Raw genomic sequence first — 72089 nt, 5'->3', positions numbered from 1 at the left:
AATAGCAAAAACCAGCGTTTTGAATGAAGAATCACATTTCTTGGTAGAATCATGCAGGATTGAAATTTTTGATGGTTTTTTACTCCTCTCAACAGCCCAAACAAGTTTCTAAAAGGATGAGTTTGCAACTACTTTACTTTTGGAGAAAATTCAAAACATTCATTATTCAATAGGGCCCAAACTATCAAAAACCAGCGGTTTCAATGAACACACATTTCTTGGTAGAATCATGCAGGACTGAAATTTTTGATGTTTTTCTACTCCTCTCATGAGCCCAAACAAGTCTCTAAAAGCATGAGTTTGCAACTACTTTACTTTTGGAGAAAATTCAAAACATTCATTATTCAATAGAGCCCAATAGCAAAAATCAGGTTTTGAATGAAGAATCACATTTCTTGGTAGAATCATGCAGGATTGAAATTTTTGATGGTTTTTTACTCCTCTCAACAGCCCAAACAAGTTTCTAAAAGGATGAGTTTGCAACTACTTTACTTTTGGAGAAAATTCAAAACATTCATTATTCAATAGGGCCCAAACTATCAAAAACCAGCGGTTTCAATGAACACACATTTCTTGGTAGAATCATGCAGGACTGAAATTTTTGATGTTTTTCTACTCCTCTCATGAGCCCAAACAAGTCTCTAAAAGCATGAGTTTGCAACTACTTTACTTTTGGAGAAAATTCAAAACATTCACTATTCAATAGAGCCCAATAGCAAAAATCAGGTTTTGAATGAAGAATCACATTTCTTGGTAAAATCATGCAGGATTGAAATTTTTGATGGTTTTTTACTCCTCTCAACAGCCCAAACAAGTTTCTAAAAGGATGAGTTTGCAACTACTTTACTTTTGGAGAAAATTCAAAACATTCATTATTCAATAGGGCCCAAACTATCAAAAACCAGCGGTTTCAATGAACTCACATTTCTTGGTAGAATCATGCAGGACTGAAATTTTTGATGTTTTTCTACTCCTCTCATGAGCCCAAACAAGTCTCTAAAAGCATGAGTTTGCAACTACTTTACTTTTGGAGAAAATTCAAAACATTCATTATTCAATAGAGCCCAATAGCAAAAACCAGCGTTTTGAATGAAGAATCACATTTCTTGGTAGAATCATGCAGGATTGAAATTTTTGATGGTTTTTTACTCCTCTCAACAGCCCAAACAAGTTTCTAAAAGGATGAGTTTGCAACTACTTTACTTTTGGAGAAAATTCAAAACATTCATTATTCAATAGGGCCCAAACTATCAAAAACCAGCGGTTTCAATGAACACACATTTCTTGGTAGAATCATGCAGGACTGAAATTTTTGATGTTTTTCTACTCCTCTCATGAGCCCAAACAAGTCTCTAAAAGCATGAGTTTGCAACTACTTTACTTTTGGAGAAAATTCAAAACATTCATTATTCAATAGATCCCAATAGCAAAAATCAGGTTTTGAATGAAGAATCACATTTCTTGGTAGAATCATGCAGGATTGAAATTTTTGATGTTTTTTTACTCCTCTCAACAGCCCAAACAAGTTTCTAAAAGGATGAGTTTGCAACTACTTTACTTTTGGAGAAAATTCAAAACATTCATTATTCAATAGGGCCCAAAATATCAAAAACCAGCGGTTTGAATGAACACACATTTCTTGGTAGAATCGTGCAGGACTGAAATTTTTGATGTTTTTCTACTCCTCTCATGAGCCCAAACAAGTCTCTAAAAGGATGAGTTTGCAACTACTTTACTTTTGGAGAAAATTCAAAACATTCATTATTCAATAGAGCCCAATAGCAAAAACCAGCGTTTTGAATGAAGAATCACATTTCTTGGTAGAATCATGCAGGATTGAAATTTTTGATGGTTTTTTACTCCTCTCAACAGCCCAAACAAGTTTCTAAAAGGATGAGTTTGCAACTACTTTACTTGTGGAGAAAATTCAAAACATTCATTATTCAATAGGGCCCAAACTATCAAAAACCAGCGGTTTCAATGAACACACATTTCTTGGTAGAATCATGCAGGACTGAAATTTTTGATGTTTTTCTACTCCTCTCATGAGCCCAAACAAGTCTCTAAAAGCATGAGTTTGCAACTACTTTACTTTTGGAGAAAATTCAAAACATTCACTATTCAATAGAGCCCAATAGCAAAAATCAGGTTTTGAATGAAGAATCACATTTCTTGGTAAAATCATACAGGATTGAAATTTTTGATGGTTTTTTACTCCTCTCAACAGCCCAAACAAGTTTCTAAAAGGATGAGTTTGCAACTACTTTACTTTTGGAGAAAATTCAAAACATTCATTATTCAATAGGGCCCAAACTATCAAAAACCAGCGGTTTCAATGAACACACATTTCTTGGTAGAATCATGCAGGACTGAAATTTTTGATGTTTTTCTACTCCTCTCATGAGCCCAAACAAGTCTCTAAAAGCATGAGTTTGCAACTACTTTACTTTTGGAGAAAATTCAAAACATTCATTATTCAATAAAGCCCAATAGCAAAAACCAGCGTTTTGAATGAAGAATCACATTTCTTGGTAGAATCATGCAGGATTGAAATTTTTGATGTTTTTTTACTCCTCTCAACAGCCCAAACAAGTTTCTAAAAGGATGAGTTTGCAACTACTTTACTTTTGGAGAAAATTCAAAACATTCATTATTCAATAGGGCCCAAACTATCAAAAACCAGCGGTTTGAATGAACACACATTTCTTGGTAGAATCATGCAGGACTGAAATTTTTGATGTTTTTCTACTCCTCTCATGAGCCCAAACAAGTCTCTAAAAGCATGAGTTTGCAACTACTTTACTTTTGGAGAAAATTCAAAACATTCATTACTCAAAAGAGCCCAATAGCAAAAACCAGCGTTTTGAATGAAGAATCACATTTCTTGGTAGAATCATGCAGGATTGAAATTTTTGATGGTTTTTTACTCCTCTCAACAGCCCAAACAAGTTTCTAAAAGGATGAGTTTGCAACTACTTTACTTTTGGAGAAAATTCAAAACATTCATTATTCAATAGGGCCCAAACTATCAAAAACCAGCGGTTTCAATGAACACACATTTCTTGGTAGAATCATGCAGGACTGAAATTTTTAATGTTTTTCTACTCCTCTCATGAGCCCAAACAAGTCTCTAAAAGGATGAGTTTGCAACTACTTTACTTTTGGAGAAAATTCAAAACATTCATTATTCAATAGAGCCCAATAGCAAAAATCAGGTTTTGAATGAAGAATCACATTTCTTGGTAAAATCATGCAGGATTGAAATTTTTGATGGTTTTTTACTCCTCTCAACAGCCCAAACAAGTTTCTAAAAGGATGAGTTTGCAACTACTTTACTTTTGGAGAAAATTCAAAACATTCATTATTCAATAGGGCCCAAACTATCAAAAACCAGCGGTTTGAATGAACACACATTTCTTGGTAGAATCATGCAGGACTGAAATTTTTGATGTTTTTCTACTCCTCTCATGAGCCCAAACAAGTCTCTAAAAGCATGAGTTTGCAACTACTTTACTTTTGGAGAAAATTCAAAACATTCATTACTCAAAAGAGCCCAATAGCAAAAACCAGCGTTTTGAATGAAGAATCACATTTCTTGGTAGAATCATGCAGGATTGAAATTTTTGATGGGTTTTACTCCTCTCAACAGCCCAAACAAGTTTCTAAAAGGATGAGTTTGCAACTACTTTACTTTTGGAGAAAATTCAAAACATTCATTATTCAATAGGGCCCAAACTATCAAAAACCAGCGGTTTCAATGAACACACATTTCTTGGTAGAATCATGCAGGACTGAAATTTTTGATGTTTTTCTACTCCTCTCATGAGCCCAAACAAGTCTCTAAAAGCATGAGTTTGCAACTACTTTACTTTTGGAGAAAATTCAAAACATTCATTATTCAATAGAGCCCAATAGCAAAAATCAGGTTTTGAATGAAGAATCACATTTCTTGGTAGAATCATGCAGGATTGAAATTTTTGATGGTTTTTTACTCCTCTCAACAGCCCAAACAAGTTTCTAAAAGGATGAGTTTGCAACTACTTTACTTTTGGAGAAAATTCAAAACATTCATTATTCAATAGGGCCCAAACTATCAAAAACCAGCGGTTTCAATGAACACACATTTCTTGTTAGAATCATGCAGGACTGAAATTTTTGATGTTTTTCTACTCCTCTCATGAGCCCAAACAAGTCTCTAAAAGCATGAGTTTGCAACTACTTTACTTTTGGAGAAAATTCAAAACATTCACTATTCAATAGAGCCCAATAGCAAAAATCAGGTTTTGAATGAAGAATCACATTTCTTGGTAAAATCATGCAGGATTGAAATTTTTGATGGTTTTTTACTCCTCTCAACAGCCCAAACAAGTTTCTAAAAGGATGAGTTTGCAACTACTTTACTTTTGGAGAAAATTCAAAACATTCATTATTCAATAGGGCCCAAACTATCAAAAACCAGCGGTTTCAATGAACTCACATTTCTTGGTAGAATCATGCAGGACTGAAATTTTTGATGTTTTTCTACTCCTCTCATGAGCCCAAACAAGTCTCTAAAAGCATGAGTTTGCAACTACTTTACTTTTGGAGAAAATTCAAAACATTCATTATTCAATAGAGCCCAATAGCAAAAACCAGCGTTTTGAATGAAGAATCACATTTCTTGGTAGAATCATGCAGGATTGAAATTTTTGATGGTTTTTTACTCCTCTCAACAGCCCAAACAAGTTTCTAAAAGGATGAGTTTGCAACTACTTTACTTTTGGAGAAAATTCAAAACATTCATTATTCAATAGGGCCCAAACTATCAAAAACCAGCGGTTTCAATGAACACACATTTCTTGGTAGAATCATGCAGGACTGAAATTTTTGATGTTTTTCTACTCCTCTCATGAGCCCAAACAAGTCTCTAAAAGCATGAGTTTGCAACTACTTTACTTTTGGAGAAAATTCAAAACATTCATTATTCAATAGATCCCAATAGCAAAAATCAGGTTTTGAATGAAGAATCACATTTCTTGGTAGAATCATGCAGGATTGAAATTTTTGATGTTTTTTTACTCCTCTCAACAGCCCAAACAAGTTTCTAAAAGGATGAGTTTGCAACTACTTTACTTTTGGAGAAAATTCAAAACATTCATTATTCAATAGGGCCCAAAATATCAAAAACCAGCGGTTTGAATGAACACACATTTCTTGGTAGAATCGTGCAGGACTGAAATTTTTGATGTTTTTCTACTCCTCTCATGAGCCCAAACAAGTCTCTAAAAGGATGAGTTTGCAACTACTTTACTTTTGGAGAAAATTCAAAACATTCATTATTCAATAGAGCCCAATAGCAAAAACCAGCGTTTTGAATGAAGAATCACATTTCTTGGTAGAATCATGCAGGATTGAAATTTTTGATGGTTTTTTACTCCTCTCAACAGCCCAAACAAGTTTCTAAAAGGATGAGTTTGCAACTACTTTACTTGTGGAGAAAATTCAAAACATTCATTATTCAATAGGGCCCAAACTATCAAAAACCAGCGGTTTCAATGAACACACATTTCTTGGTAGAATCATGCAGGACTGAAATTTTTGATGTTTTTCTACTCCTCTCATGAGCCCAAACAAGTCTCTAAAAGCATGAGTTTGCAACTACTTTACTTTTGGAGAAAATTCAAAACATTCACTATTCAATAGAGCCCAATAGCAAAAATCAGGTTTTGAATGAAGAATCACATTTCTTGGTAGAATCATGCAGGATTGAAATTTTTGATGGTTTTTTACTCCTCTCAACAGCCCAAACAAGTTTCTAAAAGGATGAGTTTGCAACTACTTTACTTTTGGAGAAAATTCAAAACATTCATTATTCAATAGGGCCCAAACTATCAAAAACCAGCGGTTTCAATGAACACACATTTCTTGTTAGAATCATGCAGGACTGAAATTTTTGATGTTTTTCTACTCCTCTCATGAGCCCAAACAAGTCTCTAAAAGCATGAGTTTGCAACTACTTTACTTTTGGAGAAAATTCAAAACATTCACTATTCAATAGAGTCCAATAGCAAAAATCAGGTTTTGAATGAAGAATCACATTTCTTGGTAAAATCATGCAGGATTGAAATTTTTGATGGTTTTTTACTCCTCTCAACAGCCCAAACAAGTTTCTAAAAGGATGAGTTTGCAACTACTTTACTTTTGGAGAAAATTCAAAACATTCATTATTCAATAGGGCCCAAACTATCAAAAACCAGCGGTTTCAATGAACTCACATTTCTTGGTAGAATCATGCAGGACTGAAATTTTTGATGTTTTTCTACTCCTCTCATGAGCCCAAACAAGTCTCTAAAAGCATGAGTTTGCAACTACTTTACTTTTGGAGAAAATTCAAAACATTCATTATTCAATAGAGCCCAATAGCAAAAACCAGCGTTTTGAATGAAGAATCACATTTCTTGGTAGAATCATGCAGGATTGAAATTTTTGATGGTTTTTTACTCCTCTCAACAGCCCAAACAAGTTTCTAAAAGGATGAGTTTGCAACTACTTTACTTTTGGAGAAAATTCAAAACATTCATTATTCAATAGGGCCCAAACTATCAAAAACCAGCGGTTTCAATGAACACACATTTCTTGGTAGAATCATGCAGGACTGAAATTTTTGATGTTTTTCTACTCCTCTCATGAGCCCAAACAAGTCTCTAAAAGCATGAGTTTGCAACTACTTTACTTTTGGAGAAAATTCAAAACATTCATTATTCAATAGATCCCAATAGCAAAAATCAGGTTTTGAATGAAGAATCACATTTCTTGGTAGAATCATGCAGGATTGAAATTTTTGATGTTTTTTTACTCCTCTCAACAGCCCAAACAAGTTTCTAAAAGGATGAGTTTGCAACTACTTTACTTTTGGAGAAAATTCAAAACATTCATTATTCAATAGGGCCCAAAATATCAAAAACCAGCGGTTTGAATGAACACACATTTCTTGGTAGAATCGTGCAGGACTGAAATTTTTGATGTTTTTCTACTCCTCTCATGAGCCCAAACAAGTCTCTAAAAGGATGAGTTTGCAACTACTTTACTTTTGGAGAAAATTCAAAACATTCATTATTCAATAGAGCCCAATAGCAAAAACCAGCGTTTTGAATGAAGAATCACATTTCTTGGTAGAATCATGCAGGATTGAAATTTTTGATGGTTTTTTACTCCTCTCAACAGCCCAAACAAGTTTCTAAAAGGATGAGTTTGCAACTACTTTACTTGTGGAGAAAATTCAAAACATTCATTATTCAATAGGGCCCAAACTATCAAAAACCAGCGGTTTCAATGAACACACATTTCTTGGTAGAATCATGCAGGACTGAAATTTTTGATGTTTTTCTACTCCTCTCATGAGCCCAAACAAGTCTCTAAAAGCATGAGTTTGCAACTACTTTACTTTTGGAGAAAATTCAAAACATTCACTATTCAATAGAGCCCAATAGCAAAAATCAGGTTTTGAATGAAGAATCACATTTCTTGGTAAAATCATACAGGATTGAAATTTTTGATGGTTTTTTACTCCTCTCAACAGCCCAAACAAGTTTCTAAAAGGATGAGTTTGCAACTACTTTACTTTTGGAGAAAATTCAAAACATTCATTATTCAATAGGGCCCAAACTATCAAAAACCAGCGGTTTCAATGAACACACATTTCTTGGTAGAATCATGCAGGACTGAAATTTTTGATGTTTTTCTACTCCTCTCATGAGCCCAAACAAGTCTCTAAAAGCATGAGTTTGCAACTACTTTACTTTTGGAGAAAATTCAAAACATTCATTATTCAATAAAGCCCAATAGCAAAAACCAGCGTTTTGAATGAAGAATCACATTTCTTGGTAGAATCATGCAGGATTGAAATTTTTGACGGTTTTTTACTCCTCTCAACAGCCCAAACAAGTTTCTAAAAGGATGAGTTTGCAACTACTTTACTTTTGGAGAAAATTCAAAACATTCATTATTCAATAGGGCCCAAACTATCAAAAACCAGCGGTTTCAATGAACACACATTTCTTGGTAGAATCATGCAGGACTGAAATTTTTGATGTTTTTCTACTCCTCTCATGAGCCCAAACAAGTCTCTAAAAGCATGAGTTTGCAACTACTTTACTTTTGGAGAAAATTCAAAACATTCATTATTCAATAGAGCCCAATAGCAAAAACCAGCGTTTTGAATGAAGAATCACATTTCTTGGTAGAATCATGCAGGATTGAAATTTTTGATGGTTTTTTACTCCTCTCAACAGCCCAAACAAGTTTCTAAAAGGATGAGTTTGCAACTACTTTACTTTTGGAGAAAATTCAAAACATTCATTATTCAATAGAGCCCAATAGCAAAAACCAGCGTTTTGAATGAAGAATCACATTTCTTGGTAGAATCATGCAGGACTGAAATTTTTGATGGTTTTTTACTCCTCTCAACAGCCCAAACAAGTTTCTAAAAGGATGAGTTTGCAACTACTTTACTTTTGGAGAAAATTCAAAACATTCATTATTCAATAGGGCCCAAACTATCAAAAACCAGCGGTTTCAATGAACACACATTTCTTGGTAGAATCATGCAGGACTGAAATTTTTGATGTTTTTCTACTCCTCTCATGAGCCCAAACAAGTCTCTAAAAGCATGAGTTTGCAACTACTTTACTTTTGGAGAAAATTCAAAACATTCATTATTCAATAGAGCCCAATAGCAAAAATCAGGTTTTGAATGAAGAATCACATTTCTTGGTAGAATCATGCAGGATTGAAATTTTTGATGGTTTTTTACTCCTCTCAACAGCCCAAACAAGTTTCTAAAAGGATGAGTTTGCAACTACTTTACTTTTGGAGAAAATTCAAAACATTCATTATTCAATAGGGCCCAAACTATCAAAAACCAGCGGTTTGAATGAACACACATTTCTTGGTAGAATCATGCAGGACTGAAATTTTTGATGTTTTTCTACTCCTCTCATGAGCCCAAACAAGTCTCTAAAAGCATGAGTTTGCAACTACTTTACTTTTGGAGAAAATTCAAAACATTCATTACTCAAAAGAGCCCAATAGCAAAAACCAGCGTTTTGAATGAAGAATCACATTTCTTGGTAGAATCATGCAGGATTGAAATTTTTGATGGTTTTTTACTCCTCTCAACAGCCCAAACAAGTTTCTAAAAGGATGAGTTTGCAACTACTTTACTTTTGGAGAAAATTCAAAACATTCATTATTCAATAGGGCCCAAACTATCAAAAACCAGCGGTTTCAATGAACACACATTTCTTGGTAGAATCATGCAGGACTGAAATTTTTAATGTTTTTCTACTCCTCTCATGAGCCCAAACAAGTCTCTAAAAGGATGAGTTTGCAACTACTTTACTTTTGGAGAAAATTCAAAACATTCATTATTCAATAGAGCCCAATAGCAAAAATCAGGTTTTGAATGAAGAATCACATTTCTTGGTAAAATCATGCAGGATTGAAATTTTTGATGGTTTTTTACTCCTCTCAACAGCCCAAACAAGTTTCTAAAAGGATGAGTTTGCAACTACTTTACTTTTGGAGAAAATTCAAAACATTCATTATTCAATAGGGCCCAAACTATCAAAAACCAGCGGTTTGAATGAACACACATTTCTTGGTAGAATCATGCAGGACTGAAATTTTTGATGTTTTTCTACTCCTCTCATGAGACCAAACAAGTCTCTAAAAGCATGAGTTTGCAACTACTTTACTTTTGGAGAAAATTCAAAACATTCATTACTCAAAAGAGCCCAATAGCAAAAACCAGCGTTTTGAATGAAGAATCACATTTCTTGGTAGAATCATGCAGGATTGAAATTTTTGATGGTTTTTTACTCCTCTCAACAGCCCAAACAAGTTTCTAAAAGGATGAGTTTGCAACTACTTTACTTTTGGAGAAAATTCAAAACATTCATTATTCAATAGGGCCCAAACTATCAAAAACCAGCGGTTTCAATGAACACACATTTCTTGGTAGAATCATGCAGGACTGAAATTTTTGATGTTTTTCTACTCCTCTCATGAGCCCAAACAAGTCTCTAAAAGCATGAGTTTGCAACTACTTTACTTTTGGAGAAAATTCAAAACATTCATTATTCAATAGAGCCCAATAGCAAAAATCAGGTTTTGAATGAAGAATCACATTTCTTGGTAGAATAATGCAGGATTGAAATTTTTGATGGTTTTTTACTCCTCTCAACAGCCCAAACAAGTTTCTAAAAGGATGAGTTTGCAACTACTTTACTTTTGGAGAAAATTCAAAACATTCATTATTCAATAGGGCCCAAACTATCAAAAACCAGCGGTTTCAATGAACACACATTTCTTGGTAGAATCATGCAGGACTGAAATTTTTGATGTTTTTCTACTCCTCTCATGAGCCCAAACAAGTCTCTAAAAGCATGAGTTTGCAACTACTTTACTTTTGGAGAAAATTCAAAACATTCACTATTCAATAGAGCCCAATAGCAAAAATCAGGTTTTGAATGAAGAATCACATTTCTTGGTAAAATCATGCAGGATTGAAATTTTTGATGGTTTTTTACTCCTCTCAACAGCCCAAACAAGTTTCTAAAAGGATGAGTTTGCAACTACTTTACTTTTGGAGAAAATTCAAAACATTCATTATTCAATAGGGCCCAAACTATCAAAAACCAGCGGTTTCAATGAACTCACATTTCTTGGTAGAATCATGCAGGACTGAAATTTTTGATGTTTTTCTACTCCTCTCATGAGCCCAAACAAGTCTCTAAAAGCATGAGTTTGCAACTACTTTACTTTTGGAGAAAATTCAAAACATTCATTATTCAATAGAGCCCAATAGCAAAAACCAGCGTTTTGAATGAAGAATCACATTTCTTGGTAGAATCATGCAGGATTGAAATTTTTGATGGTTTTTTACTCCTCTCAACAGCCCAAACAAGTTTCTAAAAGGATGAGTTTGCAACTACTTTACTTTTGGGGAAAATTCAAAACATTCATTATTCAATAGGGACCAAACTGTCAAAAACCAGCGGTTTCAATGAACACACATTTCTTGGTAGAATCATGCAGGACTGAAATTTTTGATGTTTTTCTACTCCTCTCATGAGCCCAAACAAGTCTCTAAAGGCATGAGTTTGCAACTACTTTACTTTTGGAGAAAATTCAAAACATTCATTATTCAATAGAGCCCAATAGCAAAAATCAGGTTTTGAATGAAGAATCACATTTCTTGGTAGAATCATGCAGGATTGAAATTTTTGATGGTTTTTTACTCCTCTCAACAGCCCAAACAAGTTTCTAAAAGGATGAGTTTGCAACTACTTTACTTTTGGAGAAAATTCAAAACATTCATTATTCAATAGGGCCCAAAATATCAAAAACCAGCGGTTTGAATGAACACACATTTCTTGGTAGAATCATGCAGGACTGAAATTTTTGATGTTTTTCTACTCCTCTCATGAGCCCAAACAAGTCTCTAAAAGGATGAGTTTGCAACTACTTTACTTTTGGAGAAAATTCAAAACATTCATTATTCAATAGAGCCCAATAGCAAAAACCAGCGTTTTGAATGAAGAATCACATTTCTTTGTAGAATCATGCAGGATTGAAATTTTTGATGGTTTTTTACTCCTCTCAACAGCCCAAACAAGTTTCTAAAAGGATGAGTTTGCAACTACTTTGCTTTTGGAGAAAATTCAAAACATTCATTATTCAATAGGGCCCAAACTATCAAAAACCAGCGGCTTCAATGAACACACATTTCTTGGTAGAATCATGCAGGACTGAAATTTTTGATGTTTTTCTACTCCTCTCATGAGCCCAAACAAGTCTCTAAAAGCATGAGTTTGCAACTACTTTACTTTTGGAGAAAATTCAAAACATTCATTATTCAATAGAGCCCAATAGCAAAAACCAGCGTTTTGAATGAAGAATCACATTTCTTGGTAGAATCATGCAGGATTGAAATTTTTGATGGTTTTTTACTCCTCTCAACAGCTAAAACAAGTTTCTAAAAGGATGAGTTTGCAACTACTTTACTTTTCGAGAAAATTCAAAACATTCATTATTCAATAGGGCCCAAAATATCAAAAACCAGCGGTTTGAATGAACACACATTTCTTGGTAGAATCGTACAGGACTGAAATTTTTGATGTTTTTCTACTCCTCTCATGAGCCCAAACAAGTCTCTAAAAGGATGAGTTTGCAACTACTTTACTTTTGGAGAAAATTCAAAACATTCATTATTCAATAGAGCCCAATAGCAAAAACCAGCGTTTTGAATGAAGAATCACATTTCTTGGTAGAATCATGCAGGATTGAAATTTTTGATGGTTTTTTACTCCTCTCAACAGCCCAAAAAAGTTTCTAAAAGGATGAGTTTGCAGCTACTTTACTTTTGGAGAAAATTCAAAACATTCATTATTCAATAGGGCCCAAAATATCAAAAAACAGCGGTTTGAATGAACACACATTTCTTGGTAGAATCGTGCAGGACTGAAATTTTTGATGTTTTTCTACTCCTCTCATCAGCCCAAACAAGTCTCTAAAAGGATGAGTTTGCAACTACTTTACTTTTGGAGAAAATTCAAAACATTCATTATTCAATAGAGCCCAATAGCAAAAACCAGCGTTTTGAATGAAGAATCACATTTCTTGGTAGAATCATGCAGGACTGAAATTTTTGATGGTTTTTTACTCCTCTCAACAGCCCAAACAAGTTTCTAAAAGGATGAGTTTGCAACTACTTTACTTTTGGAGAAAATTCAAAACATTCATTATTCAATAGGGCCCAAACTATCAAAAACCAGCGGTTTCAATGAACACACATTTCTTGGTAGAATCATGCAGGACTGAAATTTTTGATGTTTTTCTACTCCTCTCATGAGCCCAAACAAGTCTCTAAAAGCATGAGTTTGCAACTACTTTACTTTTGGAGAAAATTCAAAACATTCATTATTCAATAGAGCCCAATAGCAAAAATCAGGTTTTGAATGAAGAATCACATTTCTTGGTAGAATCATGCAGGATTGAAATTTTTGATGGTTTTTTACTCCTCTCAACAGCCCAAACAAGTTTCTAAAAGGATGAGTTTGCAACTACTTTACTTTTGGAGAAAATTCAAAACATTCATTATTCAATAGGGCCCAAACTATCAAAAACCAGCGGTTTGAATGAACACACATTTCTTGGTAGAATCATGCAGGTCTGAAATTTTTGATGTTTTTCTACTCCTCTCATGAGCCCAAACAAGTCTCTAAAAGCATGAGTTTGCAACTACTTTACTTTTGGAGAAAATTCAAAACATTCATTACTCAAAAGAGCCCAATAGCAAAAACCAGCGTTTTGAATGAAGAATCACATTTCTTGGTAGAATCATGCAGGATTGAAATTTTTGATGGTTTTTTACTCCTCTCAACAGCCCAAACAAGTTTCTAAAAGGATGAGTTTGCAACTACTTTACTTTTGGAGAAAATTCAAAACATTCATTATTCAATAGGGCCCAAACTATCAAAAACCAGCGGTTTCAATGAACACACATTTCTTGGTAGAATCATGCAGGACTGAAATTTTTAATGTTTTTCTACTCCTCTCATGAGCCCAAACAAGTCTCTAAAAGGATGAGTTTGCAACTACTTTACTTTTGGAGAAAATTCAAAACATTCATTATTCAATAGAGCCCAATAGCAAAAATCAGGTTTTGAATGAAGAATCACATTTCTTGGTAAAATCATGCAGGATTGAAATTTTTGATGGTTTTTTACTCCTCTCAACAGCCCAAACAAGTTTCAAAAAGGATGAGTTTGCAACTACTTTACTTTTGGAGAAAATTCAAAACATTCATTATTCAATAGGGCCCAAACTATCAAAAACCAGCGGTTTGAATGAACACACATTTCTTGGTAGAATCATGCAGGACTGAAATTTTTGATGTTTTTCTACTCCTCTCATGAGACCAAACAAGTCTCTAAAAGCATGAGTTTGCAACTACTTTACTTTTGGAGAAAATTCAAAACATTCATTACTCAAAAGAGCCCAATAGCAAAAACCAGCGTTTTGAATGAAGAATCACATTTCTTGGTAGAATCATGCAGGATTGAAATTTTTGATGGTTTTTTACTCCTCTCAACAGCCCAAACAAGTTTCTAAAAGGATGAGTTTGCAACTACTTTACTTTTGGAGAAAATTCAAAACATTCATTATTCAATAGGGCCCAAACTATCAAAAACCAGCGGTTTCAATGAACACACATTTCTTGGTAGAATCATGCAGGACTGAAATTTTTGATGTTTTTCTACTCCTCTCATGAGCCCAAACAAGTCTCTAAAAGCATGAGTTTGCAACTACTTTACTTTTGGAGAAAATTCAAAACATTCATTATTCAATAGAGCCCAATAGCAAAAATCAGGTTTTGAATGAAGAATCACATTTCTTGGTAGAATCATGCAGGATTGAAATTTTTGATGGTTTTTTACTCCTCTCAACAGCCCAAACAAGTTTCTAAAAGGATGAGTTTGCAACTACTTTACTTTTGGAGAAAATTCAAAACATTCATTATTCAATAGGGCCCAAACTATCAAAAACCAGCGGTTTCAATGAACACACATTTCTTGGTAGAATCATGCAGGACTGAAATTTTTGATGTTTTTCTACTCCTCTCATGAGCCCAAACAAGTCTCTAAAAGCATGAGTTTGCAACTACTTTACTTTTGGAGAAAATTCAAAACATTCACTATTCAATAGAGCCCAATAGCAAAAATCAGGTTTTGAATGAAGAATCACATTTCTTGGTAAAATCATGCAGGATTGAAATTTTTGATGGTTTTTTACTCCTCTCAACAGCCCAAACAAGTTTCTAAAAGGATGAGTTTGCAACTACTTTACTTTTGGAGAAAATTCAAAACATTCATTATTCAATAGGGCCCAAACTATCAAAAACCAGCGGTTTCAATGAACTCACATTTCTTGGTAGAATCATGCAGGACTGAAATTTTTGATGTTTTTCTACTCCTCTCATGAGCCCAAACAAGTCTCTAAAAGCATGAGTTTGCAACTACTTTACTTTTGGAGAAAATTCAAAACATTCATTATTCAATAGAGCCCAATAGCAAAAACCAGCGTTTTGAATGAAGAATCACATTTCTTGGTAGAATCATGCAGGATTGAAATTTTTGATGGTTTTTTACTCCTCTCAACAGCCCAAACAAGTTTCTAAAAGGATGAGTTTGCAACTACTTTACTTTTGGGGAAAATTCAAAACATTCATTATTCAATAGGGACCAAACTGTCAAAAACCAGCAGTTTCAATGAACACACATTTCTTGGTAGAATCATGCAGGACTGAAATTTTTGATGTTTTTCTACTCCTCTCATGAGCCCAAACAAGTCTCTAAAGGCATGAGTTTGCAACTACTTTACTTTTGGAGAAAATTCAAAACATTCATTATTCAATAGAGCCCAATAGCAAAAATCAGGTTTTGAATGAAGAATCACATTTCTTGGTAGAATCATGCAGGATTGAAATTTTTGATGGTTTTTTACTCCTCTCAACAGCCCAAACAAGTTTCTAAAAGGATGAGTTTGCAACTACTTTACTTTTGGAGAAAATTCAAAACATTCATTATTCAATAGGGCCCAAAATATCAAAAACCAGCGGTTTGAATGAACACACATTTCTTGGTAGAATCATGCAGGACTGAAATTTTTGATGTTTTTCTACTCCTCTCATGAGCCCAAACAAGTCTCTAAAAGGATGAGTTTGCAACTACTTTACTTTTGGAGAAAATTCAAAACATTCATTATTCAATAGAGCCCAATAGCAAAAACCAGCGTTTTGAATGAAGAATCACATTTCTTTGTAGAATCATGCAGGATTGAAATTTTTGATGGTTTTTTACTCCTCTCAACAGCCCAAACAAGTTTCTAAAAGGATGAGTTTGCAACTACTTTGCTTTTGGAGAAAATTCAAAACATTCATTATTCAATAGGGCCCAAACTATCAAAAACCAGCGGTTTCAATGAACACACATTTCTTGGTAGAATCATGCAGGACTGAAATTTTTGATGTTTTTCTACTCCTCTCATGAGCCCAAACAAGTCTCTAAAAGCATGAGTTTGCAACTACTTTACTTTTGGAGAAAATTCAAAACATTCATTATTCAATAGAGCCCAATAGCAAAAACCAGCGTTTTGAATGAAGAATCACATTTCTTGGTAGAATCATGCAGGATTGAAATTTTTGATGGTTTTTTACTCCTCTCAACAGCCCAAACAAGTTTCTAAAAGGATGAGTTTGCAACTACTTTACTTTTCGAGAAAATTCAAAACATTCATTATTCAATAGGGCCCAAAATATCAAAAACCAGCGGTTTGAATGAACACACATTTCTTGGTAGAATCGTACAGGACTGAAATTTTTGATGTTTTTCTACTCCTCTCATGAGCCCAAACAAGTCTCTAAAAGCATGAGTTTGCAACTACTTTACTTTTGGAGAAAATTCAAAACATTCATTATTCAATAGAGCCCAAGAGCAAAAACCAGCGTTTTGAATGAAGAATCACATTTCTTGGTAGAATCATGCAGGATTGAAATTTTTGATGGTTTTTTACTCCTCTCAACAGCCCAAACAAGTTTCTAAAAGGATGAGTTTGCAACTACTTTACTTTTGGAGAAAATTCAAAACATTCATTATTCAATAGGGCCCAAACTATCAAAAACCAGCGGTTTCAATGAACACACATTTCTTGGTAGAATCATGCAGGACTGAAATTTTTGATGTTTTTCTACTCCTCTCATGAGCCCAAACAAGTCTCTAAAAGCATGAGTTTGCAACTACTTTACTTTTGGAGAAAATTCAAAACATTCATTATTCAATAGAGCCCAATAGCAAAAATCAGGTTTTGAATGAAGAATCACATTTCTTGGTAGAATCATGCAGGATTGAAATTTTTGATGGTTTTTTACTCCTCTCAACAGCCCAAACAAGTTTCTAAAAGGATGAGTTTGCAACTACTTTACTTTTGGAGAAAATTCAAAACATTCATTATTCAATAGGGCCCAAAATATCAAAAACCAGCGGTTTGAATGAACACACATTTCTTGGTAGAATCGTGCAGGACTGAAATTTTTGATGTTTTTCTACTCCTCTCATGAGCCCAAACAAGTCTCTAAAAGGATGAGTTTGCAACTACTTTACTTTTGGAGAAAATTCAAAACATTCATTATTCAATAGAGCCCAATAGCAAAAACCAGCGTTTTGAATGAAGAATCACATTTCTTGGTAGAATCATGCAGGATTGAAATTTTTGATGGTTTTTTACTCCTCTCAACATCCCAAACAAGTTTCTAAAAGGATGAGTTTGCAACTACTTTACTTTTGGAGAAAATTCAAAACATTCATTATTCAATAGGGCCCAAACTATCAAAAACCAGCGGTTTCAATGAACACACATTTCTTGGTAGAATCATGCAGGACTGAAATTTTTGATGTTTTTCTACTCCTCTCATGAGCCCAAACAAGTCTCTAAAAGCATGAGTTTGCAACTACTTTACTTTTGGAGAAAATTCAAAACATTCACTATTCAATAGAGCCCAATAGCAAAAATCAGGTTTTGAATGAAGAATCACATTTCTTGGTAAAATTATGCAGGATTGAAATTTTTGATGGTTTTTTACTCCTCTCAACAGCCCAAACAAGTTTCTAAAAGGATGAGTTTGCAACTACTTTACTTGTGGAGAAAATTCAAAACATTCATTTTTCAATAGGGCCCAAACTATCAAAAACCAGCGGTTTCAATGAACACACATTTCTTGGTAGAATCATGCAGGACTGAAATTTTTGATGTTTTTCTACTCCTCTCATGAGCCCAAACAAGTCTCTAAAAGCATGAGTTTGCAACTACTTTACTTTTGGAGAAAATTCAAAACATTCATTATTCAATAGAGCCCAATAGCAAAAACCAGCGTTTTGAATGAAGAATCACATTTCTTGGTAGAATCATGCAGGATTGAAATTTTTGATGGTTTTTTACTCCTCTCAACAGCCCAAACAAGTTTCTAAAAGGATGAGTTTGCAACTACTTTACTTTTGGAGAAAATTCAAAACATTCATTATTCAATAGGGCCCAAACTATCAAAAACCAGCGGTTTCAATGAACACACATTTCTTGGTAGAATCATGCAGGACTGAAATTTTTGATGTTTTTCTACTCCTCTCATGAGCCCAAACAAGTCTCTAAAAGCATGAGTTTGCAACTACTTTACTTTTGGAGAAAATTCAAAACATTCATTATTCAATAGAGCCCAATAGCAAAAATCAGGTTTTGAATGAAGAATCACATTTCTTGGTAGAATCATGCAGGATTGAAATTTTTGATGTTTTTTTACTCCTCTCAACAGCCCAAACAAGTTTCTAAAAGGATGAGTTTGCAACTACTTTACTTTTGGAGAAAATTCAAAACATTCATTATTCAATAGGGCCCAAAATATCAAAAACCAGCGGTTTGAATGAACACACATTTCTTGGTAGAATCATGCAGGACTGAAATTTTTGATGTTTTTCTACTCCTCTCATGAGCCCAAACAAGTCTCTAAAAGGATGAGTTTGCAACTACTTTACTTTTGGAGAAAATTCAAAACATTCATTATTCAATAGAGCCCAATAGCAAAAATCAGGTTTTGAATGAAGAATCACATTTCTTGGTAGAATCATGCAGGATTGAAATTTTTGATGGTTTTTTACTCCTCTCAACAGCCCAAACAAGTTTCTAAAAGGATGAGTTTGCAACTACTTTACTTTTGGAGAAAATTCAAAACATTCATTATTCAATAGGGCCCAAACTATCAAAAACCAGCGGTTTGAATGAACACACATTTCTTGGTAGAATCATGCAGGACTGAAATTTTTGATGTTTTTCTACTCCTCCCATGAGCCCAAACAAGTCTCTAAAAGCATGAGTTTGCAACTACTTTACTTTTGGAGAAAATTCAAAACATTCATTATTCAATAGAGCCCAATAGCAAAAATCAGGTTTTGAATGAAGAATCACATTTCTTGGTAGAATCATGCAGGATTGAAATTTTTGATGGTTTTTTACTCCTCTCAACAGCCCAAACAAGTTTCTAAAAGGATGAGTTTGCAACTACTTTACTTTTGGAGAAAATTCAAAACATTCATTATTCAATAGGGCCCAAACTATCAAAAACCAGCGGTTTCAATGAACACACATTTCTTGGTAGAATCATGCAGGACTGAAATTTTTGATGTTTTTCTACTCCTCTCATGAGCCCAAACAAGTCTCTAAAAGCATGAGTTTGCAACTACTTTACTTTTGGAGAAAATTCAAAACATTCACTATTCAATAGAGCCCAATAGCAAAAATCAGGTTTTGAATGAAGAATCACATTTCTTGGTAAAATCATGCAGGATTGAAATTTTTGATGGTTTTTTACTCCTCTCAACAGCCCAAACAAGTTTCTAAAAGGATGAGTTTGCAACTACTTTACTTTTGGAGAAAATTCAAAACATTCATTATTCAATAGGGCCCAAACTATCAAAAACCAGCGGTTTCAATGAACTCACATTTCTTGGTAGAATCATGCAGGACTGAAATTTTTGATGTTTTTCTACTCCTCTCATGAGCCCAAACAAGTCTCTAAAAGCATGAGTTTGCAACTACTTTACTTTTGGAGAAAATTCAAAACATTCATTATTCAATAGAGCCCAATAGCAAAAACCAGCGTTTTGAATGAAGAATCACATTTCTTGGTAGAATCATGCAGGATTGAAATTTTTGATGGTTTTTTACTCCTCTCAACAGCCCAAACAAGTTTCTAAAAGGATGAGTTTGCAACTACTTTACTTTTGGAGAAAATTCAAAACATTCATTATTCAATAGGGCCCAAACTATCAAAAACCAGCGGTTTCAATGAACACACATTTCTTGGTAGAATCATGCAGGACTGAAATTTTTGATGTTTTTCTACTCCTCTCATGAGCCCAAACAAGTCTCTAAAAGCATGAGTTTGCAACTACTTTACTTTTGGAGAAAATTCAAAACATTCATTATTCAATAGATCCCAATAGCAAAAATCAGGTTTTGAATGAAGAATCACATTTCTTGGTAGAATCATGCAGGATTGAAATTTTTGATGTTTTTTTACTCCTCTCAACAGCCCAAACAAGTTTCTAAAAGGATGAGTTTGCAACTACTTTACTTTTGGAGAAAATTCAAAACATTCATTATTCAATAGGGCCCAAAATATCAAAAACCAGCGGTTTGAATGAACACACATTTCTTGGTAGAATCGTGCAGGACTGAAATTTTTGATGTTTTTCTACTCCTCTCATGAGCCCAAACAAGTCTCTAAAAGGATGAGTTTGCAACTACTTTACTTTTGGAGAAAATTCAAAACATTCATTATTCAATAGAGCCCAATAGCAAAAACCAGCGTTTTGAATGAAGAATCACATTTCTTGGTAGAATCATGCAGGATTGAAATTTTTGATGGTTTTTTACTCCTCTCAACAGCCCAAACAAGTTTCTAAAAGGATGAGTTTGCAACTACTTTACTTTTGGAGAAAATTCAAAACATTCATTATTCAATAGGGCCCAAACTATCAAAAACCAGCGGTTTGAATGAACACACATTTCTTGGTAGAATCATGCAGGACTGAAATTTTTGATGTTTTTCTACTCCTCTCATGAGCCCAAACAAGTCTCTAAAAGCATGAGTTTGCAACTACTTTACTTTTGGAGAAAATTCAAAACATTCATTACTCAAAAGAGCCCAATAGCAAAAACCAGCGTTTTGAATGAAGAATCACATTTCTTGGTAGAATCATGCAGGATTGAAATTTTTGATGGTTTTTTACTCCTCTCAACAGCCCAAACAAGTTTCTAAAAGGATGAGTTTGCAACTACTTTACTTTTGGAGAAAATTCAAAACATTCATTATTCAATAGGGCCCAAACTATCAAAAACCAGCGGTTTCAATGAACACACATTTCTTGGTAGAATCATGCAGGACTGAAATTTTTGATGTTTTTCTACTCCTCTCATGAGCCCAAACAAGTCTCTAAAAGCATGAGTTTGCAACTACTTTACTTTTGGAGAAAATTCAAAACATTCACTATTCAATAGAGCCCAATAGCAAAAATCAGGTTTTGAATGAAGAATCACATTTCTTGGTAAAATCATGCAGGATTGAAATTTTTGATGGTTTTTTACTCCTCTCAACAGCCCAAACAAGTTTCTAAAAGGATGAGTTTGCAACTACTTTACTTTTGGAGAAAATTCAAAACATTCATTATTCAATAGGGCCCAAACTATCAAAAACCAGCGGTTTCAATGAACTCACATTTCTTGGTAGAATCATGCAGGACTGAAATTTTTGATGTTTTTCTACTCCTCTCATGAGCCCAAACAAGTCTCTAAAAGCATGAGTTTGCAACTACTTTACTTTTGGAGAAAATTCAAAACATTCATTATTCAATAGAGCCCAATAGCAAAAACCAGCGTTTTGAATGAAGAATCACATTTCTTGGTAGAATCATGCAGGATTGAAATTTTTGATGGTTTTTTACTCCTCTCAACAGCCCAAACAAGTTTCTAAAAGGATGAGTTTGCAACTACTTTACTTTTGGAGAAAATTCAAAACATTCATTATTCAATAGGGCCCAAACTATCAAAAACCAGCGGTTTCAATGAACACACATTTCTTGGTAGAATCATGCAGGACTGAAATTTTTGATGTTTTTCTACTCCTCTCATGAGCCCAAACAAGTCTCTAAAAGCATGAGTTTGCAACTACTTTACTTTTGGAGAAAATTCAAAACATTCATTATTCAATAGATCCCAATAGCAAAAATCAGGTTTTGAATGAAGAATCACATTTCTTGGTAGAATCATGCAGGATTGAAATTTTTGATGTTTTTTTACTCCTCTCAACAGCCCAAACAAGTTTCTAAAAGGATGAGTTTGCAACTACTTTACTTTTGGAGAAAATTCAAAACATTCATTATTCAATAGGGCCCAAAATATCAAAAACCAGCGGTTTGAATGAACACACATTTCTTGGTAGAATCGTGCAGGACTGAAATTTTTGATGTTTTTCTACTCCTCTCATGAGCCCAAACAAGTCTCTAAAAGGATGAGTTTGCAACTACTTTACTTTTGGAGAAAATTCAAAACATTCATTATTCAATAGAGCCCAATAGCAAAAACCAGCGTTTTGAATGAAGAATCACATTTCTTGGTAGAATCATGCAGGATTGAAATTTTTGATGGTTTTTTACTCCTCTCAACAGCCCAAACAAGTTTCTAAAAGGATGAGTTTGCAACTACTTTACTTGTGGAGAAAATTCAAAACATTCATTATTTAATAGGGCCCAAACTATCAAAAACCAGCGGTTTCAATGAACACACATTTCTTGGTAGAATCATGCAGGACTGAAATTTTTGATGTTTTTCTACTCCTCTCATGAGCCCAAACAAGTCTCTAAAAGCATGAGTTTGCAACTACTTTACTTTTGGAGAAAATTCAAAACATTCACTATTCAATAGAGCCCAATAGCAAAAATCAGGTTTTGAATGAAGAATCACATTTCTTGGTAAAATCATACAGGATTGAAATTTTTGATGGTTTTTTACTCCTCTCAACAGCCCAAACAAGTTTCTAAAAGGATGAGTTTGCAACTACTTTACTTTTGGAGAAAATTCAAAACATTCATTATTCAATAGGGCCCAAACTATCAAAAACCAGCGGTTTCAATGAACACACATTTCTTGGTAGAATCATGCAGGACTGAAATTTTTGATGGTTTTCTACTCCTCTCATGAGCCCAAACAAGTCTCTAAAAGCATGAGTTTGCAACTACTTTACTTTTGGAGAAAATTCAAAACATTCATTATTCAATAAAGCCCAATAGCAAAAACCAGCGTTTTGAATGAAGAATCACATTTCTTGGTAGAATCATGCAGGATTGAAATTTTTGACGGTTTTTTACTCCTCTCAACAGCCCAAACAAGTTTCTAAAAGGATGAGTTTGCAACTACTTTACTTTTGGAGAAAATTCAAAACATTCATTATTCAATAGGGCCCAAACTATCAAAAACCAGCGGTTTCAATGAACACACATTTCTTGGTAGAATCATGCAGGACTGAAATTTTTGATGTTTTTCTACTCCTCTCATGAGCCCAAACAAGTCTCTAAAAGCATGAGTTTGCAACTACTTTACTTTTAGAGAAAATTCAAAACATTCATTATTCAATAGAGCCCAATAGGAAAAACCAGCGTTTTGAATGAAGAATCACATTTCTTGGTAGAATCATGCAGGATTGAAATTTTTGATGGTTTTTTACTCCTCTCAACAGCCCAAACAAGTTTCTAAAAGGATGAGTTTGCAACTACTTTACTTTTGGAGAAAATTCAAAACATTCATTATTCAATAGGGCCCAAAATATCAAAAACCAGCGGTTTGAATGAACACACATTTCTTGGTAGAATCGTGCAGGACTGAAATTTTTGATGTTTTTCTACTCCTCTCATGAGCCCAAACAAGTCTCTAAAAGGATGAGTTTGCAACTACTTTACTTTTGGAGAAAATTCAAAACATTCATTATTCAATAGAGCCCAATAGCAAAAACCAGCGTTTTGAATGAAGAATCACATTTCTTGGTAGAATCATGCAGGATTGACATTTTTGATGGTTTTTTACTCCTCTCAACAGCCCAAACAAGTTTCTAAAAGGATGAGTTTGCAACTACTTTACTTTTGGAGAAAATTCAAAACATTCATTATTCAATAGGGCCCAAACTATCAAAAACCAGCGGTTTCAATGAACACACATTTCTTGGTAGAATCATGCAGGACTGAAATTTTTGATGTTTTTCTACTCCTCTCATGAGCCCAAACAAGTCTCTAAAAGCATGAGTTTGCAACTACTTTACTTTTGGAGAAAATTCAAAACATTCATTATTCAATAGAGCCCAATAGCAAAAATCAGGTTTTGAATGAAGAATCACATTTCTTGGTAGAATCATGCAGGATTGAAATTTTTGATGTTTTTTTACTCCTCTCAACAGCCCAAACAAGTTTCTAAAAGGATGAGTTTGCAACTACTTTACTTTTGGAGAAAATTCAAAACATTCATTATTCAATAGGGCCCAAACTATCAAAAACCAGCGGTTTGAATGAACACACATTTCTTGGTAGAATCATGCAGGACTGAAATTTTTGATGTTTTTCTACTCCTCTCATGAGCCCAAACAAGTCTCTAAAAGCATGAGTTTGCAACTACTTTACTTTTGGAGAAAATTCAAAACATTCATTACTCAAAAGAGCCCAATAGCAAAAACCAGCGTTTTGAATGAAGAATCACATTTCTTGGTAGAATCATGCAGGATTGAAATTTTTGATGGTTTTTTACTCCTCTCAACAGCCCAAACAAGTTTCTAAAAGGATGAGTTTGCAACTACTTTACTTTTGGAGAAAATTCAAAACATTCATTATTCAATAGGGCCCAAACTATCAAAAACCAGCGGTTTCAATGAACACACATTTCTTGGTAGAATCATGCAGGACTGAAATTTTTAATGTTTTTCTACTCCTCTCATGAGCCCAAACAAGTCTCTAAAAGGATGAGTTTGCAACTACTTTACTTTTGGAGAAAATTCAAAACATTCATTATTCAATAGAGCCCAATAGCAAAAATCAGGTTTTGAATGAAGAATCACATTTCTTGGTAGAATCATGCAGGATTGAAATTTTTGATGGTTTTTTACTCCTCTCAACAGCCCAAACAAGTTTCTAAAAGGATGAGTTTGCAACTACTTTACTTTTGGAGAAAATTCAAAACATTCATTATTCAATAGGGCCCAAAATATCAAAAACCAGCGGTTTGAATGAACACACATTTCTTGGTAGAATCGTGCAGGACTGAAATTTTTGATGTTTTTCTACTCCTCTCATGAGCCCAAACAAGTCTCTAAAAGGATGAGTTTGCAACTACTTTACTTTTGGAGAAAATTCAAAACATTCATTATTCAATAGAGCCCAATAGCAAAAACCAGCGTTTTGAATGAAGAATCACATTTCTTGGTAGAATCATGCAGGATTGAAATTTTTGATGGTTTTTTACTCCTCTCAACATCCCAAACAAGTTTCTAAAAGGATGAGTTTGCAACTACTTTACTTTTGGAGAAAATTCAAAACATTCATTATTCAATAGGGCCCAAACTATCAAAAACCAGCGGTTTCAATGAACACACATTTCTTGGTAGAATCATGCAGGACTGAAATTTTTGATGTTTTTCTACTCCTCTCATGAGCCCAAACAAGTCTCTAAAAGCATGAGTTTGCAACTACTTTACTTTTGGAGAAAATTCAAAACATTCACTATTCAATAGAGCCCAATAGCAAAAATCAGGTTTTGAATGAAGAATCACATTTCTTGGTAAAATCATGCAGGATTGAAATTTTTGATGGTTTTTTACTCCTCTCAACAGCCCAAACAAGTTTCTAAAAGGATGAGTTTGCAACTACTTTACTTGTGGAGAAAATTCAAAACATTCATTATTCAATAGGGCCCAAACTATCAAAAACCAGCGGTTTCAATGAACACACATTTCTTGGTAGAATCATGCAGGACTGAAATTTTTGATGTTTTTCTACTCCTCTCATGAGCCCAAACAAGTCTCTAAAAGCATGAGTTTGCAACTACTTTACTTTTGGAGAAAATTCAAAACATTCATTATTCAATAGAGCCCAATAGCAAAAACCAGCGTTTTGAATGAAGAATCACATTTCTTGGTAGAATCATGCAGGATTGAAATTTTTGATGGTTTTTTACTCCTCTCAACAGCCCAAACAAGTTTCTAAAAGGATGAGTTTGCAACTACTTTACTTTTGGAGAAAATTCAAAACATTCATTATTCAATAGGGCCCAAACTATCAAAAACCAGCGGTTTCAATGAACACACATTTCTTGGTAGAATCATGCAGGACTGAAATTTTTGATGTTTTTCTACTCCTCTCATGAGCCCAAACAAGTCTCTAAAAGCATGAGTTTGCAACTACTTTACTTTTGGAGAAAATTCAAAACATTCATTATTCAATAGAGCCCAATAGCAAAAATCAGGTTTTGAATGAAGAATCACATTTCTTGGTAGAATCATGCAGGATTGAAATTTTTGATGTTTTTTTACTCCTCTCAACAGCCCAAACAAGTTTCTAAAAGGATGAGTTTGCAACTACTTTACTTTTGGAGAAAATTCAAAACATTCATTATTCAATAGGGCCCAAAATATCAAAAACCAGCGGTTTGAATGAACACACATTTCTTGGTAGAATCGTGCAGGACTGAAATTTTTGATGTTTTTCTACTCATCTCATGAGCCCAAACAAGTTTCTAAAAGGATGAGTTTGCAACTACTTTACTTTTGGAGAAAATTCAAAACATTCATTATTCAATAGGGCCCAAACTATCAAAAACCAGCGGTTTGAATGAACACACATTTCTTGGTAGAATCATGCAGGACTGAAATTTTTGATGTTTTTCTACTCCTCTCATGAGCCCAAACAAGTCTCTAAAAGCATGAGTTTGCATCTACTTTACTTTTGGAGAAAATTCAAAACATTCATTATTCAATAGAGCCCAATAGCAAAAATCAGGTTTTGAATGAAGAATCACATTTCTTTGTAGAATCATGCAGGATTGAAATTTTTGATGGTTTTTTACTCCTCTCAACAGCCCAAACAAGTTTCTAAAAGGATGAGTTTGCAACTACTTTACTTTTGGAGAAAATTCAAAACATTCATTATTCAATAGGGCCCAAACTATCAAAAACCAGCGGTTTGAATGAACACACATTTCTTGGTAGAATCATGCAGGACTGAAATTTTTGATGTTTTTCTACTCCTCTCATGAGCCCAAACAAGTCTCTAAAAGCATGAGTTTGCAACTACTTTACTTTTGGAGAAAATTCAAAACATTCATTATTCAATAGAGCCCAATAGCAAAAATCAGGTTTTGAATGAAGAATCACATTTCTTGGTAAAATCATGCAGGATTGAAATTTTTGATGGTTTTTACTCCTCTCAACAGCCCAAACAAGTTTCTAAAAGGATGAGTTTGCAACTACTTTACTTTTGGAGAAAATTCAAAACATTCATTATTCAATAGGGCCCAAACTATCAAAAACCAGCGGTTTCAATGAACACACATTTCTTGGTAGAATCATGCAGGACTGAAATTTTTGATGTTTTTCTACTCCTCTCATGAGCCCAAACAAGTCTCTAAAAGCATGAGTTTGCAACTACTTTACTTTTGGAGAAAATTCAAAACATTCACTATTCAATAGAGCCCAATAGCAAAAATCAGGTTTTGAATGAAGAATCACATTTCTTGGTAAAATCATGCAGGATTGAAATTTTTGATGTTTTTTTACTCCTCTCAACAGCCCAAACAAGTTTCTAAAAGGATGAGTTTGCAACTACTTTACTTTTGGAGAAAATTCAAAACATTCATTATTCAATAGGGCCCAAACTATCAAAAACCAGCGGTTTCAATGAACACACATTTCTTGGTAGAATCATGCAGGACTGAAATTTTTGATGTTTTTCTACTCCTCTCATGAGCCCAAACAAGTCTCTAAAAGCATGAGTTTGCAACTACTTTACTTTTGGAGAAAATTCAAAACATTCATTATTCAATAGAGCCCAATAGCAAAAACCAGCGTTTTGAATGAAGAATCACATTTCTTGGTAGAATCATGCAGGATTGAAATTTTTGATGGTTTTTTACTCCTCTCAACAGCCCAAACAAGTTTCTAAAAGGATGAGTTTGCAACTACTTTACTTTTGGAGAAAATTCAAAACATTCATTATTCAATAGGGCCCAAACTATCAAAAACCAGCGGTTTCAATGAACACACATTTCTTGGTAGAATCATGCAGGACTGAAATTTTTGATGTTTTTCTACTCCTCTCATGAGCCCAAACAAGTCTCTAAAAGCATGAGTTTGCAACTACTTTACTTTTGGAGAAAATTCAAAACATTCATTATTCAATAGAGCCCAATAGCAAAAATCAGGTTTTGAATGAAGAATCACATTTCTTGGTAGAATCATGCAGGATTGAAATTTTTGATGTTTTTTTACTCCTCTCAACAGCCCAAACAAGTTTCTAAAAGGATGAGTTTGCAACTAGTTTACTTTTGGAGAAAATTCAAAACATTCATTATTCAATAGGGCCCAAAATATCAAAAACCAGCGGTTTGAATGAACACACATTTCTTGGTAGAATCGTGCAGGACTGAAATTTTTGATGTTTTTCTACTCCTCTCATGAGCCCAAACAAGTCTCTAAAAGGATGAGTTTGCAACTACTTTACTTTTGGAGAAAATTCAAAACATTCATTATTCAATAGAGCCCAATAGCAAAAACCAGCGTTTTGAATGAAGAATCACATTTCTTGGTAGAATCATGCAGGATTGAAATTTTTGATGGTTTTTTACTCCTCTCAACAGCCCAAACAAGTTTCTAAAAGGATGAGTTTGCAACTACTTTACTTGTGGAGAAAATTCAAAACATTCATTATTCAATAGGGCCCAAACTATCAAAAACCAGCGGTTTCAATGAACACACATTTCTTGGTAGAATCATGCAGGACTGAAATTTTTGATGTTTTTCTACTCCTCTCATGAGCCCAAACAAGTCTCTAAAAGCATGAGTTTGCAACTACTTTACTTTTGGAGAAAATTCAAAACATTCATTATTCAATAGAGCCCAATAGCAAAAATCAGGTTTTGAATGAAGAATCACATTTCTTGGTAGAATCATGCAGGATTGAAATTTTTGATGGTTTTTTACTCCTCTCAACAGCCCAAACAAGTTTCTAAAAGGATGAGTTTGCAACTACTTTACTTTTGGAGAAAATTCAAAACATTCATTATTCAATAGGGCCCAAACTATCAAAAACCAGCGGTTTGAATGAACACACATTTCTTGGTAGAATCATGCAGGACTGAAATTTTTGATGTTTTTCTACTCCTCTCATGAGCCCAAACAAGTCTCTAAAAGCATGAGTTTGCAACTACTTTACTTTTGGAGAAAATTCAAAACATTCATTACTCAAAAGAGCCCAATAGCAAAAACCAGCGTTTTGAATGAAGAATCACATTTCTTGGTAGAATCATGCAGGATTGAAATTTTTGATGGTTTTTTACTCCTCTCAACAGCCCAAACAAGTTTCTAAAAATATGAGTTTGCAACTACTTTACTTTTGGAGAAAATTCAAAACATTCATTATTCAATAGGGCCCAAACTATCAAAAACCAGCGGTTTCAATGAACACACATTTCTTGGTAGAATCATGCAGGACTGAAATTTTTGATGTTTTTCTACTCCTCTCATGAGCCCAAACAAGTCTCTAAAAGCATGAGTTTGCAACTACTTTACTTTTGGAGAAAATTCAAAACATTCATTATTCAATAGGGCCCAAACTATCAAAAACCAGCGGTTTGAATGAACACACATTTCTTGGTAGAATCATGCAGGACTGAAATTTTTGATGTTTTTCTACTCCTCTCATGAGCCCAAACAAGTCTCTAAAAGCATGAGTTTGCAACTACTTTACTTTTGGAGAAAATTCAAAACATTCATTATTCAATAGAGCCCAATAGCAAAAATCAGGTTTTGAATGAAGAATCACATTTCTTGGTAGAATCATGCAGGATTGAAATTTTTGATGGTTTTTTACTCCTCTCAACAGCCCAAACAAGTTTCTAAAAGGATGAGTTTGCAACTACTTTACTTTTGGAGAAAATTCAAAACATTCATTATTCAATAGGGCCCAAACTATCAAAAACCAGCGGTTTCAATGAACACACATTTCTTGGTAGAATCATGCAGGACTGAAATTTTTGATGTTGTTCTACTCCTCTCATGAGCCCAAACAAGTCTCTAAAAGCATGAGTTTGCAACTACTTTACTTTTGGAGAAAATTCAAAACATTCACTATTCAATAGAGCCCAATAGCAAAAATCAGGTTTTGAATGAAGAATCACATTTCTTGGTAAAATCATGCAGGATTGAAATTTTTGATGGTTTTTTACTCCTCTCAACAGCCCAAACAAGTTTCTAAAAGGATGAGTTTGCAACTACTTTACTTTTGGAGAAAATTCAAAACATTCATTATTCAATAGGGCCCAAACTATCAAAAACCAGCGGTTTCAATGAACTCACATTTCTTGGTAGAATCATGCAGGACTGAAATTTTTGATGTTTTTCTACTCCTCTCATGAGCCCAAACAAGTCTCTAAAAGCATGAGTTTGCAACTACTTTACTTTTGGAGAAAATTCAAAACATTCATTATTCAATAGAGCCCAATAGCAAAAACCAGCGTTTTGAATGAAGAATCACATTTCTTGGTAGAATCATGCAGGATTGAAATTTTTGATGGTTTTTTACTCCTCTCAACAGCCCAAACAAGTTTCTAAAAGGATGAGTTTGCAACTACTTTACTTTTGGAGAAAATTCAAAACATTCATTATTCAATAGGGCCCAAACTATCAAAAACCAGCGGTTTCAATGAACACACATTTCTTGGTAGAATCATGCAGGACTGAAATTTTTGATGTTTTTCTACTCCTCTCATGAGCCCAAACAAGTCTCTAAAAGCATGAGTTTGCAACTACTTTACTTTTGGAGAAAATTCAAAACATTCATTATTCAATAGATCCCAATAGCAAAAATCAGGTTTTGAATGAAGAATCACATTTCTTGGTAGAATCATGCAGGATTGAAATTTTTGATGTTTTTTTACTCCTCTCAACAGCCCAAACAAGTTTCTAAAAGGATGAGTTTGCAACTACTTTACTTTTGGAGAAAATTCAAAACATTCATTATTCAATAGGGCCCAAAATATCAAAAACCAGCGGTTTGAATGAACACACATTTCTTGGTAGAATCGTGCAGGACTGAAATTTTTGATGTTTTTCTACTCCTCTCATGAGCCCAAACAAGTCTCTAAAAGCATGAGTTTGCAACTACTTTACTTTTGGAGAAAATTCAAAACATTCATTATTCAATAGAGCCCAATAGCAAAAACCAGCGTTTTGAATGAAGAATCACATTTCTTGGTAGAATCATGCAGGATTGAAATTTTTGATGGTTTTTTACTCCTCTCAACAGCCCAAACAAGTTTCTAAAAGGATGAGTTTGCAACTACTTTACTTGTGGAGAAAATTCAAAACATTCATTATTTAATAGGGCCCAAACTATCAAAAACCAGCGGTTTCAATGAACACACATTTCTTGGTAGAATCATGCAGGACTGAAATTTTTGATGTTTTTCTACTCCTCTCATGAGCCCAAACAAGTCTCTAAAAGCATGAGTTTGCAACTACTTTACTTTTGGAGAAAATTCAAAACATTCACTATTCAATAGAGCCCAATAGCAAAAATCAGGTTTTGAATGAAGAATCACATTTCTTGGTAAAATCATACAGGATTGAAATTTTTGATGGTTTTTTACTCCTCTCAACAGCCCAAACAAGTTTCTAAAAGGATGAGTTTGCAACTACTTTACTTTTGGAGAAAATTCAAAACATTCATTATTCAATAGGGCCCAAACTATCAAAAACCAGCGGTTTCAATGAACACACATTTCTTGGTAGAATCATGCAGGACTGAAATTTTTGATGGTTTTCTACTCCTCTCATGAGCCCAAACAAGTCTCTAAAAGCATGAGTTTGCAACTACTTTACTTTTGGAGAAAATTCAAAACATTCATTATTCAATAAAGCCCAATAGCAAAAACCAGCGTTTTGAATGAAGAATCACATTTCTTGGTAGAATCATGCAGGATTGAAATTTTTGACGGTTTTTTACTCCTCTCAACAGCCCAAACAAGTTTCTAAAAGGATGAGTTTGCAACTACTTTACTTTTGGAGAAAATTCAAAACATTCATTATTCAATAGGGCCCAAACTATCAAAAACCAGCGGTTTCAATGAACACACATTTCTTGGTAGAATCATGCAGGACTGAAATTTTTGATGTTTTTCTACTCCTCTCATGAGCCCAAACAAGTCTCTAAAAGCATGAGTTTGCAACTACTTTACTTTTAGAGAAAATTCAAAACATTCATTATTCAATAGAGCCCAATAGGAAAAACCAGCGTTTTGAATGAAGAATCACATTTCTTGGTAGAATCATGCAGGATTGAAATTTTTGATGGTTTTTTACTCCTCTCAACAGCCCAAACAAGTTTCTAAAAGGATGAGTTTGCAACTACTTTACTTTTGGAGAAAATTCAAAACATTCATTATTCAATAGGGCCCAAAATATCAAAAACCAGCGGTTTGAATGAACACACATTTCTTGGTAGAATCGTGCAGGACTGAAATTTTTGATGTTTTTCTACTCCTCTCATGAGCCCAAACAAGTCTCTAAAAGGATGAGTTTGCAACTACTTTACTTTTGGAGAAAATTCAAAACATTCATTATTCAATAGAGCCCAATAGCAAAAACCAGCGTTTTGAATGAAGAATCACATTTCTTGGTAGAATCATGCAGGATTGACATTTTTGATGGTTTTTTACTCCTCTCAACAGCCCAAACAAGTTTCTAAAAGGATGAGTTTGCAACTACTTTACTTTTGGAGAAAATTCAAAACATTCATTATTCAATAGGGCCCAAACTATCAAAAACCAGCGGTTTCAATGAACACACATTTCTTGGTAGAATCATGCAGGACTGAAATTTTTGATGTTTTTCTACTCCTCTCATGAGCCCAAACAAGTCTCTAAAAGCATGAGTTTGCAACTACTTTACTTTTGGAGAAAATTCAAAACATTCATTATTCAATAGAGCCCAATAGCAAAAATCAGGTTTTGAATGAAGAATCACATTTCTTGGTAGAATCATGCAGGATTGAAATTTTTGATGTTTTTTTACTCCTCTCAACAGCCCAAACAAGTTTCTAAAAGGATGAGTTTGCAACTACTTTACTTTTGGAGAAAATTCAAAACATTCATTATTCAATAGGGCCCAAACTATCAAAAACCAGCGGTTTGAATGAACACACATTTCTTGGTAGAATCATGCAGGACTGAAATTTTTGATGTTTTTCTACTCCTCTCATGAGCCCAAACAAGTCTCTAAAAGCATGAGTTTGCAACTACTTTACTTTTGGAGAAAATTCAAAACATTCATTACTCAAAAGAGCCCAATAGCAAAAACCAGCGTTTTGAATGAAGAATCACATTTCTTGGTAGAATCATGCAGGATTGAAATTTTTGATGGTTTTTTACTCCTCTCAACAGCCCAAACAAGTTTCTAAAAGGATGAGTTTGCAACTACTTTACTTTTGGAGAAAATTCAAAACATTCATTATTCAATAGGGCCCAAACTATCAAAAACCAGCGGTTTCAATGAACACACATTTCTTGGTAGAATCATGCAGGACTGAAATTTTTAATGTTTTTCTACTCCTCTCATGAGCCCAAACAAGTCTCTAAAAGGATGAGTTTGCAACTACTTTACTTTTGGAGAAAATTCAAAACATTCATTATTCAATAGAGCCCAATAGCAAAAATCAGGTTTTGAATGAAGAATCACATTTCTTGGTAAAATCATGCAGGATTGAAATTTTTGATGGTTTTTTACTCCTCTCAACAGCCCAAACAAGTTTCTAAAAGGATGAGTTTGCAACTACTTTACTTTTGGAGAAAATTCAAAACATTCATTATTCAATAGGGCCCAAACTATCAAAAACCAGCGGTTTGAATGAACACACATTTCTTGGTAGAATCATGCAGGACTGAAATTTTTGATGTTTTTCTACTCCTCTCATGAGCCCAAACAAGTCTCTAAAAGCATGAGTTTGCAACTACTTTACTTTTGGAGAAAATTCAAAACATTCATTACTCAAAAGAGCCCAATAGCAAAAACCAGCGTTTTGAATGAAGAATCACATTTCTTGGTAGAATCATGCAGGATTGAAATTTTTGATGGTTTTTTACTCCTCTCAACAGCCCAAACAAGTTTCTAAAAGGATGAGTTTGCAACTACTTTACTTTTGGAGAAAATTCAAAACATTCATTATTCAATAGGGCCCAAACTATCAAAAACCAGCGGTTTCAATGAACACACATTTCTTGGTAGAATCATGCAGGACTGAAATTTTTGATGTTTTTCTACTCCTCTCATGAGCCCAAACAAGTCTCTAAAAGCATGAGTTTGCAACTACTTTACTTTTGGAGAAAATTCAAAACATTCATTATTCAATAGAGCCCAATAGCAAAAATCAGGTTTTGAATGAAGAATCACATTTCTTGGTAGAATCATGCAGGATTGAAATTTTTGATGGTTTTTTACTCCTCTCAACAGCCCAAACAAGTTTCTAAAAGGATGAGTTTGCAACTACTTTACTTTTGGAGAAAATTCAAAACATTCATTATTCAATAGGGCCCAAAATATCAAAAACCAGCGGTTTGAATGAACACACATTTCTTGGTAGAATCGTGCAGGACTGAAATTTTTGATGTTTTTCTACTCCTCTCATGAGCCCAAACAAGTCTCTAAAAGGATGAGTTTGCAACTACTTTACTTTTGGAGAAAATTCAAAACATTCATTATTCAATAGAGCCCAATAGCAAAAACCAGCGTTTTGAATGAAGAATCACATTTCTTGGTAGAATCATGCAGGATTGAAATTTTTGATGGTTTTTTACTCCTCTCAACAGCCCAAACAAGTTTCTAAAAGGATGAGTTTGCAACTACTTTACTTTTGGAGAAAATTCAAAACATTCATTATTCAATAGGGCCCAAACTATCAAAAACCAGCGGTTTCAATGAACACACATTTCTTGGTAGAATCATGCAGGACTGAAATTTTTGATGTTTTTCTACTCCTCTCATGAGCCCAAACAAGTCTCTAAAAGCATGAGTTTGCAACAACTTTACTTTTGGAGAAAATTCAAAACATTCACTATTCAATAGAGCCCAATAGCAAAAATCAGGTTTTGAATGAAGAATCACATTTCTTGGTAAAATTATGCAGGATTGAAATTTTTGATGGTTTTTTACTCCTCTCAACAGCCCAAACAAGTTTCTAAAAGGATGAGTTTGCAACTACTTTACTTGTGGAGAAAATTCAAAACATTCATTATTCAATAGGGCCCAAACTATCAAAAACCAGCGGTTTCAATGAACACACATTTCTTGGTAGAATCATGCAGGACTGAAATTTTTGATGTTTTTCTACTCCTCTCATGAGCCCAAACAAGTCTCTAAAAGCATGAGTTTGCAACTACTTTACTTTTGGAGAAAATTCAAAACATTCATTATTCAATAGAGCCCAATAGCAAAAACCAGCGTTTTGAATGAAGAATCACATTTCTTGGTAGAATCATGCAGGATTGAAATTTTTGATGGTTTTTTACTCCTCTCAACAGCCCAAACAAGTTTCTAAAAGGATGAGTTTGCAACTACTTTACTTTTGGAGAAAATTCAAAACATTCATTATTCAATAGGGCCCAAACTATCAAAAACCAGCGGTTTCAATGAACACACATTTCTTGGTAGAATCATGCAGGACTGAAATTTTTGATGTTTTTCTACTCCTCTCATGAGCCCAAACAAGTCTCTAAAAGCATGAGTTTGCAACTACTTTACTTTTGGAGAAAATTCAAAACATTCATTATTCAATAGAGCCCAATAGCAAAAATCAGGTTTTGAATGAAGAATCACATTTCTTGGTAGAATCATGCAGGATTGAAATTTTTGATGTTTTTTTACTCCTCTCAACAGCCCAAACAAGTTTCTAAAAGGATGAGTTTGCAACTACTTTACTTTTGGAGAAAATTCAAAACATTCATTATTCAATAGGGCCCAAAATATCAAAAACCAGCGGTTTGAATGAACACACATTTCTTGGTAGAATCATGCAGGACTGAAATTTTTGATGTTTTTCTACTCCTCTCATGAGCCCAAACAAGTCTCTAAAAGGATGAGTTTGCAACTACTTTACTTTTGGAGAAAATTCAAAACATTCATTATTCAATAGAGCCCAATAGCAAAAACCAGCGTTTTGAATGAAGAATCACATTTCTTTGTAGAATCATGCAGGATTGAAATTTTTGATGGTTTTTTACTCCTCTCAACAGCCCAAACAAGTTTCTAAAAGGATGAGTTTGCAACTACTTTGCTTTTGGAGAAAATTCAAAACATTCATTATTCAATAGGGCCCAAACTATCAAAAACCAGCGGTTTCAATGAACACACATTTCTTGGTAGAATCATGCAGGACTGAAATTTTTGATGTTTTTCTACTCCTCTCATGAGCCCAAACAAGTCTCTAAAAGCATGAGTTTGCAACTACTTTACTTTTGGAGAAAATTCAAAACATTCATTATTCAATAGAGCCCAATAGCAAAAACCAGCGTTTTGAATGAAGAATCACATTTCTTGGTAGAATCATGCAGGATTGAAATTTTTGATGGTTTTTTACTCCTCTCAACAGCCCAAACAAGTTTTTAAAAGGATGAGTTTGCAACTACTTTACTTTTCGAGAAAATTCAAAACATTCATTATTCAATAGGGCCCAAAATATCAAAAACCAGCGGTTTGAATGAACACACATTTCTTGGTAGAATCGTACAGGACTGAAATTTTTGATGTTTTTCTACTCCTCTCATGAGCCCAAACAAGTCTCTAAAAGGATGAGTTTGCAACTACTTTACTTTTGGAGAAAATTCAAAACATTCATTATTCAATAGAGCCCAATAGCAAAAACCAGCGTTTTGAATGAAGAATCACATTTCTTGGTAGAATCATGCAGGATTGAAATTTTTGATGGTTTTTTACTCCTCTCAACAGCCCAAAAAAGTTTCTAAAAGGATGAGTTTGCAGCTACTTTACTTTTGGAGAAAATTCAAAACATTCATTATTCAATAGGGCCCAAAATATCAAAAAACAGCGGTTTGAATGAACACACATTTCTTGGTAGAATCGTGCAGGACTGAAATTTTTGATGTTTTTCTACTCCTCTCATCAGCCCAAACAAGTCTCTAAAAGGATGAGTTTGCAACTCCTTTACTTTTGGAGAAAATTCAAAACATTCATTATTCAATAGAGCCCAATAGCAAAAACCAGCGTTTTGAATGAAGAATCACATTTCTTGGTAGAATCATGCAGGATTGAAATTTTTGATGGTTTTTTACTCCTCTCAACAGCCCAAACAAGTTTCTAAAAGGATGAGTTTGCAACTACTTTACTTTTGGAGAAAATTCAAAACATTCATTATTCAATAGGGCCCAAACTATCAAAAACCAGCGGTTTCAATGAACACACATTTCTTGGTAGAATCATGCAGGACTGAAATTTTTGATGTTTTTCTACTCCTCTCATGAGCCCAAACAAGTCTCTAAAAGCATGAGTTTGCAACTACTTTACTTTTGGAGAAAATTCAAAACATTCATTATTCAATAGAGCCCAATAGCAAAAATCAGGTTTTGAATGAAGAATCACATTTCTTGGTAGAATCATGCAGGATTGAAATTTTTGATGGTTTTTTACTCCTCTCAACAGCCCAAACAAGTTTCTAAAAGGATGAGTTTGCAACTACTTTACTTTTGGAGAAAATTCAAAACATTCATTATTCAATAGGGCCCAAAATATCAAAAACCAGCGGTTTGAATGAACACACATTTCTTGGTAGAATCGTGCAGGACTGAAATTTTTGATGTTTTTCTACTCCTCTCATGAGCCCAAACAAGTCTCTAAAAGGATGAGTTTGCAACTACTTTACTTTTGGAGAAAATTCAAAACATTCATTATTCAATAGAGCCCAATAGCAAAAACCAGCGTTTTGAATGAAGAATCACATTTCTTGGTAGAATCATGCAGGATTGAAATTTTTGATGGTTTTTTACTCCTCTCAACATCCCAAACAAGTTTCTAAAAGGATGAGTTTGCAACTACTTTACTTTTGGAGAAAATTCAAAACATTCATTATTCAATAGGGCCCAAACTATCAAAAACCAGCGGTTTCAATGAACACACATTTCTTGGTAGAATCATGCAGGACTGAAATTTTTGATGTTTTTCTACTCCTCTCATGAGCCCAAACAAGTCTCTAAAAGCATGAGTTTGCAACTACTTTACTTTTGGAGAAAATTCAAAACATTCACTATTCAATAGAGCCCAATAGCAAAAATCAGGTTTTGAATGAAGAATCACATTTCTTGGTAAAATCATGCAGGATTGAAATTTTTGATGGTTTTTTACTCCTCTCAACAGCCCAAACAAGTTTCTAAAAGGATGAGTTTGCAACTACTTTACTTGTGGAGAAAATTCAAAACATTCATTATTCAATAGGGCCCAAACTATCAAAAACCAGCGGTTTCAATGAACACACATTTCTTGGTAGAATCATGCAGGACTGAAATTTTTGATGTTTTTCTACTCCTCTCATGAGCCCAAACAAGTCTCTAAAAGCATGAGTTTGCAACTACTTTACTTTTGGAGAAAATTCAAAACATTCATTATTCAATAGAGCCCAATAGCAAAAACCAGCGTTTTGAATGAAGAATCACATTTCTTGGTAGAATCATGCAGGATTGAAATTTTTGATGGTTTTTTACTCCTCTCAACAGCCCAAACAAGTTTCTAAAAGGATGAGTTTGCAACTACTTTACTTTTGGAGAAAATTCAAAACATTCATTATTCAATAGGGCCCAAACTATCAAAAACCAGCGGTTTCAATGAACACACATTTCTTGGTAGAATCATGCAGGACTGAAATTTTTGATGTTTTTCTACTCCTCTCATGAGCCCAAACAAGTCTCTAAAAGCATGAGTTTGCAACTACTTTACTTTTGGAGAAAATTCAAAACATTCATTATTCAATAGAGCCCAATAGCAAAAATCAGGTTTTGAATGAAGAATCACATTTCTTGGTAGAATCATGCAGGATTGAAATTTTTGATGTTTTTTTACTCCTCTCAACAGCCCAAACAAGTTTCTAAAAGGATGAGTTTGCAACTACTTTACTTTTGGAGAAAATTCAAAACATTCATTATTCAATAGGGCCCAAAATATCAAAAACCAGCGGTTTGAATGAACACACATTTCTTGGTAGAATCGTGCAGGACTGAAATTTTTGATGTTTTTCTACTCATCTCATGAGCCCAAACAAGTTTCTAAAAGGATGAGTTTGCAACTACTTTACTTTTGGAGAAAATTCAAAACATTCATTATTCAATAGGGCCCAAACTATCAAAAACCAGCGGTTTGAATGAACACACATTTCTTGGTAGAATCATGCAGGACTGAAATTTTTGATGTTTTTCTACTCCTCTCATGAGCCCAAACAAGTCTCTAAAAGCATGAGTTTGCATCTACTTTACTTTTGGAGAAAATTCAAAACATTCATTATTCAATAGAGCCCAATAGCAAAAATCAGGTTTTGAATGAAGAATCACATTTCTTTGTAGAATCATGCAGGATTGAAATTTTTGATGGTTTTTTACTCCTCTCAACAGCCCAAACAAGTTTCTAAAAGGATGAGTTTGCAACTACTTTACTTTTGGAGAAAATTCAAAACATTCATTATTCAATAGGGCCCAAACTATCAAAAACCAGCGGTTTCAATGAACACACATTTCTTGGTAGAATCATGCAGGACTGAAATTTTTGATGTTTTTCTACTCCTCTCATGAGCCCAAACAAGTCTCTAAAAGCATGAGTTTGCAACTACTTTACTTTTGGAGAAAATTCAAAACATTCATTATTCAATAGAGCCCAATAGCAAAAATCAGGTTTTGAATGAAGAATCACATTTCTTGGTAAAATCATGCAGGATTGAAATTTTTGATGGTTTTTACTCCTCTCAACAGCCCAAACAAGTTTCTAAAAGGATGAGTTTGCAACTACTTTACTTTTGGAGAAAATTCAAAACATTCATTATTCAATAGGGCCCAAACTATCAAAAACCAGCGGTTTCAATGAACACACATTTCTTGGTAGAATCATGCAGGACTGAAATTTTTGATGTTTTTCTACTCCTCTCATGAGCCCAAACAAGTCTCTAAAAGCATGAGTTTGCAACTACTTTACTTTTGGAGAAAATTCAAAACATTCACTATTCAATAGAGCCCAATAGCAAAAATCAGGTTTTGAATGAAGAATCACATTTCTTGGTAAAATCATGCAGGATTGAAATTTTTGATGTTTTTTTACTCCTCTCAACAGCCCAAACAAGTTTCTAAAAGGATGAGTTTGCAACTACTTTACTTTTGGAGAAAATTCAAAACATTCATTATTCAATAGGGCCCAAACTATCAAAAACCAGCGGTTTCAATGAACACACATTTCTTGGTAGAATCATGCAGGACTGAAATTTTTGATGTTTTTCTACTCCTCTCATGAGCCCAAACAAGTCTCTAAAAGCATGAGTTTGCAACTACTTTACTTTTGGAGAAAATTCAAAACATTCATTATTCAATAGAGCCCAATAGCAAAAACCAGCGTTTTGAATGAAGAATCACATTTCTTGGTAGAATCATGCAGGATTGAAATTTTTGATGGTTTTTTACTCCTCTCAACAGCCCAAACAAGTTTCTAAAAGGATGAGTTTGCAACTACTTTACTTTTGGAGAAAATTCAAAACATTCATTATTCAATAGGGCCCAAACTATCAAAAACCAGCGGTTTCAATGAACACACATTTCTTGGTAGAATCATGCAGGACTGAAATTTTTGATGTTTTTCTACTCCTCTCATGAGCCCAAACAAGTCTCTAAAAGCATGAGTTTGCAACTACTTTACTTTTGGAGAAAATTCAAAACATTCATTATTCAATAGAGCCCAATAGCAAAAATCAGGTTTTGAATGAAGAATCACATTTCTTGGTAGAATCATGCAGGATTGAAATTTTTGATGTTTTTTTACTCCTCTCAACAGCCCAAACAAGTTTCTAAAAGGATGAGTTTGCAACTACTTTACTTTTGGAGAAAATTCAAAACATTCATTATTCAATAGGGCCCAAAATATCAAAAACCAGCGGTTTGAATGAACACACATTTCTTGGTAGAATCGTGCAGGACTGAAATTTTTGATGTTTTTCTACTCCTCTCATGAGCCCAAACAAGTCTCTAAAAGGATGAGTTTGCAACTACTTTACTTTTGGAGAAAATTCAAAACATTCATTATTCAATAGAGCCCAATAGCAAAAACCAGCGTTTTGAATGAAGAATCACATTTCTTGGTAGAATCATGCAGGATTGAAATTTTTGATGGTTTTTTACTCCTCTCAACAGCCCAAACAAGTTTCTAAAAGGATGAGTTTGCAACTACTTTACTTGTGGAGAAAATTCAAAACATTCATTATTCAATAGGGCCCAAACTATCAAAAACCAGCGGTTTCAATGAACACACATTTCTTGGTAGAATCATGCAGGACTGAAATTTTTGATGTTTTTCTACTCCTCTCATGAGCCCAAACAAGTCTCTAAAAGCATGAGTTTGCAACTACTTTACTTTTGGAGAAAATTCAAAACATTCATTATTCAATAGAGCCCAATAGCAAAAATCAGGTTTTGAATGAAGAATCACATTTCTTGGTAGAATCATGCAGGATTGAAATTTTTGATGGTTTTTTACTCCTCTCAACAGCCCAAACAAGTTTCTAAAAGGATGAGTTTGCAACTACTTTACTTTTGGAGAAAATTCAAAACATTCATTATTCAATAGGGCCCAAACTATCAAAAACCAGCGGTTTGAATGAACACACATTTCTTGGTAGAATCATGCAGGACTGAAATTTTTGATGTTTTTCTACTCCTCTCATGAGCCCAAACAAGTCTCTAAAAGCATGAGTTTGCAACTACTTTACTTTTGGAGAAAATTCAAAACATTCATTACTCAAAAGAGCCCAATAGCAAAAACCAGCGTTTTGAATGAAGAATCACATTTCTTGGTAGAATCATGCAGGATTGAAATTTTTGATGGTTTTTTACTCCTCTCAACAGCCCAAACAAGTTTCTAAAAATATGAGTTTGCAACTACTTTACTTTTGGAGAAAATTCAAAACATTCATTATTCAATAGGGCCCAAACTATCAAAAACCAGCGGTTTCAATGAACACACATTTCTTGGTAGAATCATGCAGGACTGAAATTTTTGATGTTTTTCTACTCCTCTCATGAGCCCAAACAAGTCTCTAAAAGCATGAGTTTGCAACTACTTTACTTTTGGAGAAAATTCAAAACATTCATTATTCAATAGGGCCCAAACTATCAAAAACCAGCGGTTTGAATGAACACACATTTCTTGGTAGAATCATGCAGGACTGAAATTTTTGATGTTTTTCTACTCCTCTCATGAGCCCAAACAAGTCTCTAAAAGCATGAGTTTGCAACTACTTTACTTTTGGAGAAAATTCAAAACATTCATTATTCAATAGAGCCCAATAGCAAAAATCAGGTTTTGAATGAAGAATCACATTTCTTGGTAGAATCATGCAGGATTGAAATTTTTGATGGTTTTTTACTCCTCTCAACAGCCCAAACAAGTTTCTAAAAGGATGAGTTTGCAACTACTTTACTTTTGGAGAAAATTCAAAACATTCATTATTCAATAGGGCCCAAACTATCAAAAACCAGCGGTTTGAATGAACACACATTTCTTGGTAGAATCATGCAGGACTGAAATTTTTGATGTTTTTCTACTCCTCTCATGAGCCCAAACAAGTCTCTAAAAGCATGAGTTTGCAACTACTTTACTTTTGGAGAAAATTCAAAACATTCATTATTCAATAGAGCCCAAAAGCAAAAATCAGGTTTTGAATGAAGAATCACATTTCTTGGTAAAATCATGCAGGATTGAAATTTTTGATGGTTTTTACTCCTCTCAACAGCCCAAACAAGTTTCTAAAAGGATGAGTTTGCAACTACTTTACTTTTGGAGAAAATTCAAAACATTCATTATTCAATAGGGCCCAAACTATCAAAAACCAGCGGTTTCAATGAACACACATTTCTTGGTAGAATCATGCAGGACTGAAATTTTTGATGTTTTTCTACTCCTCTCATGAGCCCAAACAAGTCTCTAAAAGCATGAGTTTGCAACTACTTTACTTTTGGAGAAAATTCAAAACATTCACTATTCAATAGAGCCCAATAGCAAAAATCAGGTTTTGAATGAAGAATCACATTTCTTGGTAAAATCATACAGGATTGAAATTTTTGATGGTTTTTTACTCCTCTCAACAGCCCAAACAAGTTTCTAAAAGGATGAGTTTGCAACTACTTTACTTTTGGAGAAAATTCAAAACATTCATTATTCAATAGGGCCCAAACTATCAAAAACCAGCGGTTTCAATGAACACACTTTTCTTGGTAGAATCATGCAGGACTGAAATTTTTGATGTTTTTCTACTCCTCTCATGAGCCCAAACAAGTCTCTAAAAGCATGAGTTTGCAACTACTTTACTTTTGGAGAAAATTCAAAACATTCATTATTCAATAGAGCCCAATAGCAAAAACCAGCGTTTTGAATGAAGAATCACATTTCTTGGTAGAATCATGCAGGATTGAAATTTTTGACGGTTTTTTACTCCTCTCAACAGCCCAAACAAGTTTCTAAAAGGATGAATTTGCGACTACTTTACTTTTGGAGAAAATTCAAAACATTCATTATTCAATAGGGCCCAAACTATCAAAAACCAGCGGTTTCAATGAACACACATTTCTTGGTAGAATCATGCAGGACTGAAATTTTTGATGTTTTTCTACTCCTCTCATGAGCCCAAACAAGTCTCTAAAAGCATGAGTTTGCAACTACTTTACTTTTGGAGAAAATTCAAAACATTCATTATTCAATAGAGCCCAATAGGAAAAACCAGCGTTTTGAATGAAGAATCACATTTCTTGGTAGAATCATGCAGGATTGAAATTTTTGATGGTTTTTTACTCCTCTCAACAGCCCAAACAAGTTTCTAAAAGGATGAGTTTGCAACTACTTTACTTTTGGAGAAAATTCAAAACATTCATTATTCAATTGGGCCCAAAATATCAAAAACCAGCGGTTTGAATGAACACACATTTCTTGGTAGAATCGTGCAGGACTGAAATTTTTGATGTTTTTCTACTCCTCTCATGAGCCCAAACAAGTCTCTAAAAGGATGAGTTTGCAACTACTTTACTTTTGGAGAAAATTCAAAACATTCATTATTCAATAGAGCCCAATAGCAAAAACCAGCGTTTTGAATGAAGAATCACATTTCTTGGTAGAATCATGCAGGATTGAAATTTTTGATGGTTTTTTACTCCTCTCAACAGCCCAAACAAGTTTCTAAAAGGATGAGTTTGCAACTACTTTACTTTTGGAGAAAATTCAAAACATTCATTATTCAATAGGGCCCAAACTATCAAAAACCAGCGGTTTCCATGAACACACATTTCTTGGTAGAATCATGCAGGACTGAAATTTTTGGTGTTTTTCTACTCCTCTCATGAGCCCAAACAAGTCTCTAAAAGCATGAGTTTGCAACTACTTTACTTTTGGAGAAAATTCAAAACATTCATTATTCAATAGAGCCCAATAGCAAAAACCAGCGTTTTGAATGAAGAATCACATTTCTTGGTAGAATCATGCAGGATTGAAATTTTTGATGGTTTTTTACTCCTCTCAACAGCCCAAACAAGTTTCTAAAAGGATGAGTTTGCAACTACTTTACTTGTGGAGAAAATTCAAAACATTCATTATTTAATAGGGCCCAAACTATCAAAAACCAGCGGTTTCAATGAACACACATTTCTTGGTAGAATCATGCAGGACTGAAATTTTTGATGTTTTTCTACTCCTCTCATGAGCCCAAACAAGTCTCTAAAAGCATGAGTTTGCAACTACTTTACTTTTGGAGAAAATTCAAAACATTCACTATTCAATAGAGCCCAATAGCAAAAATCAGGTTTTGAATGAAGAATCACATTTCTTGGTAAAATCATACAGGATTGAAATTTTTGATGGTTTTTTACTCCTCTCAACAGCCCAAACAAGTTTCTAAAAGGATGAGTTTGCAACTACTTTACTTTTGGAGAAAATTCAAAACATTCATTATTCAATAGGGCCCAAACTATCAAAAACCAGCGGTTTCAATGAACACACATTTCTTGGTAGAATCATGCAGGACTGAAATTTTTGATGGTTTTCTACTCCTCTCATGAGCCCAAACAAGTCTCTAAAAGCATGAGTTTGCAACTACTTTACTTTTGGAGAAAATTCAAAACATTCATTATTCAATAAAGCCCAATAGCAAAAACCAGCGTTTTGAATGAAGAATCACATTTCTTGGTAGAATCATGCAGGATTGAAATTTTTGACGGTTTTTTACTCCTCTCAACAGCCCAAACAAGTTTCTAAAAGGATGAGTTTGCAACTACTTTACTTTTGGAGAAAATTCAAAACATTCATTATTCAATAGGGCCCAAACTATCAAAAACCAGCGGTTTCAATGAACACACATTTCTTGGTAGAATCATGCAGGACTGAAATTTTTGATGTTTTTATACTCCTCTCATGAGCCCAAACAAGTCTCTAAAAGCATGAGTTTGCAACTACTTTACTTTTGGAGAAAATTCAAAACATTCATTATTCAATAGAGCCCAATAGGAAAAACCAGCGTTTTGAATGAAGAATCACATTTCTTGGTAGAATCATGCAGGATTGAAATTTTTGATGGTTTTTTACTCCTCTCAACAGCCCAAACAAGTTTCTAAAAGGATGAGTTTGCAACTACTTTACTTTTGGAGAAAATTCAAAACATTCATTATTCAATAGGGCCCAAAATATCAAAAACCAGCGGTTTGAATGAACACACATTTCTTGGTAGAATCGTGCAGGACTGAAATTTTTGATGTTTTTCTACTCCTCTCATGAGCCCAAACAAGTCTCTAAAAGGATGAGTTTGCAACTACTTTACTTTTGGAGAAAATTCAAAACATTCATTATTCAATAGAGCCCAATAGCAAAAACCAGCGTTTTGAATGAAGAATCACATTTCTTGGTAGAATCATGCAGGATTGAAATTTTTGATGGTTTTTTACTCCTCTCAACAGCCCAAACAAGTTTCTAAAAGGATGAGTTTGCAACTACTTTACTTTTGGAGAAAATTCAAAACATTCATTATTCAATAGGGCCCAAACTATCAAAAACCAGCGGTTTCAATGAACACACATTTCTTGGTAGAATCATGCAGGACTGAAATTTTTGATGTTTTTCTACTCCTCTCATGAGCCCAAACAAGTCTCTAAAAGCATGAGTTTGCAACTACTTTACTTTTGGAGAAAATTCAAAACATTCATTACTCAAAAGAGCCCAATAGCAAAAACCAGCGTTTTGAATGAAGAATCACATTTCTTGGTAGAATCATGCAGGATTGAAATTTTTGATGGTTTTTTACTCCTCTCAACAGCCCAAACAAGTTTCTAAAAGGATGAGTTTGCAACTACTTTACTTTTGGAGAAAATTCAAAACATTCATTATTCAATAGGGCCCAAACTATCAAAAACCAGCGGTTTCAATGAACACACATTTCTTGGTAGAATCATGCAGGACTGAAATTTTTAATGTTTTTCTACTCCTCTCATGAGCCCAAACAAGTCTCTAAAAGGATGAGTTTGCAACTACTTTACTTTTGGAGAAAATTCAAAACATTCATTATTCAATAGAGCCCAATAGCAAAAATCAGGTTTTGAATGAAGAATCACATTTCTTGGTAAAATCATGCAGGATTGAAATTTTTGATGGTTTTTTACTCCTCTCAACAGCCCAAACAAGTTTCTAAAAGGATGAGTTTGCAACTACTTTACTTTTGGAGAAAATTCAAAACATTCATTATTCAATAGGGCCCAAACTATCAAAAACCAGCGGTTTGAATGAACACACATTTCTTGGTAGAATCATGCAGGACTGAAATTTTTGATGTTTTTCTACTCCTCTCATGAGCCCAAACAAGTCTCTAAAAGCATGAGTTTGCAACTACTTTACTTTTGGAGAAAATTCAAAACATTCATTACTCAAAAGAGCCCAATAGCAAAAACCAGCGTTTTGAATGAAGAATCACATTTCTTGGTAGAATCATGCAGGATTGAAATTTTTGATGGTTTTTTACTCCTCTCAACAGCCCAAACAAGTTTCTAAAAGGATGAGTTTGCAACTACTTTACTTTTGGAGAAAATTCAAAACATTCATTATTCAATAGGGCCCAAACTATCAAAAACCAGCGGTTTCAATGAACACACATTTCTTGGTAGAATCATGCAGGACTGAAATTTTTGATGTTTTTCTACTCCTCTCATGAGCCCAAACAAGTCTCTAAAAGCATGAGTTTGCAACTACTTTACTTTTGGAGAAAATTCAAAACATTCATTATTCAATAGAGCCCAATAGCAAAAATCAGGTTTTGAATGAAGAATCACATTTCTTGGTAGAATCATGCAGGATTGAAATTTTTGATGGTTTTTTACTCCTCTCAACAGCCCAAACAAGTTTCTAAAAGGATGAGTTTGCAACTACTTTACTTTTGGAGAAAATTCAAAACATTCATTATTCAATAGGGCCCAAAATATCAAAAACCAGCGGTTTGAATGAACACACATTTCTTGGTAGAATCGTGCAGGACTGAAATTTTTGATGTTTTTCTACTCCTCTCATGAGCCCAAACAAGTCTCTAAAAGGATGAGTTTGCAACTACTTTACTTTTGGAGAAAATTCAAAACATTCATTATTCAATAGAGCCCAATAGCAAAAACCAGCGTTTTGAATGAAGAATCACATTTCTTGGTAGAATCATGCAGGATTGAAATTTTTGATGGTTTTTTACTCCTCTCAACATCCCAAACAAGTTTCTAAAAGGATGAGTTTGCAACTACTTTACTTTTGGAGAAAATTCAAAACATTCATTATTCAATAGGGCCCAAACTATCAAAAACCAGCGGTTTCAATGAACACACATTTCTTGGTAGAATCATGCAGGACTGAAATTTTTGATGTTTTTCTACTCCTCTCATGAGCCCAAACAAGTCTCTAAAAGCATGAGTTTGCAACAACTTTACTTTTGGAGAAAATTCAAAACATTCACTATTCAATAGAGCCCAATAGCAAAAATCAGGTTTTGAATGAAGAATCACATTTCTTGGTAAAATTATGCAGGATTGAAATTTTTGATGGTTTTTTACTCCTCTCAACAGCCCAAACAAGTTTCTAAAAGGATGAGTTTGCAACTACTTTACTTGTGGAGAAAATTCAAAACATTCATTATTCAATAGGGCCCAAACTATCAAAAACCAGCGGTTTCAATGAACACACATTTCTTGGTAGAATCATGCAGGACTGAAATTTTTGATGTTTTTCTACTCCTCTCATGAGCCCAAACAAGTCTCTAAAAGCATGAGTTTGCAACTACTTTACTTTTGGAGAAAATTCAAAACATTCATTATTCAATAGAGCCCAATAGCAAAAACCAGCGTTTTGAATGAAGAATCACATTTCTTGGTAGAATCATGCAGGATTGAAATTTTTGATGGTTTTTTACTCCTCTCAACAGCCCAAACAAGTTTCTAAAAGGATGAGTTTGCAACTACTTTACTTTTGGAGAAAATTCAAAACATTCATTATTCAATAGGGCCCAAACTATCAAAAACCAGCGGTTTCAATGAACACACATTTCTTGGTAGAATCATGCAGGACTGAAATTTTTGATGTTTTTCTACTCCTCTCATGAGCCCAAACAAGTCTCTAAAAGCATGAGTTTGCAACTACTTTACTTTTGGAGAAAATTCAAAACATTCATTATTCAATAGAGCCCAATAGCAAAAATCAGGTTTTGAATGAAGAATCACATTTCTTGGTAGAATCATGCAGGATTGAAATTTTTGATGTTTTTTTACTCCTCTCAACAGCCCAAACAAGTTTCTAAAAGGATGAGTTTGCAACTACTTTACTTTTGGAGAAAATTCAAAACATTCATTATTCAATAGGGCCCAAAATATCAAAAACCAGCGGTTTGAATGAACACACATTTCTTGGTAGAATCAAGCAGGACTGAAATTTTTGATGTTTTTCTACTCCTCTCATGAGCCCAAACAAGTCTCTAAAAGGATGAGTTTGCAACTACTTTACTTTTGGAGAAAATTCAAAACATTCATTATTCAATAGAGCCCAATAGCAAAAACCAGCGTTTTGAATGAAGAATCACATTTCTTTGTAGAATCATGCAGGATTGAAATTTTTGATGGTTTTTTACTCCTCTCAACAGCCCAAACAAGTTTCTAAAAGGATGAGTTTGCAACTACTTTGCTTTTGGAGAAAATTCAAAACATTCATTATTCAATAGGGCCCAAACTATCAAAAACCAGCGGTTTCAATGAACACACATTTCTTGGTAGAATCATGCAGGACTGAAATTTTTGATGTTTTTCTACTCCTCTCATGAGCCCAAACAAGTCTCTAAAAGCATGAGTTTGCAACTACTTTACTTTTGGAGAAAATTCAAAACATTCATTATTCAATAGAGCCCAATAGCAAAAACCAGCGTTTTGAATGAAGAATCACATTTCTTGGTAGAATCATGCAGGATTGAAATTTTTGATGGTTTTTTACTCCTCTCAACAGCCCAAACAAGTTTCTAAAAGGATGAGTTTGCAACTACTTTACTTTTCGAGAAAATTCAAAACATTCATTATTCAATAGGGCCCAAAATATCAAAAACCAGCGGTTTGAATGAACACACATTTCTTGGTAGAATCGTACAGGACTGAAATTTTTGATGTTTTTCTACTCCTCTCATGAGCCCAAACAAGTCTCTAAAAGGATGAGTTTGCAACTACTTTACTTTTGGAGAAAATTCAAAACATTCATTATTCAATAGAGCCCAATAGCAAAAACCAGCGTTTTGAATGAAGAATCACATTTCTTGGTAGAATCATGCAGGATTGAAATTTTTGATGGTTTTTTACTCCTCTCAACAGCCCAAAAAAGTTTCTAAAAGGATGAGTTTGCAGCTACTTTACTTTTGGAGAAAATTCAAAACATTCATTATTCAATAGGGCCCAAAATATCAAAAAACAGCGGTTTGAATGAACACACATTTCTTGGTAGAATCGTGCAGGACTGAAATTTTTGATGTTTTTCTACTCCTCTCATCAGCCCAAACAAGTCTCTAAAAGGATGAGTTTGCAACTACTTTACTTTTGGAGAAAATTCAAAACATTCATTATTCAATAGAGCCCAATAGCAAAAACCAGCGTTTTGAATGAAGAATCACATTTCTTGGTAGAATCATGCAGGATTGAAATTTTTGATGGTTTTTTACTCCTCTCAACAGCCCAAACAAGTTTCTAAAAGGATGAGTTTGCAACTACTTTACTTTTGGAGAAAATTCAAAACATTCATTATTCAATAGGGCCCAAACTATCAAAAACCAGCGGTTTCAATGAACACACATTTCTTGGTAGAATCATGCAGGACTGAAATTTTTGATGTTTTTCTACTCCTCTCATGAGCCCAAACAAGTCTCTAAAAGCATGAGTTTGCAACTACTTTACTTTTGGAGAAAATTCAAAACATTCATTATTCAATAGAGCCCAATAGCAAAAATCAGGTTTTGAATGAAGAATCACATTTCTTGGTAGAATCATGCAGGATTGAAATTTTTGATGGTTTTTTACTCCTCTCAACAGCCCAAACAAGTTTCTAAAAGGATGAGTTTGCAACTACTTTACTTTTGGAGAAAATTCAAAACATTCATTATTCAATAGGGCCCAAAATATCAAAAACCAGCGGTTTGAATGAACACACATTTCTTGGTAGAATCGTGCAGGACTGAAATTTTTGATGTTTTTCTACTCCTCTCATGAGCCCAAACAAGTCTCTAAAAGGATGAGTTTGCAACTACTTTACTTTTGGAGAAAATTCAAAACATTCATTATTCAATAGAGCCCAATAGCAAAAACCAGCGTTTTGAATGAAGAATCACATTTCTTGGTAGAATCATGCAGGATTGAAATTTTTGATGGTTTTTTACTCCTCTCAACATCCCAAACAAGTTTCTAAAAGGATGAGTTTGCAACTACTTTACTTTTGGAGAAAATTCAAAACATTCATTATTCAATAGGGCCCAAACTATCAAAAACCAGCGGTTTCAATGAACACACATTTCTTGGTAGAATCATGCAGGACTGAAATTTTTGATGTTTTTCTACTCCTCTCATGAGCCCAAACAAGTCTCTAAAAGCATGAGTTTGCAACTACTTTACTTTTGGAGAAAATTCAAAACATTCATTATTCAATAGAGCCCAATAGCAAAAACCAGCGTTTTGAATGAAGAATCACATTTCTTGGTAGAATCATGCAGGATTGAAATTTTTGATGGTTTTTTACTCCTCTCAACAGCCCAAACAAGTTTCTAAAAGGATGAGTTTGCAACTACTTTACTTTTGGAGAAAATTCAAAACATTCATTATTCAATAGGGCCCAAACTATCAAAAACCAGCGGTTTCAATGAACACACATTTCTTGGTAGAATCATGCAGGACTGAAATTTTTGATGTTTTTCTACTCCTCTCATGAGCCCAAACAAGTCTCTAAAAGCATGAGTTTGCAACTACTTTACTTTTGGAGAAAATTCAAAACATTCATTATTCAATAGAGCCCAATAGCAAAAATCAGGTTTTGAATGAAGAATCACATTTCTTGGTAGAATCATGCAGGATTGAAATTTTTGATGTTTTTTTACTCCTCTCAACAGCCCAAACAAGTTTCTAAAAGGATGAGTTTGCAACTACTTTACTTTTGGAGAAAATTCAAAACATTCATTATTCAATAGGGCCCAAAATATCAAAAACCAGCGGTTTGAATGAACACACATTTCTTGGTAGAATCAAGCAGGACTGAAATTTTTGATGTTTTTCTACTCCTCTCATGAGCCCAAACAAGTCTCTAAAAGGATGAGTTTGCAACTACTTTACTTTTGGAGAAAATTCAAAACATTCATTATTCAATAGAGCCCAATAGCAAAAACCAGCGTTTTGAATGAAGAATCACATTTCTTTGTAGAATCATGCAGGATTGAAATTTTTGATGGTTTTTTACTCCTCTCAACAGCCCAAACAAGTTTCTAAAAGGATGAGTTTGCAACTACTTTGCTTTTGGAGAAAATTCAAAACATTCATTATTCAATAGGGCCCAAACTATCAAAAACCAGCGGTTTCAATGAACACACATTTCTTGGTAGAATCATGCAGGACTGAAATTTTTGATGTTTTTCTACTCCTCTCATGAGCCCAAACAAGTCTCTAAAAGCATGAGTTTGCAACTACTTTACTTTTGGAGAAAATTCAAAACATTCATTATTCAATAGAGCCCAATAGCAAAAACCAGCGTTTTGAATGAAGAATCACATTTCTTGGTAGAATCATGCAGGATTGAAATTTTTGATGGTTTTTTACTCCTCTCAACAGCCCAAACAAGTTTCTAAAAGGATGAGTTTGCAACTACTTTACTTTTCGAGAAAATTCAAAACATTCATTATTCAATAGGGCCCAAAATATCAAAAACCAGCGGTTTGAATGAACACACATTTCTTGGTAGAATCGTACAGGACTGAAATTTTTGATGTTTTTCTACTCCTCTCATGAGCCCAAACAAGTCTCTAAAAGGATGAGTTTGCAACTACTTTACTTTTGGAGAAAATTCAAAACATTCATTATTCAATAGAGCCCAATAGCAAAAACCAGCGTTTTGAATGAAGAATCACATTTCTTGGTAGAATCATGCAGGATTGAAATTTTTGATGGTTTTTTACTCCTCTCAACAGCCCAAAAAAGTTTCTAAAAGGATGAGTTTGCAGCTACTTTACTTTTGGAGAAAATTCAAAACATTCATTATTCAATAGGGCCCAAAATATCAAAAAACAGCGGTTTGAATGAACACACATTTCTTGGTAGAATCGTGCAGGACTGAAATTTTTGATGTTTTTCTACTCCTCTCATCAGCCCAAACAAGTCTCTAAAAGGATGAGTTTGCAACTACTTTACTTTTGGAGAAAATTCAAAACATTCATTATTCAATAGAGCCCAATAGCAAAAACCAGCGTTTTGAATGAAGAATCACATTTCTTGGTAGAATCATGCAGGATTGAAATTTTTGATGGTTTTTTACTCCTCTCAACAGCCCAAACAAGTTTCTAAAAGGATGAGTTTGCAACTACTTTACTTTTGGAGAAAATTCAAAACATTCATTATTCAATAGGGCCCAAACTATCAAAAACCAGCGGTTTCAATGAACACACATTTCTTGGTAGAATCATGCAGGACTGAAATTTTTGATGTTTTTCTACTCCTCTCATGAGCCCAAACAAGTCTCTAAAAGCATGAGTTTGCAACTACTTTACTTTTGGAGAAAATTCAAAACATTCATTATTCAATAGAGCCCAATAGCAAAAATCAGGTTTTGAATGAAGAATCACATTTCTTGGTAGAATCATGCAGGATTGAAATTTTTGATGGTTTTTTACTCCTCTCAACAGCCCAAACAAGTTTCTAAAAGGATGAGTTTGCAACTACTTTACTTTTGGAGAAAATTCAAAACATTCATTATTCAATAGGGCCCAAAATATCAAAAACCAGCGGTTTGAATGAACACACATTTCTTGGTAGAATCGTGCAGGACTGAAATTTTTGATGTTTTTCTACTCCTCTCATGAGCCCAAACAAGTCTCTAAAAGGATGAGTTTGCAACTACTTTACTTTTGGAGAAAATTCAAAACATTCATTATTCAATAGAGCCCAATAGCAAAAACCAGCGTTTTGAATGAAGAATCACATTTCTTGGTAGAATCATGCAGGATTGAAATTTTTGATGGTTTTTTACTCCTCTCAACATCCCAAACAAGTTTCTAAAAGGATGAGTTTGCAACTACTTTACTTTTGGAGAAAATTCAAAACATTCATTATTCAATAGGGCCCAAACTATCAAAAACCAGCGGTTTCAATGAACACACATTTCTTGGTAGAATCATGCAGGACTGAAATTTTTGATGTTTTTCTACTCCTCTCATGAGCCCAAACAAGTCTCTAAAAGCATGAGTTTGCAACTACTTTACTTTTGGAGAAAATTCAAAACATTCATTATTCAATAGAGCCCAATAGCAAAAACCAGCGTTTTGAATGAAGAATCACATTTCTTGGTAGAATCATGCAGGATTGAAATTTTTGATGGTTTTTTACTCCTCTCAACAGCCCAAACAAGTTTCTAAAAGGATGAGTTTGCAACTACTTTACTTTTGGAGAAAATTCAAAACATTCATTATTCAATAGGGCCCAAACTATCAAAAACCAGCGGTTTCAATGAACACACATTTCTTGGTAGAATCATGCAGGACTGAAATTTTTGATGTTTTTCTACTCCTCTCATGAGCCCAAACAAGTCTCTAAAAGCATGAGTTTGCAACTACTTTACTTTTGGAGAAAATTCAAAACATTCATTATTCAATAGAGCCCAATAGCAAAAATCAGGTTTTGAATGAAGAATCACATTTCTTGGTAGAATCATGCAGGATTGAAATTTTTGATGTTTTTTTACTCCTCTCAACAGCCCAAACAAGTTTCTAAAAGGATGAGTTTGCAACTACTTTACTTTTGGAGAAAATTCAAAACATTCATTATTCAATAGGGCCCAAAATATCAAAAACCAGCGGTTTGAATGAACACACATTTCTTGGTAGAATCGTGCAGGACTGAAATTTTTGATGTTTTTCTACTCATCTCATGAGCCCAAACAAGTTTCTAAAAGGATGAGTTTGCAACTACTTTACTTTTGGAGAAAATTCAAAACATTCATTATTCAATAGGGCCCAAACTATCAAAAACCAGCGGTTTGAATGAACACACATTTCTTGGTAGAATCATGCAGGACTGAAATTTTTGATGTTTTTCTACTCCTCTCATGAGCCCAAACAAGTCTCTAAAAGCATGAGTTTGCATCTACTTTACTTTTGGAGAAAATTCAAAACATTCATTACTCAAAAGAGCCCAATAGCAAAAACCAGCGTTTTGAATGAAGAATCACATTTCTTGGTAGAATCATGCAGGATTGAAATTTTTGATGGTTTTTTACTCCTCTCAACAGCCCAAACAAGTTTCTAAAAGGATGAGTTTGCAACTACTTTACTTTTGGAGAAAATTCAAAACATTCATTATTCAATAGGGCCCAAACTATCAAAAACCAGCGGTTTCAATGAACACACATTTCTTGGTAGAATCATGCAGGACTGAAACTTTTGATGTTTTTCTACTCCTCTCATGAGCCCAAACAAGTCTCTAAAAGCATGAATTTGCAACTACTTTACTTTTGGAGAAAATTCAAAACATTCATTATTCAATAGAGCCCAATAGCAAAAATCAGGTTTTGAATGAAGAATCACATTTCTTGGTAGAATCATGCAGGATTGAAATTTTTGATGTTTTTTTACTCCTCTCAACAGCCCAAACAAGTTTCTAAAAGGATGAGTTTGCAACTACTTTACTTTTGGAGAAAATTCAAAACATTCATTATTCAATAGGGCCCAAAATATCAAAAACCAGCGGTTTGAATGAACACACATTTCTTGGTAGAATCGTGCAGGACTGAAATTTTTGATGTTTTTCTACTCATCTCATGAGCCCAAACAAGTTTCTAAAAGGATGAGTTTGCAACTACTTTACTTTTGGAGAAAATTCAAAACATTCATTATTCAATAGGGCCCAAACTATCAAAAACCAGCGGTTTGAATGAACACACATTTCTTGGTAGAATCATGCAGGACTGAAATTTTTGATGTTTTTCTACTCCTCTCATGAGCCCAAACAAGTCTCTAAAAGCATGAGTTTGCATCTACTTTACTTTTGGAGAAAATTCAAAACATTCATTACTCAAAAGAGCCCAATAGCAAAAACCAGCGTTTTGAATGAAGAATCACATTTCTTGGTAGAATCATGCAGGATTGAAATTTTTGATGGTTTTTTACTCCTCTCAACAGCCCAAACAAGTTTCTAAAAGGATGAGTTTGCAACTACTTTACTTTTGGAGAAAATTCAAAACATTCATTATTCAATAGGGCCCAAACTATCAAAAACCAGCGTTTTCAATGAACACACATTTCTTGGTAGAATCATGCAGGACTGAAATTTTTGATGTTTTTCTACTCCTCTCATGAGCCCAAACAAGTCTCTAAAAGCATGAGTTTGCAACTACTTTACTTTTGGAGAAAATTCAAAACATTCATTATTCAATAGAGCCCAATAGCAAAAATCAGGTTTTGAATGAAGAATCACATTTCTTTGTAGAATCATGCAGGATTGAAATTTTTGATGGTTTTTTACTCCTCTCAACAGCCCAAACAAGTTTCTAAAAGGATGAGTTTGCAACTACTTTACTTTTGGAGAAAATTCAAAACATTCATTATTCAATAGGGCCCAAACTATCAAAAACCAGCGGTTTGAATGAACACACATTTCTTGGTAGAATCATGCAGGACTGAAATTTTTGATGTTTTTCTACTCCTCTCATGAGCCCAAACAAGTCTCTAAAAGCATGAGTTTGCAACTACTTTACTTTTGGAGAAAATTCAAAACATTCATTATTCAATAGAGCCCAATAGCAAAAATCAGGTTTTGAATGAAGAATCACATTTCTTGGTAAAATCATGCAGGATTGAAATTTTTGATGGTTTTTACTCCTCTCAACAGCCCAAACAAGTTTCTAAAAGGATGAGTTTGCAACTACTTTACTTTTGGAGAAAATTCAAAACATTCATTATTCAATAGGGCCCAAACTATCAAAAACCAGCGGTTTCAATGAACACACATTTCTTGGTAGAATCATGCAGGACTGAAATTTTTGATGTTTTTCTACTCCTCTCATGAGCCCAAACAAGTCTCTAAAAGCATGAGTTTGCAACTACTTTACTTTTGGAGAAAATTCAAAACATTCACTATTCAATAGAGCCCAATAGCAAAAATCAGGTTTTGAATGAAGAATCACATTTCTTGGTAAAATCATGCAGGATTGAAATTTTGATGTTTTTTTACTCCTCTCAACAGCCCAAACAAGTTTCTAAAAGGATGAGTTTGCAACTACTTTACTTTTGGAGAAAATTCAAAACATTCATTATTCAATAGGGCCCAAACTATCAAAAACCAGCGGTTTCAATGAACACACATTTCTTGGTAGAATCATGCAGGACTGAAATTTTTGATGTTTTTCTACTCCTCTCATGAGCCCAAACAAGTCTCTAAAAGCATGAGTTTGCAACTACTTTACTTTTGGAGAAAATTCAAAACATTCATTATTCAATAGAGCCCAATAGCAAAAACCAGCGTTTTGAATGAAGAATCACATTTCTTGGTAGAATCATGCAGGATTGAAATTTTTGATGGTTTTTTACTCCTCTCAACAGCCCAAACAAGTTTCTAAAAGGATGAGTTTGCAACTACTTTACTTTTGGAGAAAATTCAAAACATTCATTATTCAATAGGGCCCAAACTATCAAAAACCAGCGGTTTCAATGAACACACATTTCTTGGTAGAATCATGCAGGACTGAAATTTTTGATGTTTTTCTACTCCTCTCATGAGCCCAAACAAGTCTCTAAAAGCATGAGTTTGCAACTACTTTACTTTTGGAGAAAATTCAAAACATTCATTATTCAATAGAGCCCAATAGCAAAAATCAGGTTTTGAATGAAGAATCACATTTCTTGGTAGAATCATGCAGGATTGAAATTTTTGATGTTTTTTTACTCCTCTCAACAGCCCAAACAAGTTTCTAAAAGGATGAGTTTGCAACTACTTTACTTTTGGAGAAAATTCAAAACATTCATTATTCAATAGGGCCCAAAATATCAAAAAACAGCGGTTTGAATGAACACACATTTCTTGGTAGAATCGTGCAGGACTGAAATTTTTGATGTTTTTCTACTCCTCTCATGAGCCCAAACAAGTCTCTAAAAGGATGAGTTTGCAACTACTTTACTTTTGGAGAAAATTCAAAACATTCATTATTCAATAGAGCCCAATAGCAAAAACCAGCGTTTTGAATGAAGAATCACATTTCTTGGTAGAATCATGCAGGATTGAAATTTTTGATGGTTTTTTACTCCTCTCAACAGCCCAAACAAGTTTCTAAAAGGATGAGTTTGCAACTACTTTACTTGTGGAGAAAATTCAAAACATTCATTATTCAATAGGGCCCAAACTATCAAAAACCAGCGGTTTCAATGAACACACATTTCTTGGTAGAATCATGCAGGACTGAAATTTTTGATGTTTTTCTACTCCTCTCATGAGCCCAAACAAGTCTCTAAAAGCATGAGTTTGCAACTACTTTACTTTTGGAGAAAATTCAAAACATTCATTATTCAATAGAGCCCAATAGCAAAAATCAGGTTTTGAATGAAGAATCACATTTCTTGGTAGAATCATGCAGGATTGAAATTTTTGATGGTTTTTTACTCCTCTCAACAGCCCAAACAAGTTTCTAAAAGGATGAGTTTGCAACTACTTTACTTTTGGAGAAAATTCAAAACATTCATTATTCAATAGGGCCCAAACTATCAAAAACCAGCGGTTTGAATGAACACACATTTCTTGGTAGAATCATGCAGGACTGAAATTTTTGATGTTTTTCTACTCCTCTCATGAGCCCAAACAAGTCTCTAAAAGCATGAGTTTGCAACTACTTTACTTTTGGAGAAAATTCAAAACATTCATTACTCAAAAGAGCCCAATAGCAAAAACCAGCGTTTTGAATGAAGAATCACATTTCTTGGTAGAATCATGCAGGATTGAAATTTTTGATGGTTTTTTACTCCTCTCAACAGCCCAAACAAGTTTCTAAAAATATGAGTTTGCAACTACTTTACTTTTGGAGAAAATTCAAAACATTCATTATTCAATAGGGCCCAAACTATCAAAAACCAGCGGTTTCAATGAACACACATTTCTTGGTAGAATCATGCAGGACTGAAATTTTTGATGTTTTTCTACTCCTCTCATGAGCCCAAACAAGTCTCTAAAAGCATGAGTTTGCAACTACTTTACTTTTGGAGAAAATTCAAAACATTCATTATTCAATAGGGCCCAAACTATCAAAAACCAGCGGTTTGAATGAACACACATTTCTTGGTAGAATCATGCAGGACTGAAATTTTTGATGTTTTTCTACTCCTCTCATGAGCCCAAACAAGTCTCTAAAAGCATGAGTTTGCAACTACTTTACTTTTGGAGAAAATTCAAAACATTCATTATTCAATAGAGCCCAATAGCAAAAATCAGGTTTTGAATGAAGAATCACATTTCTTGGTAGAATCATGCAGGATTGAAATTTTTGATGGTTTTTTACTCCTCTCAACAGCCCAAACAAGTTTCTAAAAGGATGAGTTTGCAACTACTTTACTTTTGGAGAAAATTCAAAACATTCATTATTCAATAGGGCCCAAACTATCAAAAACCAGCGGTTTGAATGAACACACATTTCTTGGTAGAATCATGCAGGACTGAAATTTTTGATGTTTTTCTACTCCTCTCATGAGCCCAAACAAGTCTCTAAAAGCATGAGTTTGCAACTACTTTACTTTTGGAGAAAATTCAAAACATTCATTATTCAATAGAGCCCAAAAGCAAAAATCAGGTTTTGAATGAAGAATCACATTTCTTGGTAAAATCATGCAGGATTGAAATTTTTGATGGTTTTTACTCCTCTCAACAGCCCAAACAAGTTTCTAAAAGGATGAGTTTGCAACTACTTTACTTTTGGAGAAAATTCAAAACATTCATTATTCAATAGGGCCCAAACTATCAAAAACCAGCGGTTTCAATGAACACACATTTCTTGGTAGAATCATGCAGGACTGAAATTTTTGATGTTTTTCTACTCCTCTCATGAGCCCAAACAAGTCTCTAAAAGCATGAGTTTGCAACTACTTTACTTTTGGAGAAAATTCAAAACATTCACTATTCAATAGAGCCCAATAGCAAAAATCAGGTTTTGAATGAAGAATCACATTTCTTGGTAAAATCATACAGGATTGAAATTTTTGATGGTTTTTTACTCCTCTCAACAGCCCAAACAAGTTTCTAAAAGGATGAGTTTGCAACTACTTTACTTTTGGAGAAAATTCAAAACATTCATTATTCAATAGGGCCCAAACTATCAAAAACCAGCGGTTTCAATGAACACACTTTTATTGGTAGAATCATGCAGGACTGAAATTTTTGATGTTTTTCTACTCCTCTCATGAGCCCAAACAAGTCTCTAAAAGCATGAGTTTGCAACTACTTTACTTTTGGAGAAAATTCAAAACATTCATTATTCAATAGAGCCCAATAGCAAAAACCAGCGTTTTGAATGAAGAATCACATTTCTTGGTAGAATCATGCAGGATTGAAATTTTTGACGGTTTTTTACTCCTCTCAACAGCCCAAACAAGTTTCTAAAAGGATGAATTTGCGACTACTTTACTTTTGGAGAAAATTCAAAACATTCATTATTCAATAGGGCCCAAACTATCAAAAACCAGCGGTTTCAATGAACACACATTTCTTGGTAGAATCATGCAGGACTGAAATTTTTGATGTTTTTCTACTCCTCTCATGAGCCCAAACAAGTCTCTAAAAGCATGAGTTTGCAACTACTTTACTTTTGGAGAAAATTCAAAACATTCATTATTCAATAGAGCCCAATAGGAAAAACCAGCGTTTTGAATGAAGAATCACATTTCTTGGTAGAATCATGCAGGATTGAAATTTTTGATGGTTTTTTACTCCTCTCAACAGCCCAAACAAGTTTCTAAAAGGATGAGTTTGCAACTACTTTACTTTTGGAGAAAATTCAAAACATTCATTATTCAATTGGGCCCAAAATATCAAAAACCAGCGGTTTGAATGAACACACATTTCTTGGTAGAATCGTGCAGGACTGAAATTTTTGATGTTTTTCTACTCCTCTCATGAGCCCAAACAAGTCTCTAAAAGGATGAGTTTGCAACTACTTTACTTTTGGAGAAAATTCAAAACATTCATTATTCAATAGAGCCCAATAGCAAAAACCAGCGTTTTGAATGAAGAATCACATTTCTTGGTAGAATCATGCAGGATTGAAATTTTTGATGGTTTTTTACTCCTCTCAACAGCCCAAACAAGTTTCTAAAAGGATGAGTTTGCAACTACTTTACTTTTGGAGAAAATTCAAAACATTCATTATTCAATAGGGCCCAAACTATCAAAAACCAGCGGTTTCCATGAACACACATTTCTTGGTAGAATCATGCAGGACTGAAATTTTTGATGTTTTTCTACTCCTCTCATGAGCCCAAACAAGTCTCTAAAAGCATGAGTTTGCAACTACTTTACTTTTGGAGAAAATTCAAAACATTCATTATTCAATAGAGCCCAATAGCAAAAATCAGGTTTTGAATGAAGAATCACATTTCTTGGTAGAATCATGCAGGATTGAAATTTTTGATGGTTTTTTTACTCCTCTCAACAGCCCAAACAAGTTTCTAAAAGGATGAGTTTGCAACTACTTTACTTTTGGAGAAAATTCAAAACATTCATTATTCAATAGGGCCCAAACTATCAAAAACCAGCGGTTTGAATGAACACACATTTCTTGGTAGAATCATGCAGGACTGAAATTTTTGATGTTTTTCTACTCCTCTCATGAGCACAAACAAGTCTCTAAAAGCATGAGTTTGCAACTACTTTACTTTTGTAGAAAATTCAAAGCATTCATTACTCAAAAGAGCCCAATAGCAAAAACCAGCGTTTTGAATGAAGAATCACATTTCTTGGTAGAATCATGCAGGATTGAAATTTTTGATGGTTTTTTACTCCTCTCAACAGCCCAAACAAGTTTCTAAAAGGATGAGTTTGCAACTACTTTACTTTTGGAGAAAATTCAAAACATTCATTATTCAATAGGGCCCAAACTATCAAAAACCAGCGGTTTCAATGAACACACATTTCTTGGTAGAATCATGCAGGACTGAAATTTTTGATGTTTTTCTACTCCTCTCATGAGCCCAAACAAGTCTCTAAAAGCATGAGTTTGCAACTACTTTACTTTTGGAGAAAATTCAAAACATTCATTATTCAATAGAGCCCAAAAGCAAAAATCAAGTTTTGAATGAAGAATCACATTTCTTGGTAAAATCATGCAGGATTGAAATTTTTGATGGTTTTTTACTACTCTCAACAGCCCAAACAAGTTTCTAAAAGGATGAGTTTGCAACTACTTTACTTTTGGAGAAAATTCAAAACATTCATTATTCAATATGGCCCAAACTATAAAAAACCAGCGGTTTCAATGAACACACATTTCTTGGTAGAATCATGCAGGACTGAAATTGTTGATGTTTTTCTACTCCTCTCATGAGCCCAAAAAAGTCTCTAAAAGCATGAGTTTGCAACTACTTTACTTTTGGAGAAAATTCAAAACATTCATTATTCAATAGAGCCCAAAAGCAAAAATCAGGTTTTGAATGAAGAATCACATTTCTTGGTAAAATCATGCAGGATTGAAATTTTTGATGGTTTTTTACTCCTCTCAACAGCCCAAACAAGTTTCTAAAAGGATGAGTTTGCAACTACTTTACTTTTGGAGAAAATTCAAAACATTCATTATTCAATAGGGCCCAAACTATCAAAAACCAGCGGTTTCAATGAACACACATTTCTTGGTAGAATCATGCAGGACTGAAATTTTTGATGTTTTTCTACTCCTCTCATGAGCCCAAAAAAGTCTCTAAAAGCATGAGTTTGCAACTACTTTACTTTTGGAGAAAATTCAAAACATTCATTATTCAATAGAGCCCAAAAGCAAAAATCAGGTTTTGAATGAAGAATCACATTTCTTGGTAAAATCATGCAGGATTGAAATTTTTGATGGTTTTTTACTCCTCTCAACAGCCCAAACAAGTTTCTAAAAGGATGAGTTTGCAACTACTTTACTTTTGGAGAAAATTCAAAACATTCATTATTCAATAGGGCCCAAACTATCAAAAACCAGCGGTTTCAATGAACACACATTTCTTGGTAGAATCATGCAGGACTGAAATTTTTGATGTTTTTCTACTCCTCTCATGAGCCCTAACAAGTCTCTAAAAGCATGAGTTTGCAACTACTTTACTTTTGGAGAAAATTCAAAACATTCATTACTCAAAAGAGCCCAATAGCAAAAACCAGCGTTTTGAATGAAGAATCACATTTCTTGGTAGAATCATGCAGGATTGAAATTTTTGATGGTTTTTTACTCCTCTCAACAGCCCAAACAAGTTTCTAAAAGGATGAGTTTGCAACTACTTTACTTTTGGAGAAAATTCAAAACATTCATTATTCAATAGGGCCCAAACTATCAAAAACCAGCGGTTTCAATGAACACACATTTCTTGGTAGAATCATGCAGGACTGAAATTTTTGATGTTTTTCTACTCCTCTCATGAGCCCAAACAAGTCTCTAAAAGCATGAGTTTGCAACTACTTTACTTTTGGAGAAAATTCAAAACATTCATTATTCAATAGAGCCCTATAGCAAAAATCAGGTTTTGAATGAAGAATCACATTTCTTGGTAGAATCATGCAGGATTGAAATTTTTGATGGTTTTTTACTCCTCTCAACAGCCCAAACAAGTTTCTAAAAGGATGAGTTTGCAACTACTTTACTTTTGGAGAAAATTCAAAACATTCATTATTCAATAGGGCCCAAACTATCAAAAACCAGCGGTTTCAATGAACACACATTTCTTGGTAGAATCATGCAGGACTGAAATTTTTGATGTTTTTCTACTCCTCTCATGAGCCCAAACAAGTCTCTAAAAGCATGAGTTTGCAACTACTTTACTTTTGGAGAAAATTCAAAACATTCATTATTCAATAGAGCCCAATAGCAAAAATCAGGTTTTGAATGAAGAATCACATTTCTTGGTAGAATCATGCAGGATTGAAATTTTTGATGGTTTTTTACTCCTCTCAACAGCCCAAACAAGTTTCTAAAAGGATGAGTTTGCAACTACTTTACTTTTGGAGAAAATTCAAAACATTCATTATTCAATAGGGCCCAAAATATCAAAAACCAGCGGTTTGAATGAACACACATTTCTTGGTAGAATCATGTAGGACTGAAATTTTTGATGTTTTTCTACTCCTCTCATGAGCCCAAACAAGTCTCTAAAAGCATGAGTTTGCAACTACTTTACTTTTGGAGAAAATTCAAAACATTCATTATTCAATAGAGCCCAATAGCAAAAATCAGGTTTTGAATGAAGAATCACATTTCTTGGTAGAATCATGCAGGATTGAAATTTTTGATGGTTTTTTTACTCCTCTCAACAGCCCAAACAAGTTTCTAAAAGGATGAGTTTGCAACTACTTTACTTTTGGAGAAAATTCAAAACATTCATTATTCAATAGGGCCCAAAATATCAAAAACCAGCGGTTTGAATGAACACACATTTCTTGGTAGAATCGTGCAGGACTGAAATTTTGGATGTTTTTCTACTCCTCTCATGAGCCCAAACAAGTCTCTAAAAGGATGAGTTTGCAACTACTTTACTTTTGGAGAAAATTCAAAACATTCATTATTCAATAGAGCCCAATAGCAAAAACCAGCGTTTTGAATGAAGAATCACATTTCTTGGTAGAATCATGCAGGATTGAAATTTTTGATGGTTTTTTACTCCTCTCAACAGCCCAAACAAGTTTCTAAAAGGATGAGTTTGCAACTACTTTACTTTTGGAGAAAATTCAAAACATTCATTATTCAATAGGGCCCAAACTATCAAAAACCAGCGGTTTCAATGAACACACATTTCTTGGTAGAATCATGCAGGACTGAAATTTTTGATGTTTTTCTACTCCTCTCATGAGCCCAAACAAGTCTCTAAAAGCATGAGTTTGCAACTACTTTACTTTTGGAGAAAATTCAAAACATTCATTATTCAATAGAGCCCAATAGCAAAAATCAGGTTTTGAATGAAGAATCACATTTCTTGGTAGAATCATGCAGGATTGAAATTTTTGATGGTTTTTTACTCCTCTCAACAGCCCAAACAAGTTTCTAAAAGGATGAGTTTGCAACTACTTTACTTTTGGAGAAAATTCAAAACATTCATTATTCAATAGGGCCCAAAATATCAAAAACCAGCGGTTTGAATGAACACACATTTCTTGGTAGAATCATGCAGGACTGAAATTTTTGATGTTTTTCTACTCCTCTCATGAGCCCAAACAAGTCTCTAAAAGCATGAGTTTGCAACTACTTTACTTTTGGAGAAAATTCAAAACATTCATTATTCAATAGAGCCCAATAGCAAAAATCAGGTTTTGAATGAAGAATCACATTTCTTGGTAGAATCATGCAGGATTGAAATTTTTGATGGTTTTTTTACTCCTCTCAACAGCCCAAACAAGTTTCTAAAAGGATGAGTTTGCAACTACTTTACTTTTGGAGAAAATTCAAAACATTCATTATTCAATAGGGCCCAAACTATCAAAAACCAGCGGTTTGAATGAACACACATTTCTTGGTAGAATCATGCAGGACTGAAATTTTTGATGTTTTTCTACTCCTCTCATGAGCCCAAACAAGTCTCTAAAAGCATGAGTTTGCAACTACTTTACTTTTGGAGAAAATTCAAAACATTCATTACTCAAAAGAGCCCAATAGCAAAAACCAGCGTTTTGAATGAAGAATCACATTTCTTGGTAGAATCATGCAGGATTGAAATTTTTGATGGTTTTTTACTCCTCTCAACAGCCCAAACAAGTTTCTAAAAGGATGAGTTTGCAACTACTTTACTTTTGGAGAAAATTCAAAACATTCATTATTCAATAGGGCCCAAACTATCAAAAACCAGCGGTTTCAATGAACACACATTTCTTGGTAGAATCATGCAGGACTGAAATTTTTGATGTTTTTCTACTCCTCTCATGAGCCCAAACAAGTCTCTAAAAGCATGAGTTTGCAACTACTTTACTTTTGGAGAAAATTCAAAACATTCATTATTCAATAGAGCCCAATAGCAAAAATCAGGTTTTGAATGAAGAATCACATTTCTTGGTAGAATCATGCAGGATTGAAATTTTTGATGGTTTTTTACTCCTCTCAACAGCCCAAACAAGTTTCTAAAAGGATGAGTTTGCAACTACTTTACTTTTGGAGAAAATTCAAAACATTCATTATTCAATTGTGCCCAAAATATCAAAAACCAGCGGTTTGAATGAACACACATTTCTTGGTAGAATCGTGCAGGACTGAAATTTTTGATGTTTTTCTACTCCTCTCATGAGCCCAAACAAGTCTCTAAAAGGATGAGTTTGCAACTACTTTACTTTTGGAGAAAATTCAAAACATTCATTATTCAATAGAGCCCAATAGCAAAAACCAGCGTTTTGAATGAAGAATCACATTTCTTGGTAGAATCATGCAGGATTGAAATTTTTGATGGTTTTTTACTCCGCTCAACAGCCCAAACAAGTTTCTAAAAGGATGAGTTTGCAACTACTTTACTTTTGGAGAAAATTCAAAACACTCATTATTCAATAGGGCCCAAACTATCAAAAACCAGCGGTTTCAATGAACACACATTTCTTGGTAGAATCATGCAGGACTGAAATTTTTGATGTTTTTCTACTCCTCTCATGAGCCCAAACAAGTCTCTAAAAGCATGAGTTTGCAACTACTTTACTTTTGGAGAAGATTCAAAACATTCATTATTCAATAGAGCCCAATAGCAAAAATCAGGTTTTGAATGAAGAATCACATTTCTTGGTAGAATCATGCAGGATTGAAATTTTTGATGGTTTTTTACTCCTCTCAACAGCCCAAACAAGTTTCTAAAAGGATGAGTTTGCAACTACTTTACTTTTGGAGAAAATTCAAAACATTCACTATTCAATAGGGCCCAAAATATCAAAAACCAGCGGTTTGAATGAACACACATTTCTTGGTAGAATCGTGCAGGACTGAAATTTTGGATGTTTTTCTACTCCTCTCATGAGCCCAAACAAGTCTCTAAAAGGATGAGTTTGCAACTACTTTACTTTTGGAGAAAATTCAAAACATTCATTATTCAATAGAGCCCAATAGCAAAAACCAGCGTTTTGAATGAAGAATCACATTTCTTGGTAGAATCATGCAGGATTGAAATTTTTGATGTTTTTTTACTCCTCTCAACAGCCCAAACAAGTTTCTAAAAGGATGAGTTTGCAACTACTTTACTTTTGGAGAAAATTCAAAACATTCATTATTCAATAGGGCCCAAACTATCAAAAACCAGCGGTTTCAATGAACACACATTTCTTGGTAGAATCATGCAGGACTGAAATTTTTGATGTTTTTCTACTCCTCTCATGAGCCCAAACAAGTCTCTAAAAGCATGAGTTTGCAACTACTTTACTTTTGGAGAAAATTCAAAACATTCATTATTCAATAGAGCCCAATAGCAAAAATCAGGTTTTGAATGAAGAATCACATTTCTTGGTAGAATCATGCAGGATTGAAATTTTTGATGGTTTTTTACTCCTCTCAACAGCCCAAACAAGTTTCTAAAAGGATGAGTTTGCAACTACTTTACTTTTGGAGAAAATTCAAAACATTCATTATTCAATAGGGCCCAAAATATCAAAAACCAGCGGTTTGAATGAACACACATTTCTTGGTAGAATCGTGCAGGACTGAAATTTTTGATGTTTTTCTACTCCTCTCATGAGCCCAAACAAGTCTCTAAAAGGATGAGTTTGCAACTACTTTACTTTTGGAGAAAATTCAAAACATTCATTATTCAATAGAGCCCAATAGCAAAAACCAGCGTTTTGAATGAAGAATCACATTTCTTGGTAGAATCATGCAGGATTGAAATTTTTGATGGTTTTTTACTCCTCTCAACAGCCCAAACAAGTTTCTAAAAGGATGAGTTTGCAACTACTTTACTTTTGGAGAAAATTCAAAACATTCATTATTCAATAGGGCCCAAACTATCAAAAACCAGCGGTTTCAATGAACACACATTTCTTGGTAGAATCATGCAGGACTGAAATTTTTGATGTTTTTCTACTCCTCTCATGAGCCCAAACAAGTCTCTAAAAGCATGAGTTTGCAACTACTTTACTTTTGGAGAAAATTCAAAACATTCATTATTCAATAGAGCCCAATAGCAAAAATCAGGTTTTGAATGAAGAATCACATTTCTTGGTAGAATCATGCAGGATTGAAATTTTTGATGGTTTTTTACTCCTCTCAACAGCCCAAACAAGTTTCTAAAAGGATGAGTTTGCAACTACTTTACTTTTGGAGAAAATTCAAAACATTCATTATTCAATAGGGCCCAAACTATCAAAAACCAGCGGTTTCAATGAACACACATTTCTTGGTAGAATCATGCAGGACTGAAATTTTTGATGTTTTTCTACTCCTCTCATGAGCCCAAACAAGTCTCTAAAAGCATGAGTTTGCAACTACTTTACTTTTGGAGAAAATTCAAAACATTCATTATTCAATAGAGCCCAATAGCAAACATCAGGTTTTGAATGAAGAATCACATTTCTTGGTAGAATCATGCAGGATTGAAATTTTTGATGGTTTTTTTACTCCTCTCAACAGCCCAAACAAGTTTCTAAAAGGATGAGTTTGCAACTACTTTACTTTTGGAGAAAATTCAAAACATTCATTATTCAATAGGGCCCAAAATATCAAAAACCAGCGGTTTGAATGAACACACATTTCTTGGTAGAATCGTGCAGGACTGAAATTTTGGATGTTTTTCTACTCCTCTCATGAGCCCAAACAAGTCTCTAAAAGGATGAGTTTGCAACTACTTTACTTTTGGAGAAAATTCAAAACATTCATTATTCAATAGAGCCCAATAGCAAAAACCAGCGTTTTGAATGAAGAATCACATTTCTTGGTAGAATCATGCAGGATTGAAATTTTTGATGGTTTTTTACTCCTCTCAACAGCCCAAACAAGTTTCTAAAAGGATGAGTTTGCAACTACTTTACTTTTGGAGAAAATTCAAAACATTCATTATTCAATAGGGCCCAAACTATCAAAAACCAGCGGTTTCAATGAACACACATTTCTTGGTAGAATCATGCAGGACTGAAATTTTTGATGTTTTTCTACTCCTCTCATGAGCCCAAACAAGTCTCTAAAAGCATGAGTTTGCAACTACTTTACTTTTGGAGAAAATTCAAAACATTCATTATTCAATAGAGCCCAATAGCAAAAATCAGGTTTTGAATGAAGAATCACATTTCTTGGTAGAATCATGCAGGATTGAAATTTTTGATGGTTTTTTACTCCTCTCAACAGCCCAAACAAGTTTCTAAAAGGATGAGTTTGCAACTACTTTACTTTTGGAGAAAATTCAAAACATTCATTATTCAATAGGGCCCAAAATATCAAAAACCAGCGGTTTGAATGAACACACATTTCTTGGTAGAATCATGCAGGACTGAAATTTTTGATGTTTTTCTACTCCTCTCATGAGCCCAAACAAGTCTCTAAAAGCATGAGTTTGCAACTACTTTACTTTTGGAGAAAATTCAAAACATTCATTATTCAATAGAGCCCAATAGCAAAAATCAGGTTTTGAATGAAGAATCACATTTCTTGGTAGAATCATGCAGGATTGAAATTTTTGATGGTTTTTTTACTCCTCTCAACAGCCCAAACAAGTTTCTAAAAGGATGAGTTTGCAACTACTTTACTTTTGGAGAAAATTCAAAACATTCATTATTCAATAGGGCCCAAACTATCAAAAACCAGCGGTTTGAATGAACACACATTTCTTGGTAGAATCATGCAGGACTGAAATTTTTGATGTTTTTCTACTCCTCTCATGAGCCCAAACAAGTCTCTAAAAGCATGAGTTTGCAACTACTTTACTTTTGGAGAAAATTCAAAACATTCATTACTCAAAAGAGCCCAATAGCAAAAACCAGCGTTTTGAATGAAGAATCACATTTCTTGGTAGAATCATGCAGGATTGAAATTTTTGATGGTTTTTTACTCCTCTCAACAGCCCAAACAAGTTTCTAAAAGGATGAGTTTGCAACTACTTTACTTTTGGAGAAAATTCAAAACATTCATTATTCAATAGGGCCCAAACTATCAAAAACCAGCGGTTTCAATGAACACACATTTCTTGGTAGAATCATGCAGGACTGAAATTTTTGATGTTTTTCTACTCCTCTCATGAGCCCAAACAAGTCTCTAAAAGCATGAGTTTGCAACTACTTTACTTTTGGAGAAAATTCAAAACATTCATTATTCAATAGAGCCCAATAGCAAAAATCAGGTTTTGAATGAAGAATCACATTTCTTGGTAGAATCATGCAGGATTGAAATTTTTGATGGTTTTTTACTCCTCTCAACAGCCCAAACAAGTTTCTAAAAGGATGAGTTTGCAACTACTTTACTTTTGGAGAAAATTCAAAACATTCATTATTCAATTGTGCCCAAAATATCAAAAACCAGCGGTTTGAATGAACACACATTTCTTGGTAGAATCGTGCAGGACTGAAATTTTTGATGTTTTTCTACTCCTCTCATGAGCCCAAACAAGTCTCTAAAAGGATGAGTTTGCAACTACTTTACTTTTGGAGAAAATTCAAAACATTCATTATTCAATAGAGCCCAATAGCAAAAACCAGCGTTTTGAATGAAGAATCACATTTCTTGGTAGAATCATGCAGGATTGAAATTTTTGATGTTTTTTTACTCCTCTCAACAGCCCAAACAAGTTTCTAAAAGGATGAGTTTGCAACTACTTTACTTTTGGAGAAAATTCAAAACATTCATTATTCAATAGGGCCCAAACTATCAAAAACCAGCGGTTTCAATGAACACACATTTCTTGGTAGAATCATGCAGGACTGAAATTTTTGATGTTTTTCTACTCCTCTCATGAGCCCAAACAAGTCTCTAAAAGCATGAGTTTGCAACTACTTTACTTTTGGAGAAAATTCAAAACATTCATTATTCAATAGAGCCCAATAGCAAAAATCAGGTTTTGAATGAAGAATCACATTTCTTGGTAGAATCATGCAGGATTGAAATTTTTGATGGTTTTTTACTCCTCTCAACAGCCCAAACAAGTTTCTAAAAGGATGAGTTTGCAACTACTTTACTTTTGGAGAAAATTCAAAACATTCATTATTCAATAGGGCCCAAACTATCAAAAACCAGCGGTTTCAATGAACACACATTTCTTGGTAGAATCATGCAGGACTGAAATTTTTGATGTTTTTCTACTCCTCTCATGAGCCCAAACAAGTCTCTAAAAGCATGAGTTTGCAACTACTTTACTTTTGGAGAAAATTCAAAACATTCATTATTCAATAGAGCCCAATAGCAAAAATCAGGTTTTGAATGAAGAATCACATTTCTTGGTAAAATCATGCAGGATTGAAATTTTTGATGGTTTTTTACTCCTCTCAACAGCCCAAACAAGTTTCTAAAAGGATGAATTTGCAACTACTTTACTTTTGGAGAAAATTCAAAACATTCATTATTCAATAGGGCCCAAACTATCAAAAACCAGCGGTTTCAATGAACACACATTTCTTGGTAGAATCATGCAGGACTGAAATTTTTGATGTTTTTCTACTCCTCTCATGAGCCCAAACAAGTCTCTAAAAGCATGAGTTTGCAACTACTTTACTTTTGGAGAAGATTCAAAACATTCATTATTCAATAGAGCCCAATAGCAAAAATCAGGTTTTGAATGAAGAATCACATTTCTTGGTAGAATCATGCAGGATTGAAATTTTTGATGGTTTTTTACTCCTCTCAACAGCCCAAACAAGTCTCTAAAAGGATGAGTTTGCAACTACTTTACTTTTGGAGAAAATTCAAAACACTCATTATTCAATAGGGCCCAAACTATCAAAAACCAGCGGTTTCAATGAACACACATTTCTTGGTAGAATCATGCAGAACTGAAATTTTTGATGTTTTTCTACTCCTCTCATGAGCCCAA

The sequence above is a fragment of the Dendrobates tinctorius genome, unplaced genomic scaffold, assembly GCF_039654945.1.
Source record: "Dendrobates tinctorius isolate UK_male_01 unplaced genomic scaffold, ASM3965494v1 ptg000033l, whole genome shotgun sequence".
Taxonomy (NCBI): domain Eukaryota; kingdom Metazoa; phylum Chordata; class Amphibia; order Anura; family Dendrobatidae; genus Dendrobates; species Dendrobates tinctorius.
This window is presented reverse-complemented; position numbering follows the sequence as displayed.